General features: G+C 51.4%; 1 protein-coding gene, 1 long non-coding RNA gene and 3 other non-coding genes across 5 annotated transcripts; 4 read left to right on the top strand and 1 right to left on the bottom strand.

Moving 5' to 3' along the window:
* Positions 1-40,146: 40,146 nt before the first annotated feature.
* RPL3 (ribosomal protein L3) lies at positions 40,147-46,330 on the top strand. The gene is made up of 10 exons (XM_004447840.4): positions 40,147-40,262; positions 41,143-41,335; positions 41,740-41,908; positions 42,550-42,685; positions 43,755-43,941; positions 44,373-44,533; positions 44,989-45,090; positions 45,397-45,492; positions 45,898-46,017; positions 46,225-46,330. The coding sequence occupies exons 1-10, from the start codon at positions 40,260-40,262 to the stop codon at positions 46,267-46,269; spliced, it is 1,212 nt and encodes a 403-aa protein (XP_004447897.1). The 5' UTR covers positions 40,147-40,259; the 3' UTR covers positions 46,270-46,330.
* LOC111765190 (small nucleolar RNA SNORD43) lies at positions 40,730-40,794 on the top strand. Its single transcript, XR_002797594.1, has one exon. It is a non-coding gene; the product is annotated as a small nucleolar RNA SNORD43 (small nucleolar RNA).
* Positions 42,495-42,549, top strand: LOC111765197 (small nucleolar RNA U82P). Its single transcript, XR_002797602.1, has one exon. It is a non-coding gene; the product is annotated as a small nucleolar RNA U82P (small nucleolar RNA).
* Positions 43,998-44,091, top strand: LOC111765195 (small nucleolar RNA U83B). Its single transcript, XR_002797600.1, has one exon. It is a non-coding gene; the product is annotated as a small nucleolar RNA U83B (small nucleolar RNA).
* Positions 46,170-52,711, bottom strand: LOC101414110 (uncharacterized). The gene is made up of 4 exons (XR_187779.5): positions 52,623-52,711; positions 52,227-52,317; positions 51,948-52,110; positions 46,170-48,882 (listed from the first exon to the last, which is right to left on the bottom strand). It is a non-coding gene; the product is annotated as an uncharacterized lncRNA (long non-coding RNA).
* Positions 52,712-66,386: the final 13,675 nt, after the last annotated feature.

Below are 66,386 nucleotides of genomic sequence, written 5' to 3'. Positions count from 1 at the left end.
AGTGGGTGCTGCATGACTGTTTCTTGAATGAACCCACGCGTGAACAAGCCTTCTCTCGGGCCCCCCCCAAGCACAGCGCCACCCCGTGTCCCCCGTCTGCAGGGTCCAGAAGCCTGGCACAGAGGCGGAGGCTGAGGAGTGCCAGTGAATTCTTCTTGGGAGACTTGACCCCCCACCCCCCGCACCTTGCCCCGCTCCTTAATTCAGTAATGAATGAGGTAATCATTCGCTCATTTTCTCCCCTGCTAGTCTGCGGGCTCCTGAGGCCCAGACTTTGCCCATCTTGTTCACTGCTGTATCCAAATGCCTGGCACACAGCAGGTGCTCAATAAATAGACCACTGTCCCGTCACGGCATCACAGCCTGGGCCAGAGCTACAGGTTTCAGGGAAACTGAGGCCAGGTGAAGGAATACTTACCGCTGGTGGAAAAACCAGTTTCCAGGGCTGGCCCTTGCGATGACCGGGGGTCCATATGGCCTCTCTGTGTTTCAGGAGCAGGTTGGACAGAGATTATCTGCAGAGGCGTCTGTTGCCCTGGTGTCCTGGCATTCTGGGATGGTAGGACACCAGATCTGAGCAGAGAAAGTGTGTGGTGGGCATGAGGGCACGTCTTAGAAATGTCCCTCGAGGCTCAGTATTATAGAGTATTAGCTCCGTGCCGGACCCAGTGCTAACAGGTTTACACGTGTTACAACATTTAAGACAGGAACTTTATGAGAAGGCCACTGTGATGATAGAAAACTTCTTTAAGAAAACGTAAGAGAAAATCTTTGTGATTTGGGTTAGGCAAGGATTTCTAAAATAAAACACCGAAAGCGTGATCCATAAAAGAAAACTGGACTCTGTCAAAGTTAAGAAGAACTTCTCTCTAAAAGACACTGTTAAAAGAATGAATTAAAAGGCAAACCGCAGTCTGGAAGAAAATATTTGCAAAGTATATATCTGATAAGGACTTCCATCCCAGATATATAAAGAATTCTCCAAACTCAATAAAAAGAAAAGAATAAACCAATTATTAAAAGCAGACAAAAGATTTGAACAACCACATGCTTCACACACACAAAAATATCTAGATGGCAACTAAGCACATGAAAAGATGCCTGATATCATTAGTCATTAGGGAAATACAAATTTAAACCACAATGAAATATTACCACATACCTATTAAAATGGCTAAAATTCTAAAAGAAAAAAATTGACATTACCAAATGCTAAAAAGAATGCTGAGCAACTGGAACTCTTAGTTTGCATACATAAATATTCTAGGCATTTTGGGAAGCAGTTTAGCAATTTCTTATAACATAAAATATATACTTACCATACAACTCACCAATCCCATTCCTAGGTATTTACCCAACTGAAAGAAAATCTATGTTTACTCAAAAACCTATGCAGGAATGTTGACAGTGGCTTTATCTGGGAAAGCCAAAACCTGGATACAATCCAAATGTCTCTCAACTAGGGACTGTGTAAACCAACTGTGGTACATGCAGACAATGGAATATTACTCAGGAATAAAAAGGAAAGAATGACTGAGACAATCATTTTATACAGATGACTCTCAAATGCATTAGACTAAGTGAAAGAAGCCACACTCAAAAGGCTACAAACTGCATGATTACATTTCGGTGACATTCTTGCAAAAGCAAAACTCTAGGGACAGAAAACTAACCAGTGGTTGCCTAGAGCTGGAGATTAGGGAGAGGGGATTTATTGCAAAGGGGCATAGGGAAATTTGGGAAATGATGATCTTTTCAAATCTTGTTTGTGGTGATGGCTACAAAACTGGCTATATATGCTTGTCAAAACTTGCAGAACTGTCTGTAAAAGGGTTAATTTTACTCTATGAAAATTATACCTTAAGTGGCAAAAAATGTGTAGGCATGGATCGTGACTAATTTTCATTCATTTATTCATTTGACAAGTATTTGAAGGCCACCCTGCATTGCACCAGGTATAAGCATTACGATTTTATCATATTCTAATGGATTACAGTTCAGGAAGGGTGGTGTTCAGCAGCCTGAGCTTTGAACTCCAACATCCTTGGGTGGAAGTCCTGGCTCTCCACACACTCACTGTGTGACCTTGGGCAAATGGCCTCACCTCTCTGAGCCTATTTCTTCAACTAAGTACAGTACCTACCTCCGTGGGTAATTCTCGGGACTAAATGAAAGAAGGCACAAAACGTGCTTACGAGAGTACCTGATGCCAACGAGGAGCTCGACGAATGTTATGGGCCTCATCATCCCCAACGGCTTTCAAGGAAAGTGCACAACAAGGTGTGGAGGCATTTCCAAAGCTCTAAATGGGGGGTGGGCTCCCAGGGTTGCCCCGGGATCTCCTCCCCTATCGTTCGTTGCAGGTTGTAGAAGCCCCCAGCTCTACCGTCTGCATTCGCGTACCTGCAGCGGCAAGACCGGAGCAGGAAGCCGGCTGTTCGCAGCGGGCGGGCTCAGCAGGCTGTTCTGCCCGCCTGGCCCTCCGGTCCCCGCGCGGGCTGCGCGGCAGCGCCCTGCTCCTTCTCTCCTGCCCCCGGGGGGCCAGTACTCCCTGCACGTGTGTGGAACGGGAGCTGGTGGGACAGAGAGGGAAAGCATTCACTGCATTGCCGGGGCCTGGGAGAGACAAAGGTGACACGGCAGGACCCAGAGAGGTGAGCAGAGAGGGAGAGAGGAAGAAAAGGAAAAAGAAGAAAAAAGTCTCACCCTCCAAGGGTTCTTAACCTTTTTTGTTCCTCGGGCCCCTTTGCCAGTCAGGTGAAAACCACGCACCCCTTACTAAGTCCACACTCTATTTTTTTTTTAAGTTTTTAATTTTTATTTATTTTCCCAAACCTTTCCCCTCCTCCCGCCCTGCTGTTTTTGTTGTCTGTGTTGTCTTCTCATTTTCTGTCTTCTAGGATTCACAAGTTTCAATCCTGGAGACCTCTGATGGGAAGAGAGGTTCCCTGTCAATTTTGCCACCTCAGTCCCTAGTTGCTGCTGCACTTCACCTTGACTTTCCCCTTGATGCATCATCGTCTTGCTGCGTGACTCACTTGCGCGGGGCACTGGCTCACCACGCAGGCACTCTTGTGGGCACTGGCTTGCCATGTGGGCACACTTTCTCTTCTTCTTTTTCACCAGGAGGCCCCAGAGATCGAACCCAGGCCCTCCCATATGGTAGGCGGAAGCTCTATCAGTTGAATCACATCTGCTTCTCTCTACTGTGTATTATTTAATAAATATATATCACACCCACACCAACATGTCCCCACAAAAATAATGTTTTTTTTGAATTTCAATTCAAGCTCATGGACCCCTGGTTAAGAACCCCTGGAATACACCCTCAGCCCAAGCCTCAAAGTATTCCTGCAGGTAAAATTTTGACAAATAAGAACTCGTAATCCAAAATCACAGGATACATGAATAAACAGCCCTGAAATAAAGAGTCAGCAGAACTAATAGCAGCAGCAGACCAGTGAAGGATTCCAGTATTAGACTATTAAGTGATCAGAATGCTAAATGAGAATATTCACATATTTAGGAGCTAGAGGAAGCAGCAGGTGTGTGAGCAAGGGACCCAAAACCACAGAAACAATCCAGCAGATTTGAAAAGGAACCAAGTAGAATTTTTAAAACTAAAAGAGAGGAAAAGATGTACTAGACACATACCAAAAGATGGCTAGTGAGCCTATATGAATATTAGATAAAATAGAGTTTCAAGGAAAAAATACTGCTGGTGATAAATACCATCGCTACATAATGTCATAAAGTTTAATTCACCAGGAAAATGACAGACCTAGTATATAATACTCAAATATATCAATATTTGCAAATAGTCGCAAAATATATTCAATAAAAATTGACAGAACTTTAAGAGAGATGGGCAAATTCTGCATAAGTGAATGTACGTACTTCTCTATGATGGTGATAGATCAAGGAAAAGAAGTCGGTAGGTTTATAGAAGATATAAGCATACAATTAACAAGCTGTATATAATGGACAGCATACTCAACAACTGGAAAACTAAAATTATTTTAAAGCACTCACAGAAAGTTTATAAAACGACCTTCAAGGACTTCTCAAATTTACAAGAATCAGCAACATATAGAAGATCACTTTTCCTGACCACAATACGGTAGTTAGAAATAATTAACAACAACAATAAAATCACCCAATACATCCAAAAATGTGAATAACTCATGGATCAAAGGGAAAAAATCATAGTGAAAATGTTAAAAGACTGCAAAATTGGGAAGCGGACTTGGCCCAATGGATAGGGCGTCCACCTACCACTTGGGAGGTCCAAGGTTCAAACCCCGGGCCTCCTTGACCTGTGTGGAGCTGGCCTATGCTCAGTGCTGATGCGCGCAAGGGGTGCCGTGCCACACAGGGCTGTCCTCGCATAGGGGAGCCCCACGTGCAAGGAGTGCACCCCGTAAGGAGAGCCGCATAGCGCGAAAGAAAGTGCAGCCTGCCCAGGAATGGTGCCACACACGGAGAGCTGATACAACAAGGTGACGCAACAAAAAGAAACACAGATTCCTGTGCCGCTGACAACAACAGAAGTGGACAAAGAAACAAGACACAGCAAATAGACACAGAGAACAGACAACCGGGGTGGGGGGAGGGAGGGGAGAGAAATAAATAAATAAATCTTTTAAAAATATGCAAATTATTAGAATGAATAAGAGTTTAGTAAATAGTTTGCTGGTTGGAATATCAAAATACAAAACAATTGCTTTTTTATATTACCAAGGTCAATAGTTACAAATGTAAATGTTAAAAGGGAACATTTATAATACATATTAAAAACCAACTTGGAATAAATTTAAAAGGGCTTTGCAATGTATGTAGGAAGAAAATTCTAAAACTTTATTAAAGAACATTAAAAAGATCTAAATAAACGCAGGGATATTTTGTGATTACAAATGTGAAGACTGAATATTGTAAAGATATCAATTCTTCCCAAATTTATCTGTAGAGTCCATGTAATTCCAATCAAAATCTCAAAAAGGTTTTCACTGTAACTTGAGAGACTGATCCTCAAATTCTTATGGAAGAACAAAAGGCTAAATATTGCTGATACAATTTTGAGGAAGCAGAGCAAGGCAACAGGTTTGCTCTCTGAGATAGGCATGAAGATTTCTTATAAAGCTCTACTGAGTACCATGAAGGACGAAGAGAACAGGATCAGAATCCAGAAACAGAATCATGAACAGGAGGGAATGTGATGAAAGCAGACGTGGCACTGCCGCTGAAGGGCCAACGGAAGGATGGCGATTCAACAAGTCGTGGCGGGACAATCGTCTCCTCACGGGGATAGAACTGAGGTTGGGTTCCTGCCTCACATGGTTCACAAAAATTAATTCCATGTGCCAGTGGGAAGTAATAGTGCAAATAAAACCCCGTGGTTTTGAAAACAGGTGTGAACTGACAGACCAGCCGCCTTTGGATCCACTTACCCACCCACCCTCCGCTCCAAACCAGCAGTGCAGAGCTCTGGGAACCCACCAAGTGTTTCCAGGTGAAACGGTGTCCCCTGGGGGCAGTGTCAGCAGGAGGGCGTGCTTGCAGCTGCAGAAGCCTGGAGCTTCCTGCTCTTCTACTTACATTTCCTGGAATGGGTCTTTGGAGCTCTCTCAATACACGTTACCAGATTGAAAAATTGAGATCCCTGTGGCGGGAAAATGAGCTCACAGGCTAAAATAACTAGATTTCGGGATTGTACAGCTCCCTGAAAATAAAGACAATAACTGTATGCCATATATCATTTGAAGCAGGCTATTGGGACAAACAAACCCAGAATTTAAAATAAGGGAAGATATTAGCAATGTAAAAGAAGAGCAAGAAATAATAAAAGAGGATCAAGTGAAAATATGAGGAGTGAAAAATAGAATTGTCAAAATAACACACTAGGTGGAAAAAACAGTAGGACAGATAAAAGGCCAAGAATGAATTAGTGAGGTGGATGAGCAAAGTGATTAAATGCCTTGTTATGGTTTACTGTTGACAACGACACAGAGAGAGGGAGAAAAAGGAAAATTGGGTAGAATATTTTCATGATTAGCAAGAGTCATGTGGTAGAGAAGACAAAATTGAATGCAATGTTTAAAAAATGATTGATAAATTAATACTTCCATTCTTTGAAAGAGATCATTTTAAAAAGGTGGTCAGGTAACACCCTGGAGAACTATAACTGCCATGCATATGTCCAAAATAGCACCAGTACTCAGGCTATCTAAAGAACTCTACAATTCGATAAAAAAGGGCAAGCAACCTACTAGAAAAATGGGCAAGAGACATGAACAGATATTTTAAAGCAATCAGTCACATGCCATAGTGAGATACCATTTTATATCCACTATTAAGGAAAAAATTTGCAATTCTGAGGCTATATCAAACTCTGCTGGTGGGAAAATAATAGCAAAAACAACATCTAGCTTTGAGATAGAGAGTGCTATCTTTAGGCTGTGCATTCCTAGGTAAGTACCATTGCCCAATTTTTAATTTTTATTTTTTTAGGTACTGGGGCTGGGGATTGAACCTGGGACCTCCTATGTGGGAAGCAGGCACTCAACTGCTTGAGTCACATCTGCTTCCCTGCCCCGTATTTCAGATAAGGAAATAGGTGCAAAAAGATCGATCAACTTGCTTAAGGTTGCCCTGCTAGTAAGAGGCAGAGCTGGCATTTGAAGCCAGGAAGCTAGACCTCAGGGGCTCCATTCTTTTTCTTTTTTTAAAAGATTTATTTATTTATTTATTTCTCTCCCCTCCCCCACCCCCACCCCCACCCCCACCCCCACCCCCACCCTGGTTGTCTGTTTTCTGTGACTATTTGCTGCGTCTTCTTTGTCCACTTCTGTTGTTGTCAGCTTTTGTTGCGTCATCTTGTTTTGTCAGCTCTCTGTGTGTGTGGCGCCATTCCTGGGCAGGCTGCACTTTCCCTCGCACTGGCCGGCTCTCCTTACGGGCGCATTCCTTGCACGTGGGGCTCCCCTACGAGGGGGACACCCCTGCGTGGCAGGGCACTCCTTGCGCGCATCAGCACTACGCGTGGGCCAGCTCCACACGGGTCAAGGAGGCCCAGGGTTTGAACCGTGGACCTCCCATGTGGTAGACGGACGCCCTAACCACTGGGCCAAGACGGACACCCTATCCACTGGGCCAAGTCCACTGCCCCAAGCGGCTCCATTCTTAACCATTACATTTCACTGGTTTAAGTGAGTCTCACTAGTGCACTGAGTTTAAAGGACAATTTGGCTCTTGAAGCTGAAGCTTTATCTACTGCAATTCCAACCTTATGTAAATACCTTGGAGATACTCACCTATGGACAAAAATATCCATTGCAGCATTGTTTGTAAAAATGAAAAGTGAGAAACAAATATTCATTAATAGGAGAATGGATTGAAACTATTGTGCTATTTTTCATCCTCGGGAATAATAAAATACTAGACAGTAGAATGAATTCAAGTTCTGTGTATCAACATGGGTAAAGCTCAAAATATAATTCTATGTTTATTTGATAAGTATTTATCACGCACCTACTACGTTCCGGGCATTGTTCTAGGAGCTTGGTTACAACAATAAATAAAATAAACAAAATCCTCATAGATTTTGCCTCATAGATTTGCTCACATTAAATTTATTTAAAAAAAAAAAACACTTCAAAATAGATATTCATAGGGAAACAGACTTGGCCCAGTGGTTAGGGCGTCCGTCTACCACATGGGAGGTCCGCGGTTCAAGCCCCGGGCCTCCTTGACCCGTGTGGAGCTGGCCCATGCGCAGTGCTGATGCGCGCAAGGAGTGCCCTGCCACGCAGGGGTGTCCCTCGCGTAGGGGAGCCCCACGCGCAAGGAGTGCACCCATAAGGAGAGCCGCCCAGCGCGAAAGAAAGGGCAGCCTGCCCAGGAATGGCGCCGCCCACACTTCCCGTGCTGCTGACGACAACAGAAGCGGACAAAGAAACAAGATATAGCAAATAGACACAGAGAACAGACAAAGGGGCGGGGGCGGGGGGGGGGGATTTAATAAATAAATAAATTTTTTGAAAAAAAAATAGGTATTTATAGCATAATGCCATTTATTTAAACAGCAGTGCTCAAACTTTTTGGTCTTTGTTATGTTTTTACATTCTTAAAAATTATTCAGCACCCCAAAGAGTTATCAATATCTACCATATTACATATTAAAATTGAGAAATTTTAAAACCATAGTTTGTTAGTCTTTCAAATAAAAATGTTCTAGAAAAAAATAGCAACTGGTTCAGCTCAAAAGTGCTTCTTCTCACATCAACCATTCTTCTTCAGGATGATTACAGAAGTGCTATGTGTGTACTTCCCATTTTGTAAACAGAATATTAAAAAGATCTGTACCCAACCTTGAGATTTAATATAATTAATATATTTTTTTACTATTTTACCAAGGACATTCTTAAGTGAAACTAGCTTTTTTTTTTTTTTTTTAAATTTTGAGTGGTGTACGGTAAAAAGTATAACTATTTTTGGAGTTTGGTGCCCCTGCTAAGATACCAGCAATTTTACTTACAATCGTTTTGCCCTATCAATGCAAATTCGACACAGGGATAAAAGCATATAACATCTTAATATTATTATGAAAATAGTTTTCACTTTGTAGTACCCCAAGTGTCTCAGGAAACTTAGGGGTTTACAGAAGCTACTTTGAGGACTGCTGATTTAAAGTTTTGTCAGAAAACATATTTTGTTGTTTCCAATTATTTTAAATTTGTTAAGGTTTGTTGTATGACCCAGGACATGGTTGGCCTTGGGGAATGTTCCCTATGTACTTAAAAAAAGATTGTGGGGAGCGGATGTAGCTCAGTGGTTGAGCACCTGATTCCCATATACAAGGTCCCAGGTTTGATCCCCAGGACCTCTGTATCAGTTTGATATAATTGATGAATTCCAAAAGAAATATTGGATATGCTTGTAATCTGATCTGTACCTGGGCATGACTGAGTTATGATTAGGGCCTTGACTCCCCGCCCCTTGGTGGGTGGGGACTCACAGATAAAAGGCGTGGCGAAGAACAGAGTTGAGGGCTTTTAATGTTGGAGTTTTGATGTTGGTGTCTGATGCTGAAGACTTAAACTGGAGCCCCAGGAAGTCAGCACACAGGGGAAAGAGAAGCCAGCCCCAGGCAGGAAGGAACCTTGAACGCAGAGAAAAGGAAGACCCTGGAAAGGAGGAACCCAGGAAGCCTGAACCCTCACAGACGTCAGCAGCCATCTTGCTCCAACACGTGAAAATAGACTTTGGTGAGGGAAGTAACTTAGGCTTTATGGCCTGGTAACTGTAAGCTCCTACCCCAAATAAATGCCCTTTATAAAAACCAATCAATTTCTGGTATTTTGCATCAGCACCCCTTTGGCTGGCTAATATGACCTCCTAAAGACAAACAAACAAATGATAAACCTAACTCTCAATGGAGAGTGGATGTAGCTTAGAGGTTGAACACCTGCTCCCATGTATGAAGTCCTGGGTTCAGTCCCCTGTACCCCCTAAAAAAAGGTGGGGTACTCTATAAATACCAATTAGATCCAGTTGGCTGGTTGGTTGATGGTGGTGTTCAGTTCTTCTATATATTTGCTGATTTTTTAGTCAACTTTTCTATCAGTTGCTGAAAGTGAAATGTTGAAGTCTTCAATTACAATTGCGAGTTTATCCATTTCCCCTTTCAATTCTGTTAATTTTTGCTTTATGTATTTTAGAGCTCTGTTGTTAAGTGCATACACATTTAAGATTGTTATTATATCTTATTGGTGAATTGGCCTTTTTGTCATTATGTAATGTCCCTCTATAGCCCTGGTAATTTGACTTGCTCTGAAGCCTATCTTATGTGATATTAATATATTCATTCTTTCTATTAGTGTTTTCATAATAGTTAAAATGACTTTCTTATAATCAACTGTGACAGTTTGAAGTTATTTTATGAATCCCAAAAAGAGAAAGATTATATTTTTTAACTAATCTATTCCTGGGGTGTGATACCCTTTGTTGCATTAAATTCAATTGAGGGTCCTTTGGTTAGAATGCTAGATAAGACTGCCTTAGGGCTTTTGATTGGAATACATCAGTGAAGCGTGAGCCAGCTTGGCGCTCTGCCCTCTGGCTGGGTCCGATACAAACCGAGGCACAGAGAGACACACAGACACAGATAAGGGAAGCCCCTTATTTGATCCTACCGGGATGAGAGAAAGGAGTCCAGTTTTGCCTACAACTGGGCTGCAGGGAGAGAAGCCCCCGAGAGGCTCAAAGAGCTGAGGCCCAGGAAAGACGAGCCACGTGCCTGAGACCTTGCAGCTGAACGCAGGGAGAAGGCAGAGCCCCTGAGCCTGATGGAGGGGGCCTGGGAAGACACAAGCTCTTTGCCTCGTTGCCCACAGCTGAGCTCCAGGAGACAAGGTGGGTTCCAGAAGGGAAGGCAGAGACCTCAGCAGAGACCAGATGTCGTCTTGCTTCATCAGGTGGCAGCTGACTCTGGTGAGAAAGACCCTTTGATGGTGCCTCGGTGTGGACTTTTCATGGCCTTGGAACTATAAGCTTTTACCCCAAACGAAAAATAAAGTTTATCATGTGAAAAAAAAAAGTGAATCCATTCCTGTGGGTGTGGCCTCATTGTAGGAAGGACCTTTTGATGAGGTTTACTTTGGTTAAGGTGTTTGTGAATCCCCAAAAGAGAAAGACTGTGTTTGCAAACTGATCTATTCTGGGTTGATAGCCTTTGATTATATTGGAATCAGTTGAGGGGCCCTTGATTGAATTACCTCTTAAGATTAGGGCTTGGCAGCGGACTTGGCCCAGTGGTTAGGGCATCCGTCTACCACATGGGAGGTCCACGGTTCAAGCCCCGGGCCTCCTTGACCCGTGTGGAGCTGGCCATGCGCAGTGCTGATGCGCGCAAGGAGTGCCGCGCCACACAGGGGTGTCCCCTGCGTAGGGGAGCCCCACGTGCAAGGAGTGCGCCCGTAAGGAGAGCCGCCCAGCGCGAAAGAAAGTGCAGCCTTCCCAGGAATGGCACCGCCCACATGGAGAGCTGACACAATAAGATGACAAGATGACGCAACAAAAAGAAACACAGATTCCCGTGCCGCTGACAACAACAGATGTGGACAAAGAAGATGCAGCAAAATAGACACAGAGAACAGACAACTGGGGGGGGGATGGGGAGAGAAATAAATAAAATAAAATAAATCTTAGAAAAAAAAAGATTAGGGCTTGATTCGACCATGTCAGTGAGACGGGACTCAGGTTACGTCCCCACCCCCTTGGTGGGCCGATATAAATGGACACTCACTCAGGAAGATGCTGGAAGAGGGAGAGCTCTGTCATTTTTGATCCTGGGGCCCTAGGGAAGGATGAGTCATTCACCCGATAGTTTGCAGCTGACCTTGGGAAGAGAGCCAAGACTGATACAGAAGGCCCAGAAAGAAATGAACCTTATGCCAAGAGAAAGAGGAAACCCCAAGAGACCAGCCTATGCCAGGCTGCAGCTGAGAGAGAGGTAGCCCAAACCCTCACAGAGATCAGCTACTATCTTGCTTCAGCACGTGGCAACCGACTTTGGTGAGAAAGCAATCTCGAGTTGGACTCTTTAGCCCTTGTAAGCTTTGATCCCAAATAAACACCCTTTGTAAAAGCCAACAGATTTCTGGTAGCTTGCATCGGCACCCAGTTGGCAGACTAATATATAGATGTGGTCCAGGGTGGGGCTTAATCCACTTATAGGAGTCCTCTGTAAGAGAATGAAATTCAGAAAAAGAAAGTGAAAGCCACAGAAGCGGAGAGAAAGCCAAGGCAGCCAGAAGCTGAAAGCAAGGAACACTGAAGAGAAAGGAGAGACCAGCAGATGCCACCATGTGCTTTGCCAGGTGGCGGAGGAGTCCAGGATCACTGGCAGCTGGTCTTTGGGGAGAAAGCACCGCCTGATGATGCCTTGATTTGGACATTTGATGATGCCTTCATGGTCTCAGACTTGTAAACTTGTGAGCTAATAAGTCCCCCTTGTAAAAGCCAAACCATTTCTGATACATTGCTTTCAGCAGCCTAGCAGGATAAAACAAATGCATATATATGCATATGTACATTTGAAAGTAAAGTTGCAGGCATCATGACACATCACCCCTAAATATTCCATCTTTTTTTTTTTAATTTATTTTATTTATTTCTCCACATCGCCTCATTGTTTGCACTTGCTGTGTCTGTTCATCTTCCTTGTTTCTTTAGGAGGTACTGGGAACCGAATCTGGGACCTCCAATGTGGGAGAGAGGCATCTAATTACTTGAGCCACCTCCATTCCCTGCTGTGTTGTGTCTCTCGTTATGTTTTTCTTCTTGTGTCTCTTGTTGTGCCATCTTGCCATGCCTGTCTGTTGCACCAACTGTCTGTCTTCTTTAGGAGGCACTGGGAACCAAACCAGGGCCTCCCATGTGATAGGTGGGAGCTCAATCGCTTGAGCCACATCTGCTTCCCAATACTCCATCTTTTAAGAACATTCTCCTACAAAACCATAGCACCATTCTTACACCTAAGAAATAAACATCAATCCAGTAATGTTATCTAATATACACCCCATATTTAATTTTCCCAGTTGTTCCAATGATATCTTTTAGAGCTGGTTTTATTTTCTAGGATCTTATCAGATTTTACCCATTGTCTTTGGTAGTTTTGTTTCTTTAGCTTTTTAAAATCCAGAATAATCTGTTCATCTTTTCTGTTTGTGACACTGGTTTTTTTGAGTTCAGGCTGGTTGCCCCACATTCTGGATTGGTCATTAATAGTTCACAGCAATGTCCTCTTAACCCTCTACCCCATTGGGAGGGACATCATCAATCTCCCTCTTGTAACTAATAAACTGTTTTCTACCTAATAAGTAACCTGTGGATGATAACTTGGTGTGAATGTTGTTTTCCGAAGGTTTTAGCATCTCTTGGTGTTCCCTGCCTGCATCAATTAGGGTAATCTAAGGGGCGATTTTCTATTACTATTCTATATTTATTTTCAGGGCAGTTATCTGGGTGTGTGTTTTTTTAAAGATTTATTTTATTTATCCCTCACCCCCCGCATGGTTCTTCCATCTGTCTGCTCATTGTTTGCTTACTTTCTCCAGGAGGCACCAGGAACCAAACCTGGGATCTCCCACATGGGAGGCAAGTGCCCAATGGTCTGAGCCACATCTGCTCCTGCAGGCTGTGGCATCTGCTGGCTTGTGGCATCTGCTTGCTTACACATCTGCTCATCTTCTTTAGGAGGCACAGGGACCCAAATCCAGGACCTCCCGTGTGGTGTGGTAGACAAGCACCCAACTGGTTGAGTCCTACTTGCTTCCCTGGTGTTTTGTTTTTTAACAGCACAGTAGGGTTTTGGTTGGTTGTGTTAGAATCATGGTCCATCTAGAATCCTAAAAAAGAGTCCTCAGACCATCCTTAACTAGATTCCAGTCCAAAACCCCCTTGTTTTACAGATGAACTGGCTCAGTCCCAGAGAAAGGAAGGGACTCACACATGAGCTTTCAGATGCCCACAGCTTTTTGATGCATTCTTACTATTACTTGGATTTTCTTTTAAATTTCTTTCCCCTCCCCGCCCCCACCCTAGTTGTCTGTTCTCTGTGTTCATTTGCTGCGTGCTCTTTTTCCACTTCTGTTATTGTCAGTGGCACAGGAATCTGTGTCTCTTTTTGTTGCGTCATCTTGTTGTGTCAGCTCTCCTTGTGTGTGGCGCCATTTCTGGGCAGGCTGCACTTTCTTTTGCACTGGGCAGCTCTCCTTACGGGGCACATTCCTTGCGTGTGGGGCTCCCCTACGCAGGGAACACCCTTGCGTGGCAGGGCACTGCTTGCGCGCATCAGCACTGCACGTGGGTCAGCTCCACACGGGTCAAGGAGGCCCAGGTTTTGAACCGCGGACCTCCCATGTGGTAGAAGGACTCTCTATCTGCTGGGCCAAGTCTGCTTCCCTGCTTGGATTTTAAGTTTAAATGATTTGCCCATCCTCTCCCTAGCTCAGCGGTGCTTGATGGGGGTGGGGGGTGGGTGAGGGCTACCAGAATCACCAGAGGGTCTTCTAGGACACGCCTGGGCCTCCCTCCTCAGCAGCTCTGGTTCAGCTGCCCCAGGGTGGTATCTATATTCTGAAAAAGCCCAGATGGTTTCTTTGTTTTCTTTCTTTTCAAAAGATCACTTTTATTTTTAAAAAATTTCACAAGTAATTAGCAACGAGTTCCTTTCACTGTAAACAACACAGCAGGATGTAAAGATGATCAACACCCACAGCCCTGCTCAGAGGGAGCCACAGTTGACAGCCGCCCGCCAGTCTGCTGTGATGCACTCGATGTACACGGACATGTATATCGTTTTAAAATAAATGGAATCCTAGTATTTGTGTCGTCCCACGACTTGCTTTTTTTTTACTTGATGTGTCGTGACTATCTTTTCATTTCCCTGTATACAGATCTTCCTAATTCTGATTAAAAAGCTGCAAACTATTCCATTATACAGAAATACCATCATGGCAATAAAAATTATACTTATTCTGTTAATAAGTTAGCAGGAGTTAGCCAGTCTCCCCAGTTTGCAACACACTGCAATTTTCAGGGTGGGCCAAGCGCTTTCTGGTTTTCTGCCCCCACTCCCAGCTCCCTCCCCACAATGGTCTGGAATGTGCTGGTTCTTGAACCCTGGGGTCCATCAGCTCCCCAGGAGAGCTAAGAAAGAACACAGAGGCCCAGGTTTGTTGACAGCAGATAGGCCCCAGGGCCTCTGGAGTTTCACCTTGATCCCAGGTGATTCGGGTGCCTGCTTCTCCCATGGGCTCACATATTTCCCTGGAAGCACAGCACCCTTGTAAACTCAGCATGTTCGTATTCGTGTGTTTGTGTTTAAATTGCATGGATGGTATTGGGCTATAAATATTGTTTCTTCCTATTTTTTTTTAAGATTTATTTATTTCTCTCCCCTTCCCCCGCACCCCCACCCCTGGGTTGTCTGCTCTCTGTGTCCATTGGCTGTGTGTTCTTCTGAGTCCGCTTATATTCTTGTCAGTGACACCAGGAATCTGTGTCTCTTTTTGTTGCATCATCTTGCTGCGTCAGCTCTCCATGTGAGTGGTGCCACTCCTGGGCAGGTTACACTTTTTTTCGCGCTGGGCAGCTCTTCTTATGGGTGCCCTCCTTGCGCGTGGGGCTCCCCTACGATGGGGTCACCTCTGCATGACAGGGCACTCCTTGCGCACATCAGCACTGTGCATGGGCCAGCTCCACATGGGTCAGGAGGCCCGGGATTTGAACCCTGGACCTCCCATGCGGTAGGCAGATGCTCTATCCGTTGAGCCAAATCCGCTTCACAGTTTCTTCCTATTTTTAACTTAACATCATGGCTTTAAGATTTATCCCTGTTAGAGGAGGAACGTCTAGCTGGTTGGCTCCAAATGGAGCACAGCATCCATGGTGCAAGTCCCCGCATTTCACTTACCTGTCCCCCTGGTGATGGACGCTGGGTGGCCTCCAGCTCCAGCTGCTTCAACTTCTTCTTTCCTTTACTTACTGAATTAAAGTGAGGGGATGAAAGGGCCTTAAGGTTTTCCTCCCCAAAAAACATGCCTGAGAAACCTCTGTCTAAGCTGTCCCTCCCGGAGGAAGATCGGGAAGGGACGGAGGCAGAGAGGGAGAGCCCTGGGTGGAGAGTTCCGGGCTCTAATTCTGACTCTGTATCTTGCTCTGCCCCCTCAGGCAGGTCACCTCCCCCATGGGAACTTCCTCTGTAAAAGGACAAGCCAGGGTTGGCGAAGGTGACTGCTCTTTTATTTCGGGTAGCCTAACTGCTCTGACAAGCAGATTCAAGGCTGACGGAACAAATTACCCCAAACTCAGTAGCTTAAAACAACAGAGCTTTATTCCCTCACGGTTCTAGAAGCGAGAAGTATGAAATCAAGGGGCCAGCTGAGCCGTCACCCTCTGAAGACTCCAGGGGAGACGCGCTCCTCGCCTCTCCCCCTTCGGGAGGCTCCTGGTGGACCTAAGGAGCGTAACGCGGCTCCCTGCCTGCGCCGTTTTCACGCAGCCTTCTCCCCCATCTGTTTCTCCTCTGTGTGTCCCTTACAAGGCCACGTGCCATTGGATCCAGGGCCCGCCCTGATAACCCAGGATGATCCCAACTCGATTTCATTACAGCTGCAAAGCCCCTTTTTGCAAATAAGGGAGTTCCCGGACTTAGGACTTGACTTGGACTTACACGTTGGAGGCCACTCTTGCACACACCCCTTGGTCCAAGGCACAGGCTGGGGCAGGGGTCTCCCTCATGGGGCCACTGATGGACCCAGAGTGACACAAGGTCTGCCATCTTTAACACATGGCTTCTTTTTTCAAAAAGATTTATTTCATTTGTTTCTCTCCCCTTCCCCCCGCCCCCCGCCCCGTTGTCTGCTCTCTGTCCATTCGCTGTGTGTTCTTCTGCATCCACTTGCATTGTCAAGTGGCACTGGGAAACTGCGTCTCTTTTCTGTTGTGTCATCTTGCTGTGTCAGCTCTCCGTATGTGCGGTGCCACTCCTGAGCAGACTGCGCTTTTTTCATGCAGAGCGGCTCTCCTTGTGGGGTGCACTCCTTGTGTGTGGGGCTCCCCTACACGGGGTGCGCCCCTGTGTGGCACCACACTCCTTGCATGTGGCAGCTCTGCACGTGGGCCAGCTTGTCACACAGTCAGGAGGCCCTGAGTATCGAAACCCGGACCCTCCATATGGTAGGTGGACGCTCTATCAGTTGAGCCACATTGACTTCCCTTAACACATGGCTTCTGATGACACCCCAGAACATGCTAGAACCAGAGCCAGCAGGAGGGAGGGGTTGATCCTGGGTCTGGGGGTGGCGCCCTCCTCTTTGCCCACATTCTATTGGCCTGAACTAGTCTCATGGCCACACCTAGCTGCAAAGGAACCTGGGAAATGGAGTCTCCTCTGTATTTTTCTAGTTGATTTGTAGTTCTTTTCTGTCTACCTTCTTCAAGCCAGCAAATAGCTCCTTCCGTTCTGTGATCTGTATTCTTAATCGGTCTGGGTTTACTAAATCCAGCCTGGTGAGCTGAGGATGACTATTACATTTTTTAAAAGTTGGGAAAACATTTTGTGATATGTAAAAACTATATGAAATGCAAATATCAGTTCCATAAACAAATTTTTAGGAGAACACAGACACATTCATTTATATATCATCATACTACAATGACAGACTTGAAGAGCTGTGATAGAGACTTTATGGTTTGTAAAGCCAAACGCATTTATTTTCTGGCCATTTACAGAAAACACTTGCCGATGCTTTGCTGAGAGCATGGGATCTGGACTGACACTCGTTGGGCTTGAATCTGGCCTCACCACTTGTATGTGTGACCTCCCTGTGCTTAGTTTTCCCATCTGTGAAACGAGGATTTGAACCTTACCAGCCTCCTAGAGTTGTGGTGGAATTAAATGGGGATTGGCATTAGTAAAGCACATAGAACAGTGCTGGCCCTAGCTAGTCAATGCAAATATTAGTTATAATATCCCCCATTAAAAAGGCGTACTTGGGAAGCCGATGTGGCTCAAGTGATAGAGCTCCCGCCTACCACACAGAAGGTTCCTGGTTTGGTTCCCAGTTCGGTTCCCAGTGCCTCCTAAAGAAGGCAGTGAACTGGCATGATGGGCAGGCATGACAAGCTGATAAAACAAGATGGCACAACAAGAGACACAAGAAGAAAACCATAGTGAGAGATACAACAAAGCAGGAACAGAGTTGGCTCAAGCGATTAGGCGCCTCCCTTCCACATCAGAGGGGACAGGTTCAGATCCCAGTGCCTCCTAAAGAAACAAGGGAGAGAAGTGAATGTGGCTCAAGTGATAGGGCTTCTGCTTACCATATGGGAGGACCTGGGTTCGATCCCTGAGGCCTCCTGGGGAAAAAGAAGAAGAGAAAGCATGCCTGCACAGTGAGCCAGTGCCCGTGTGTTGAGCTGAGTGCCGGTGCAGCGAGTCCAGTGCCTGCACAAAGGAGTCATGCAGCAAGATAATGACGCAACAAAAGAGAGCCGAAGGGGAGAGTCAAGGTAAAATGCAGCAGAAACCAGGAACTGAGGTGGTGCAGGTGACAGGGAACCTCTCTCGACATCAGAGGTCCCCAGGATCAAATCCTGGTGAATCCTAGAGGAGAAAGACGAGGAGAGAAGACAAAAAAAGAGAGGGAGAAATATATACAGAAGATCACACAAGGAATGGACATGGCAAAAACAGCAGGGCGGGGGAGGGGAAGAAAAAAGAAAAAAGAAACAAGAAAGGAACAGACACAGCAGGTGCAAACAACAAAGGGGTAGGAAGAAAGAAAGAAAGAAAAGAAATCTTTAAAAAAACAAACAAACATACTTAGGGAAGCAGAAGCAGCTCAAGTGATTGAGCACCTGCTTCCCACATGTGAGGTCCTAGGTTTGATCCCCAGTACCTCCAAAAAAAAAAAAAGACAATTTTGGCCTCACCAAATACAACCGTTTCCCCTGTATGATTTGTGCTTCTGGGGTCTTACTGAAGAAGTCTGTCAGCATCCATGGTCACAAAGATAATCTTTCATATTTTTTCTATTATCTTTAAAGTCCCACATTTCTTTAATCTACCTCAAGTCCACCTTCGTCTATGGTGTGTATGAAAGTTACAGTTGTTTTTTTCCCTAATAATCACTCATCAATCGCCCTTGCCCCCTGGCCTCGTGCCTCCCCCATAAAGGATCAGGTCCCTGTGTGCACAGAGGGCTGCTTCTGGGCTCTCCTGCCTACCTGTCCTCTGTCTGAATCTCCTGGGTCCAGGCCGTGAGAATTACTAAGGCTGGACAACAAGCTCCCTGGGGGCGGGGAACATGATTTTACTCACTGATGTGCCCCAAGGGCCCAGAACACTTCCTGGCACGCAACAGGTGCACGATCAATACCTAGTGACTGAAGGCCTCTGTGAAATGTCTTCCTGTCGGGAAAACTGAGCCAGGGCTCACTTCAAGTACCTGAGTTTCCAGGAGCTTCTGTGCCTGGGAACTCCTGTCCTTCCTGGGCGGCGGAGGGCTTAGAATGATTCGGCAGATCGAGAGGATTCCACGGAGGAGGTCTCCTGGGTCTGGAGGGGCCCGCAGTGCGGGAAGACCGGGGCGGGGGATTCCGTGGGCCTGAGCCCAGGAGGGCCCTGACTCCCAGCAGCTCCCAAAGGCCCCCGACCTCCTCCAGGGGCAAACGGAGGCTGGCTGGGAATCCTTAGAGGCAGGGGCTCCCGGCTCGCACTTCTGTTGAGAAGTGAGTTGGGAAGGCCCCCTCCTCCACCCCCCTCACCCCCTCTTCCTTCCCTGCACTCCGGCACCCCTGCCCCACCTCTCTCCCTGTCTCAATCGAACACCAGCAGATTCTTCTCCAAATGCCCATCCCCTGGGCGGAAGCTGGCACACGGTGAGAACTTCAAAAGGTTGGTTGGCTGCATGAACGTTGGAACCTACCGACTTGATCCTCTCACCCAATTATTTAACCCAGCAGTTGTCAGTTTGACTCTACTTTGGAGTCTACTGAAGAGCTTTTGAAAAATGCCTGGTGCCTGGGTCTTGCCCCCAGAGATTGTGATTTAATTGGTCTGAGGGTCACCTGGTGTCAGAATTTCTAAAATCTTCCTGAGTAATTCAAATGTGCAGCCCAGGCTGAGAACCTTGCTCTGTCCTCCTTTGCCAGCCGTGGTGAGGTGGGCTCTGGGTGGGGGCTGCTCGTCTCGTCGTGGATGACCTGAGCTGTGTGCGTCCTGGGCTGTGCGTGCGGGACATCGAGAGGCTGCAGCCCTGCCCTTGATGGCCATGGCTACGACTCCAGTCCCGGGAAACAGTTTAGCAATGCAAGTCTACATACATACAGGTTGGTCAGGAGAGGCGCTGATAATAGTGATGCTGAAGCTTGAATGGACTTGGGCTTGGCTTTGAAGGGGGGATATAACATAGCCTGTGCATGAATTCAAAATTATCTAATTCTGTGTCCAAGGGTGCCTGGAAATCCAATTAAGTAATATAGGCCCATTAGACTTTGAATGTTCAGAATGATGTGTATTCCAGGTGGCATCCAGATGCAATGTGGGCGATATGTTAATTCAAAACCTGTCTGGTACTCAGACAAACACTTAACTAACAAAGACAGTCATTTTCTTTCATAAAAGCACCATTTAACTCCCCACCCTTATATTTTTTCTGTATAAAAGGGAACCCAAAATTCTATTCCGGTTTCAGGGGCTCGGATGGAATGAGAAGGTCCGAGCCTGGCTTGTCATAAATAAACCTTTTTTTTCCTTCCCCAAATTATTCCCGAGTCCTGGCCTTTCTATACGCAAATAATTGAACCTCTCCCAACTTCTACAACAGCGGGATCCTCAACCTCTCTGAGCCTCAGCAGTCTGGGCTGTAAAATGGGGATAATGAGCAGTATATACTAAGGAACTTGCTACCTCAAGTGTGATCCATGGGCTCCAGAACCTCCGAAATCAGACTCCACCTTTTAACAAGCTACGCTGTTGGTTTGTTTGCATATTAAAGTTTGAGAAGCACTGAGATAATAAACATTTATTATAATAATATAATACATTCCATATAACGGTTGTAAAAGTCTGGTATAAAACAGTCACTCCAAATATACATTCACTGAATGAATGGATGAATGGATATTGCTCCTAACACCTTGATTTAGGTGTGATGATTCCCATTTTATACATAAGGAAACAAAGGTTCAGTTCAGGTGACTATTAGATACCCACTGGGGAAACTGCTAAATACCAGAGACACTGGGTATGTAAGTATGTGTTGGGTGGGGAAGACAAAAAGGGAAGTTTCCCAGAGACTCGGAGGCCAGTACACAGCACTGCACAAAATGATCTTCCGGAGTCGGGGAGGGGAAGGGGGCCGCCCTCCTCTTCATATCCCCCCAGGGAAGAGAAACGCAGTTCAGTTTAGAGAGGCCAAGAGGATCGAAGCCTAAGACTCTGATCCGTGATATTTAGTCCAAAGAATAAACATGCCCACCCTTTCATTCATTCACAAAATATCTGTGAAGCCCTACTATGTGCTCAGTGTTGGGTAAAACAGAGAGGACCCTGACTCTGTTGAAACCGACAACTACAATGTCACACTCACAGTGGGGGGTAAGCGTTCAGAGGGAAACCGAGGGCTGAGAGGAGGGCCGGGAAGGGAGGGGACAGCCCTGTAAGGTCAGAGGACTGGGGAAAGCTGGAGCCAAAGCATGCAAGGTAAGAGCTGGAGAATGTGAGCAACCGTTTTAGGTTTTGGAATAAGCAAAAGAGATGACTGGCTTTCTACTTTCAATGACATACCAGAGCCTCATGGGAGTACCTAATTCTGAGTAGGTTAAATGGTCTTCTTTTCCTGTAAACTCTTTTACAACTCTGTGCATTGTAGATAAAGGATAGCAATGCAATAATTCTTACGGCTGTGTTACCGGATTTTATCTAGCTTCTTGGCTATGCTGCAGAAATGAATTTCAAGAGCACGCTGGGTGAGTTAGGCAGTCATTTATTCAGGTAGGGAGGGAGGAGAAATGGGAGAAAATAACAGAAAATAACAGAGCAGGGGTCCCAGGCAGTGAGGAAGGGGATGAAAAGGGATGAAGAGGGCTGATTTACAGGCTGCAATTCCTATTAGAGATTACAAATCCCCAGGTTTATTTGCGTGGCCACGTGGCAGGGGAAAAATGGCAAGGGCGGCGCACAGAGGGCAGGATGGGTCCGCAGGCGAGAGAGGAGGGCAAGGGCCCACGCTCAGGCCCGTGCCTGGCTTTTAATCTGCTCATTATTCCACCCTTTGGCTAATGGCAGGGGAGGGGCTCCAGCTGTTGGCTGTTTTGGTCGATTACCCCACCCATCAATCCCTTAGTGAGGACCCTATGATAAAGTCCAGGGAACATCCGGGGCTTCTCCTTGCTCCCAGGAAGAAGTCTTTGTTCTGGATAGCAGAATCTTGGGGGTGGGGGTTTTCCAACAGCCATCCTGGGGGTTACTGATGTCCACGAGGACTCTCTGTCAGGTTCCAGATCCATCTATTAATTCCCTATCTTACTAGCCTGCTTCAGCTACACATGCCATATTTTCTGAAGTGGAAGAACAGCTTTCTCTCCTCCATGGAAAAAGTCAGTTTTATGTCCATTTGTAAATTCATTTCAACATTTCTTTACTCCGTATGAACAGCTGGTTCTTTTCTTGCCCTTTGAACCAGCTGGAACATCTGCCTGGTTCCCTCACTGACTAATGAGCTAAAAGATATCTTTGCCATAGGTTCATTTTATGTCTATATGAAAGTCAACATTTTATCCTTTTAAATGACATAAAATATATATTTTATAAAATATAATACCCTCTTTTAAAATAATTTTTAAAAATATTCTTTAACATGAATAAATAGAATTCAGCCCAAGTTCTGGGTAGAGAGAAAAGCAGGTGCCAAGGTCCTGTGGCAGGAAGGAGCTCCATGTGCAATGGAAGGAAGTTCAGCACTGGGGGCGCCCCCGAGGGCCAAGGGATGTGCCAGACCCTGTTTGCAGGCCCTGCACACCTCCTACTCTGGGTTTTCATCACAGGAACGATGTGCTCTGATTCACGGCCTAAGACCTCTGTGGCTGCTGAGTGGAGAATGGATTTAGGTAGGGAAATCAAGACACAGTGTCCAGAGGCTGGTGCAGGGATTTAGCCCAGACGGCAAGAAATAGTTGAGGTGCTGAGGAGGGCAGGGTGTGCTGGGCAGTGAGGGAATGGTGTGTGTGCAGGTAAGTCTAAAACGGGGCTCCAGCGTCTGAATTCACTCACAGGGTGTTCAAGCTGCACAGGTGCTGTTCTAGGCCTGGGACCAGGAGGGAGCTCAGCCCCACGTCTCCCTGACACCTGTGTCCTAGCGGGGAGGCAGGAGGAAAGGAGGTGAAGAGAGAAACCGAGCAGCGAGCTTGTGGGACTGCAGGCTAGTGCTGAGAACCTAGAACTCTGCTGGGACCTCAGGCTAGTTACTTGATTCTTTTTTTTTTTTTTTTTTTAAGATTTATTTTATTTATTTCTCTCCACTTTCCCCTCATTGTCTGCTCTGTGTCCATTTGCTGTGCGTTCTTCTGGGTCTGCTTGCATTCTTGTCACACGGCACCGGGAATCTGTGTCGCTTTTTCTGTTGTGTCATCTTGTTGCATCAGCTCTCCGTGCTTGCAGTGCCACTCCTGGACAGACTGTGCTTTTTTTGCGTGGGGTGGCTCTCCTTGCAGGGCGCCACGCTACTTGATTCTTTTGAGACTTACTTTCCTTAGCTATAACATGGAGCCAACCAAATAATGCCTTCTGGGAACAGATGTGGCTCAAGCAGTTGAGCACCTACTTCCCACATGGAAGGTCCCAGGTTTGGTCCCTCGTGCCTCCGAAAAACAAAAGTAATAACAAGGGAGTGGATCTGGTTCAAGCAGCTGAGTGCCCATCTTGCACACAGGACGTCCCAGATTCAGTTCCTGGTGCCTTCTAAACAAAAAACAAACAACGAGCAGACAGTGAGCACACAACGAGCACAAACAACGAACACAAACAATGAGCAAAGAGATGAGGGAACCATCTCAGCTGCGGGGGGGAAAAAACAACAAGCAAACAAACAAACAAAAACAACTGAGGGGAGCAGATGTGGCTCAGTGGTTGAGTGCTGGCTTCCCACATGCAAAGTCCAGGGTTCAATCCCTGCCTCTAGTATCTAAAAAAATAAAAAATAAAAATAGTGCCTTCCTCATTTGACGACCAAATGAGATAACAGATTATAATAGTCTGCCTTCAACAAATGGCAGCTATTATTTCCCAAAGAATAATAAAGAACCTGGCACATGAAATGAGGCTTTGCATTTGTCCATCACTTACACTTTTTAGAACCGTAAACGCCCGGTTGAGGTATAAGGTAGGGATCTGTATTCACGTTTTTTCCATGTAGTGAACCACTTTCCCCAGGACCATCTGCTGAACAGTCCATGCTCCCCCCGTTCTGCCGTCACCGCTTCGCTGCACCACGGTCCTGGTGGCAGCCACCCTGTGTCTAGGCTCCGCGTCCTATTCCTTTCGTCTGCCTGCCTCCTCTACTCCACAACATTTCATTTTACTGCTGTGGTTTTGTTATGTGTCTTAATATTTGGCACAGTCTCCACCTTGGCTCTGCTTTTATGAAACTGCCTGAATATCTCAAGCACCTTTATTTTCTATATACGTTTTAGAATCGGTTTATGGACACCTGTCTCCCCCCAGAAAAAAAAATTCCTTGGGATTTTATTTGGCATCCTGACGACTTCCCCGATTAATTTAGTGGAGAACTGACATTTTTGAGACATTGTCGGTCCATCGACACATGGGCCATGCCCCTCCATTTACTCAGGTCTTCTTTCATGCCCTTTAATAGAATCATGCAAATGTGCTCCGTGGGGTCTTGGCCTGTTTGTCAGGGTAGTTAGAGATGGGAAAGCATTCTACGATTTACAAATGGCGTATTTGTATATATTCCCTCTCTCTGGAGTTCAGCCTCCATTTTACAGAAAAAGCAACTGAGGCTGACAAGGGCGAAGGGACCTCCCCACGGACACAGTGAGTGTGGGGTGAGCGTGTGGCTCGTAGGCTGTCAGCACCCGCCCGTGGACAGAGCCGACCCCCTTCAAGCTCTTGCTGAGCAGGCGAGCCAGGGAGCCCACCCGCACTGGGCCCCGCCTGGTCGCGCTGAGATCCGTGTACAGAGACGCGGCGTGGACACAGGATGGCGAGGACACAGGTCGCCTTGGCTAGCTGGGCACGGGCCCACAGGGTGGAGACCCGGAGGCCGGCCTGCTTGTCCTGCGGCTCTGGAACCTGGTGCCGCGGGGCACGCCGGGGCCCCCGAGCCGCAGCTGCTTCTCCCTTGCTGGCAGCCTCGCGCCCACTATTAGGCACAGGGTGAGCCTGCCCGGGGTGGCTGGGCCAGGTCCTGGGAAGCCCTGGCTGAAGGGGGCAGCGGCGGCTGGGAGGACGGTGGTGATTGCATCCAGGTCTTTGGAGGCTGCCCGGCACAGCCTGGCCCACTCCAGGGGCTGCCAACTGCTGCCCCATAAGGCCTGGGCCCCCTGTCCCACAGCTACCCCCAGCCTGTCTAGGCAGTGGGCTGCAGCAGCAGCTCCACGGCCTTGTTCTCCGGTAGAAGGCAGCTGTCGTAGACCCCCTGGGGAGCAGGGCCAGGCTGGCAGGTGGGCTCTAAGGATCAGCCAGCAGCTGTCAGACCCAGTGGTGGCATCAAGGCCCACTGCAGGGGCAGCAAAACCTCCATGCACAGCTCCTGGGCCAGGATGAGGGGCCCACCTGCCAGAGGATGCGAAGGCCCAGCACACAGAAGAGGAGGAGGCCGAGGGAAGCCACGCTGGCTATGGCTACCTGCAGCCCCAGTGGAGCACATCGCTGTTCACCAGTCCCAGGTGGCACAGACGCAGGAGGGTGAGAGGCCCCTGTCCAGCAGCACCACCTCTTCAGGGCATCACTTCTGCAGCTGGTGGTGGAGGAGCAGAGGGCTGTCATGCCCCGAAGGCTCTGTGCCCAGACTTGGGACTCTAGGCTCAGATCTGAAGTCCACCCTACTAAGCTTGTCTCCTGCCTCTGCCTTGCTCTCTGGCCCCGCTAAATCACAGCTAGAGCTTGAGCAGACCGCTAGCCTTTATCCCCGCGTCTCTGCACACAGTGTTCCCTCTGCCTGGGAAGGCGCCCTCTTGGTCTGACAAATAAAACCCCTTCTTCAGGGGTGGCAAGACGAGCACTTCACAAGTGGGTGTGGAGGGAGGTGAGGCTAGCCCTGGAGGAGCCTCCCACCATTAAATCCTGCCGCTTCTGGAAAGGACAGCGTCCCACACCTGGGTGCTCCTGCAGTGGGTCAGGCGGCTCCAGAAAAGGGGACTGCTGCCCCTTCAGTGAGAAAGGGGCCATCTGGACTTCCCTGAATATCTGCTGCTCTTTGATGGAAAACTACAGGTGGTGGCCAGGATGTGGAGAAGCGGGAACACTCATTCCTTGTGGTGGGAATGTAAAATGTGCAGCCATCGTGGAGTACAGTTTGGCAGTTCCTCAGAAAGCTAACTATAGAATTGTCATATAACCTGGCAATCCCTCTACTAGGTAAACACCCAGAAAGCTTGAAAGCAGGGACTTGAAGAGAGATTTGCACACCAATGTTCATAGCGGCATTATGCACAATTGCCCGCGATGGAAGCAACCTAAGTGTCCATCAGCGGATGATGAGATTAACAAAATGCACACCACATGTATACATACAGTGGAAAGTTATTCAGCTGTAAAAAGGAATGAAGTCCTGACACATGTGACAAAGTAGACGAACCTTGAAGACGTTATGCTGAGTGAAACAGAAAAGACACAGAAGGACCAATATCGTATGATGCCACTGATATGAACTAACTAGAATAAGCAAACTCACAGAGTTAGAATCTAGAATATAGGTTACCAGGGGATAGATTGGGGTAGAGAAGGGGAGCTGATGCTCAATTAGTGCAGAATTCCAATTTGAGTTGATTGTACATGTTGATTGTACATGGTGGTGATGGTATCACATTATCGTGGGTATAATGAACAGCACTGAACTATGTATGTGAATGTGATTGAAAGAGGAAGTTTGCAGGATGCTACTACAAAGAAAGTTAGAAGATAAAACATGGGACTGTATAATACAGTAAACCCTGCTGTGGACAAGGAATTGTAGTTAATAGTACAAGAATGTTTTTTCATGAATTCTAACAAATGTACAACTCTATTACAAGATGTTAATAATAGGGTGGTTTATGGGAAAAAATACACAACGGACTATAACAGTACTATTTTAATATTCTTTCATCAATTGTACAAATTTTCCATCATAATGCAAAGTGTCAGCAATAGAGGGGTATGTGGGAACATTGTATTTTTTACATGATTTTCTGTAAACCTGCTTCTCTAATTAAAAAATAATAATAATTTTAAAAAATTATGCTAAGTGAAAGAAACCAGACACAAAGTACTACATATTGTGTGTTTCTATTCATATAAAATGTAAGTATAAATAAATTTACAGAGACAGAAAAACAAAAACAAAAACCAACCCTTCAAGGACCAGTTCACACAGCCTCTTTTCAGTGGAGGCGCCCCAGATCACCTGCCTGCAACACAGAAGGAAATCACCAATTCTCCCAGTGCGTTCCAATCACATTTTGCACAGGCTTCTGTTTCATAGCTGTAACATAGGCAGACCGGCCTCTTCCAGGGCAAGGGCCTCTTGTTTACTTCCAGGGTCCAGAGCCCGAAGCAGCCTTTGTTGAATGAATGAATGGATGGATGCCTCCTTTGACAGATGGGAAAACTAAAGCCCAAAACAATAACCCAGTGAGTTACAGGCAGAACTCGCACAATAGTGCAGGTCTGTGGATGCTTTCTTCTCTCTCTCGACCGGAAGAGGGAAATCCTTTTGGAGAAAATACTTTGTCCAGGGTCTTTGGTGTTTTTTTTTTTTTTTAAGATATATTTATTTATTTCTCTCCTCTCCCTCCCCCCCACCCGGTTGTCTGTTCTCTGTGTCTATTTGCTGCGTCTTCTTTGTCTGCTTCTGTTGTTGTCAGCGGCGTGGGAATCTGTGTCTCTTTCTGTCACGTCATCTTGTGTCAGCTCTCCATGTGTGCGGCGCCATTCCTGGGCAGGCTGCACTTTCTTTCACGCTGGGCGGCTCTCCTTACGGGGCGCACTCCTTTTGCGTGGGGCTCCCCTATGCGGGCGACACCCCTGCGTGGCAGGGCACTCCTTGCACACCTGAGCACTGCACATGGGCCAGCTCCACATGGGTCAAGGAGGCCTGGGGTTTGAACTGCAGACCTCCCATGTGGTAGACGGACACCCTAACCACTGGGCCAAGTCTGCCACCCATTATTTTTTTTTTAACCCTCATCACGATGTCAAATTGTCTTATTTGGTCTGTGATAACAGCCATCTTGTTTCCCTCTGTATTCCCAGGGCCTGGTGCAGTCCCTAGCACAGAGCAGCTTTAAATTAAGAATTTATTTATTGAGTGAATACGTGGCTCAGGGCTCCAGAGCTCCTTTTCCAGTGAGTGACTTATTCAACCCCTTGTCCAATGTCGTGAAATTCCACAGAGTCAGACAGACCTCGGCTCTGTCCTTCATTACTGTGTGACTTTTAAGTTATTAACCTCTTTGCCTGGGGCTTAGTCGTCTCTGTAAAAGAGGACAATACAGGGTCATAATTCCTTGTCTGCAATTCTGAAAAAAAAAAAAAATCATTTGGCAGCCCTTAGAGAAAAGTGCTCAGTGGGATACGGAGACTGATGATTGCGGTCCGGAAGTTTATTAAGAGGCTCTCCCAACAGAGGGAGTCTGAAGATTAGACTTCAGCCCGCCCCTGGAAGGGAGAATATGAATTTATACGGCACCTTTCCAGAAGGGGAAATGATTGTCAGTGGGAGGGGTCAAGGTTCCGAGTGAGGCGCAGGGGCCAATAGGAAGCCCTAGAGATGAAAAGTTCCCTCGTATGCTAGAGGGTAGTGGGGCAGGGAGTGAGGTTTTCTCAGAAGCTGGAGGAGCAGGTGGTGCTTTGATGTGGAAGAGGTGAAGGTCTCTACCTCACTTTACTCCCGTGTCTATGTGGTTTCTCTGTTCAACCTTTAGGGGAAGTGCAGTGCTTTTAGGCACATACGGTTATTGGGGCAGGAGGGGGGCTTGTCTTTCCTCAAGGTATGTTAGGGGGAACTGAGTCACAGCTTGTTAATAATTGCAAACCTAGTGAGAGGGAACCTCTAACGGCAGCAAAAATTAAACTGAGGTAGAACTCTTTAGGCCGCAAAGTATCCCTTGAACTGATGGAAGGCTTTCCAACTCTGAATATTCAAGTTTCTACACAGAAATATTAATGTATTTGAGTAAAGAGTGCTAGGAGTATTGTGGAAGCAGAGAGATTCAATGATTGCGTATGGAAGGCCAGGACTCAGTAATAATTTTGGGAAGGAAAATTTATTAATGAGCAGCTGGACTCAGGAACTTTTCTGTTAAAAAACCTGAGCCCCAAATGGGATTTTGGGTTCCTTTTATACAGAGGATGTAGGAATTCAGGAGTCAAGTGGTGCTTTGTTTGAGTACTAGATAAGCTTGAATTAACACGCATTCCCCACATTCCCAGTAAGCGTGAATTAACACATTTAGTTGGCATTCTCCCTGAACCTCCAAGGTTTATAGAGCCTATATCACTTAATTGGCTTTCCGGGACTGGAGTGGTTGGCATGGTTATGAAAGGTGGGCTGCAGTTCTTACTGTTTGACACACACAGCCCAGATCATTCATGAAGAGACGCTCAGCCCCCCCACAGCCCATATCATTCCCCGCTTGATGCAAGCGTAACTTGCTAAGCTTCGGCATCACTATTGTTGGACTTAGGAGGTGGGTGGCCGTTTGTTGTTTTGATTGATTACTCTACTTGTTAATTTTCCAGTGAGAGCCCAAAGACAAAGCCCCTCGGTAACATCTGGGGCCTTTTCCTGTTTCCAGAAGTTTTTGCTCTGGACAGCAGAATTTTGGGGGTGGGGGCCCTCCAGTAGCCATCCTGGGCATTACCGGCGTTCACCGTGGATTTCTTGCCAGGCTCCAGATTCATTCATTAACGTTTTGTTTTTTTTAAAACAGCTTTCTCTCTTCTTCTTTTTTTAAAAGATTTATTTATTTTATTTTTTTTAAAGATTTATTTATTTATTTAATTTCCCCCCCTCCTCGGTTGTCTGTTCTTGGTGTCTATTTGCTGCGTTAAAAGATTTATTTTTATTTATTTCTCTCCCCTTTCCCCCAGTTGTCTGCTTTCTGTGTCCATTCGCTGTGTGTTCTTCTGTGACCACGTCTATCCTTATCAACGGCACGGGAATCTGTGTTTCTTTTTGCTGCGTCATCTTGCTGCGTCAGCTCTCCGTGTGTGCGGTGCCGGTTCCTGGGCAGGCTGCACTTTCTTTCGCACTGGGCGGCTCTCCTTACGGGGCGCACTCCTTGCACGTGGGGCTCCCCTACGCGGGGGACACCCCTGCGTGGCAGGGCACTCCTTGCGTGCATCAGCACTGCGCATGGACCAGCTCCACACGGGTCAAGGAGTCCTGGGGTTTGAACCATGGACTTCCCATGTGGTAGGTGGATGCCCTATCCATTGGGCCAAGTCCACTTCCCTTATTCATTAACTTTTTATTTTCCCTTTAGAAAGCTTACACCTTTAATCTTAAAGGGGTGCTGAAGGGAGATGATCTTTTTTCTGTAGCTACTTTCTGCTGGCCATGGGCTGTAGTCCCTACCTGACAAGGTGTAAAAACGTTATTTTATTTTAACTAGACGAAGAAGGATCTGGCATTCTGTATGAAGCTGGATGAAGTTTTCACATGGTTAGCAAGATGTTTATTCTGAAAGAGAAACAAACTTAATTAGAACTTTGGGAATACATGGTTTTTTTGAGAGGACACTGGATTACAGAAGTAGAAAAGTTTTGGTGCCTGCAAAGATGGCACCTTTTAAAAGTTGGTGGGGAACAGTATATATTTAAAGGTATTTTATGTTCTTGGTTAACCCCAGAGAGAGAAATTGTAATAGACAATGGTATTAGGCACTTAGCTTTGTGTTTTTGAAGACGCATTCCAGGCTATTCAATGACTGGCACTTGTGTATTTCGTCAGGTGCTTCTGGTGAACTGGTATTCTTGGGTAGCTGACTTTATTCAGGATTAGTATACAAAGTTGGACATTTCTTTAGCTTTAATAGCTGTGGGAGTGATCAGAACTACAGAGTAAAGGTTTTATATTTTGCCTTTAATTGAGTAACTCCTGATAAAAAATTTTTGACAGTTTTTACCAGGCTTTGTTTGTTTGTTTTTAAAAAACCCATTTGGCTAAGTTGGTTAGGCATTTTTCCTTGGTGAAGTTTAGGAAGGACTTTTGATTGCAGTGTTCCTGGTAGGTAGATTTGAGGATTCTAATAAGCTACTCATTAGTTTTTAGCTAAGCTGCCCTGGGTACACTGTGGAATTTTAAGTACTAGTACAGATGCTGGAATAAGGGATAGGAGGGAGACCTGGGCTTGGGCTGCCACTTTAGCAGCGGCATCAGCTCAAGCATTTCCCTTTGCTTTAGGAGTGTTTGTTTTTGATGTCTTGGACAATGCATAACTGCTATTTCTTGAGTTAAGAGTATGGCTTCTAGTACATTCAGGATTTCTTGCCTATGCTTACTAGGTAACCCACTGTTAGCAAGCAAGCCTCATTCTTGCCACATAGCAGAGTGAGCGTGAAGGACAAGGAGCGCATGCTTAGAGTCTGTGTAACTATTAGCCCGTTTTCTAGCTGCTAGTTTTAAACTTCGGGTAAGGGCAATTAGCTCTGTTTCCTGGGCTGAAGTTCCAGGGGTAAGAGCTTTGGCTTCTATGGTTTCAAATCGAGAAACCACTGTAAAGCCTGACTTTTAAATTTTTTTCCTTAATAAAATTGCTTTTATCTGGAAACCATTTAATGTCTGGGTTCACAAGAGGCTCATCTTTTAAATCTGGGCTGCTTGGGTCGTTTTGGGTCAGAGTTTTGAGGCAGGAGTGGAGAAGGGGTCCCTCAGGATCTGACTCTGGGCCCTCTACCACTAGTAGGGTGGCTGGGCTGAGTTTGACACACCCTTATTTGCACTTCAGGGATTTTTAGCAATTGAGTCTGGCATGGGGTGAAGACTGTGAGAGGTTGCCCCCAAGTTAGTTTGGTGGCTTTTTAGATTAAAAGGGCTGTTGGCCCCACTGCTCTCAGGCAAGATGGCCATTTTTACCTTATAGACATGTTTATTAACTACTTAGAAAATGAAGTTTACCAGGACTTTTAACATGTTTTTGCATATGATTTAATATAAATATCACCAGAATTATTAGACATATATCTAGAAAGGATATAGATACAGTACTTAATACTAATTAATGTACTACTCAATGCATACGTTTTTCTTTGAGCTGTAATTAATAGATTTAAGTTTCAGGTTTGCAATACCTTACATTTATCTCTCCATGGGAGCAGGCTATAATGCCAATTTGTATTTAAGTTCTACTTATAGTTCTCTGGTGATTATCGCTCCACTTGGTATGTTCTTTTTTTTTTTTTTTTAAGATTTATTTTTCATTTATTTCTCTCCCCTTCCCTGCCTTCCTCCCCAGTTGTCTGCTCTCTGTGTCCATTCACTATGTGTTCTTCTGTGTCTGCTTGTATTCTTGTCAGTGGCACCCAGAATCTGCATCTTGTTTTGTTGCGTCATCTTGCTGCGTCAGCTCTCCGTGTATGTGGTGCCACTCCCGGGCAGGCTGTGCTTTTTTCGCGCTGGACGGCTCTCCTTATGGGGTGCACTCCTTGCGTGTGGGGCTCCCCTATGCAGGGGACACCCCTGTGTGGCACGGCACTCCTTGTGCACATCAGCACTGCATGTGGGCCAGCTCCTCACACAGGTCAGGAGGCCCTGGGTTTGAACCTTGGATCTCCCATGTGGTAGGCGGATGCCCTATACATTGGGCCAAATCCGCTTTCTTGGGTATGTTCTTCACACAGTGAGTAAGCCACAGCACCGTTGATCCTAGAGAGAGAGGCTAGGAAGGTAGTTTTCAGTATTTCACCAGTCTGGTGCATAGCGCTCTTTGGCACTATGAAACAGTGCCAGCATGGAGGCAATATCCATTGTACATTTGGTTGTACCAAGCCATCCTTAGCTGCTGCAGGAGCTTGAAACTGCAACATAGTTTCCATCCACTTTAGGAGCAGGACCAGAGATGTAGTAGATACCTTTTATTGTTTTAGGGGTCAGTGACCAATTTAGCCAATAACTCATGGAGAGGCAACCTGCAGCGTACTCAAGGCCTGGTTTGAAAGCACAAGAGTTTGACAATGTTGAAGTTTATCCCTTGATTTTTATATATCTTTTAAACATTTTTAATGCAATGTGTTACATATCAAATGAACGTAACTTTTTAATACTTTGTTTTTTACTTTTACACTTTTACCATGAAGATGTTAATCAGCAGGTATTTTATTATTTTATTTATTTTTTGTTTTTCTACTTTTGTTTTTATTTTTTTTAAATGTTACATTAAAAAAATATGAGGTCCCAATATATCCCCCACCCGCCTCACCCCACTCCTCCCATAATAACAACTTCCTCCATCATCATGGGACATTCATTGTGCTTGGTGAATACATCTCTGAGCACTGCTGCACCACATGGTCAATGGTCCACATTATAGTTTTCACTCTCCTCCAGTCCACTCAGTGGGCCATGGGAGGACATACAATGTCCAGTAACTGTCCCTTTAGCAGGTATTTTAATTTAGCAGTAGAGGAAAATCTTTTTCCATTTAAAAATGAAAACAGAAGATTTCCAAAGGAATCAAGGTAACTTTTCATTACCACTACTTGAATATGTACAGGTTTTATTGTTACAAAGTTATTTTTTGCCATTAATATTAATCTACGTTTCTAGTTGTTGGAGAAAAACGGCGTTCACTGGGACACGGAGACTGACTGACCACATTTATTGAGAAGCTCTCCCAATGGAGGGGGTCTGAAGAACAGACTTCACCACCCTCACCAGCATGGTGGGAGTCTGAAGTGAGATTTCAGCCCACTCCTGGAAGGGGGCACTTGAATTTATACAGAACTTTCCTAGGTGGGGAAATGATAGTTGGTGGGAGGGGGGTTGAGGGTCCAAGTGAGGTAGTGGGAGGGGGTTGAGGGAGTCCATGGCTTCTTGGAATGCTGCAGGAGCAGATGTTTCTTTTCATCTGTAGGGATTAAAGGATATGTAAATAGTGAAGGTTTCCATCTCTGTTTCCCTCTGATATGCAGGTAGAGGTAGTAAAGATCTCCATCTCCCTCTATTCCTGTCTCTATGAGGTTTCTTTGTTTAACCTGTGGGAAAGTGCCTGCCATGCCCTCAAACACAAGGCAGGGGGTTTGCCTTTTCCCAATGCATATCAGGGAAAACTGAGCTACAGCTTGTTAATTATTGCAAACCTCTAACACTAGTCAATAATGGCTTTTTAGAACCAAAGCCATTTAAATGCTTTAGTTTGGAAGATGCTCTTACAAACTTTTTATAATTGACCACAACCCAGACTGGCTAATTTACCTTAGATTACAATTAACAACCAATGGAATTTACTCTATGCAATGAAGAGAAGGCAGCCCTACATTTTAAAATTTAATTTCATTAGACATGAACTAGAATTTTTATCATTTTAAAGATTTAATACATATGTTAATTTATTAACTTGGTATTTTATAAACCAGAGATAACACAACACACAAGCTAAATAAATTGTTTTAGGTTAATTTGGGCTCTAGGAATATTCATCACATATGTAGCTGCATATTTTAACTTTTAAAACAATTTGAACAGAGCTCTTTTTTTTTTAAATGTGTAACTACTCAAACAGAGCTCTTTTAAGAATTATTTGTTAATTTGATATTACTATCTTAATGTATGAAGATATACACTGAGCAAATAGGCAGACATGAATAGTTTGAGACATAAACACAACTTAGTTACTTAAAACTTCCATTTTTTAAAAAACAAGTTTAACTGCAAAACAACATTTGAAAGATCTCCTGGAAGGCTTTTTAAAAAATTTGCACTATCATGCAGTTTTGCACAAGAATTGTTTTTTAATTAATGGCTTATAACCAAAATGTCCCAATGCTATGATACAAATTTTTGTTTTAGAACCATAAGCAGAGGCAAGGAATGAGCCCAGACTGGCAGTAATCACAAGCAAAAGCAAATTTAGTTTATATTTATTATCACAATAGTTGAAGCCTTGGAGTAGGTGAAATTAGTTATAAACTAATTATAATTAAAGATTACTTTAAGTTATAAATACTGTTACTGTAGTAATCACTAGATAAACTTGAAGTAGTCATAAACAAAAATAAATTAGTTTAAGATTACTATTATAATAGCTGAAATTTAAGCCATATTTACTACACTGTAATAATTTCAGTTATTAGTTTATATATATATAAAGGTTTATATATATATAAATGATTTTAATTCTTAGTTTCTAGAAAGCTTTTACTTAAAATTAATTTGGGTACCTTTATTTATTAATTATGCAATTAAAATAATTTTATTAGTAACAATTCTGTACAGCCTTTCCCACCTTCTCCAGCAATTAAAAAAATTTTACTTGTGAGTTATGCATTAAATTTACCAGCAAGACAGTATTGGCATACAAAGATTTATTTCCAGGTTACCTTTTACTGTCATCCAACTTAAAACAGGTGAACTTCAAATTTGATTTTTTTATGCACAAGCAAACTGACAAAGCTAAAATAGATTTTAAAGTTGAACACAAAATTAAGCACAGATTAAAACAGAAGAATTTTATTCCTTTGCATTTCCAGGGCAGTTTCAGATTTGGGAGATAGGCTGATTAAATTTTAAAGTGAAGTTGCCAAGCCGAATTGTATTTTTTTCTTCACAGTTTTTTAATGACTTTATTGTCTGACAGTTTCCCAGTTAAACTGGCTATCAAAGGGCCATTAAGTGATTAGAGATTCATTGTTTTAGCTAACAGGCTTTGGTTTTCTGAGGCAATAACCTTTTTGCTAGATAAAGGCACTTTACCAGTTTCATAGCTTTTAGAACATTTTAAAACATTTTAACACAAACCTGCAAAAAGAAATCCAGAAAGGCAAAACATGGGCAGAGGTTAATCATGCAAAGGTATTTTGGCCTGTGATTGCCCTGGGGAAAGGAATTTCCATTGCATTCATCCTGGCTCTGCCCGGTGCCTTTCTTTTTTTTTTTTTTTTAACAGATTTTTTTTTTTTTTTTAATTATTTCTCTCCCCAGTTGTCTGCTCTCTGTGTCCATTTACTATGTTGTGTTCTTCTGTGATTGCTTCTATCCTTATCAGCGGCACTGGGAATCTGTGTTTCTTTTTGTTGAGTCATCTTGCTGTGTCAGCTCTCTGTGTGTGCGGTGCCATTCTTGGGCAGACTGCACTTTCTTTCACACTGGGTGGCTCTCCTTACAGGGTGCACTCCTTGCACGTGGGGCTCCCCTATGTGGGGTTCACCCCTGTGTGGCACAGCACTCCTTGTGCACATCAGCACTGCACGGGGGCCAGCTCCACATGGTTCAAGGAAGCCTGGGGTTTGAACCGTGGACCTCCCATGTGGTACGTGGACGCCCTATCAGTTGGGCCAAGTCTGCTTCCCTGCCTGGCACCTTTCTACCTCCCCCTTCCCAGGCAGCTGGGTGTGGTCAGACAGGAGCAGGGCTTGCAAAGGCATGGACCTGCTGGGAGGGGTTAAGCCCTCAGCTCTTGGCCATTGCCATGCACCCCCCCAGGGGAGGGGGCAGGAGAAGGCAATGGCCGGCATGTCCCAGGACAATGGCTGCTAAAATGGCTTGATGAAGCTTTGCAGGCCTGGTGTTCTCCCAGAGGGACCTCTGTCTTGGCAGGCCATGATTCAAGCCACTGTTCTATGACCCAGCCATTTTAACTGGGGCCAGATTTAATAAACCTGGGTGCGTGGCATGGACATGGATGCGGAGAATTCCTGAGTCCCGGAAAATGGTGAGAGCAGCGCACAAGAGCAGGAAAAGAGTGGAGCACACACATGTTCAGACTCCAAGGTCTGCTTTATAAACTATAATTATTCTACTCCTTTGTTAATGGGGGCGGGGCTCCTGCCCAATCAAAGTTTATCATTTTACAAAATATAACACTACTATCTGGAGGCATGAAAACACACACTGGCATCGAATAAATACAGACAAGCACAAAGCCCATCAATCCGACCCATACTTTTTATCCCTCTGGCACGGCTGCCTCTGAGCTGCAGCCCTTCGACTATTACAACCCTAGGGAAGGGGGACTTTCAACACCAAATGTTTAACAGGACTTTTGTCTACCCTGCTGTTTACAAAACAAGCTCATCTGCAATCTAGCACTAAAACAAAGACTTATTTCTGGCTAAACTTTTCCACTGTTTAACTCATAATCAGACCAAGAAAATGAATCCATTTTCCTATAACCAAGAATTTCCAAATCCAGACCAATTTTTCAGGATGCATTAGGACTTAAACCCATCAATGTCCTTTTTCACTATTATCAAACCTTTGCTATCTTAGTGGAGGCAGGACCAGAATCAGATGCTAACGTGCAGTTAGCTAAACTTAAACACCAGGCTTTTTTCTTTTCTTCAGACCTGGAGAAGACAGCTTACTCCCGAATTTCTGGAGTTACTGGGGTCCTCTTTTTGGAGCTGATCAGGCTCCCCTTCTAATGTTTAAAGTTAGGTTTTCCTGACACTATGCCCCCCTGAGGACATCTTACCTGGTGTGTGGAGGTTTTTCGTTCCCAGAATTTCCTTTTAGATTTCTGGTGCAGCCGATTGTTCCCGGGAAGATTCCAGCAGAGCCCACATTTTTTTTCTGGACTGAAAGGAGTCCAGGGGTGCCCAAATTTGGGGTTCACCTGAGGCCTCCCGGCTTCCTCGGAGATATCTGAAAGGGGTAGCGAAGTGTTCCCATTTCTCACCTTCATTGCAATCCCGGGTGCACCCCCAGAAATGTTGTGGAAGCAGAGAGATTCAATGATTGCGTATGGAAGGCCAGGACTCAGTAATAATTTTGGGAAGGAAAATTTATTAAATGACTGGCCGGGCTTGGGAAGTTTTCTGTTAAAAAACCTAAGCCCTAATAAGATTTTTGGATTCCTTTTATACAGAGGATGTAGGAATCAGGAGTCAAATTTGTTTGAGTACAAGATAAGCTTGAATTAGCACATATTCCGCATATTTCTAGTAAACTTATATTAACATATTTAGTTTGCATTCTCTCTGAATATCCAAGGTTTATAGAGCCTGTCGCAGTTTGATATTATTGATGAATTCCAAAAAGAAATATTGGATTATGCTTGTAGTCTGACCTGTACCTGGGCACAATTGAGTTATGATTAGGGTGGAGTCCCCACCCCGTGGGGACTCACAGATAAAAGGCGTGGCGAAGAACAGAGTTGAGGGCTTTTAATGTTGGAGTTTTGATTTTGGAGTTTGATGCTGAAGACTTAAACTGGAGCCCTGGGAAGTCAGCACACAGAGGAAAGAGAAGCCAGCCCCAGGCAGGAAGGAATCTTGAAGCCAGAGAAAAGCAAGCCCCAGGAACGTAGGAACCCAGGAAGCCTGAACCCTCCCAGACGTTGGCAGCCATCTTGCTCCAAGTAGACTTTGGTGAGGGAAGTAACTTATGCTTTACGGCCTGGTATGTGAAAGCTCCTACCCCAAATAAGTACCCTTTATAAAAACCAACCAGTTTCCGGTATTTTGCACCAGCACCCCTTTGGCCGACTAATACAGAGCCTATTATCACTTCATTGGCTTTCTGGGACTGGAGTGGTTGGCATGGTTATGAAAGGTGGGCGGCAGTTCTTATTGTCTGACACACACAGCCTAGGTTATTCATGAAGAGACGCACAGCCCCTGTTGGAGATTTGGACCCGTATTGGGAATGAAAGAAAGAGAAAAGGGAGAAGGAAACAAAGTGCAAGAACGAGCGAGAGAAAAAGAACAAGAGTGCTGGGATCAGGGTGTCTGCGAGTAATAACTCCTCAGACAACTTTATTGTTTACAAGGGGCTCTCTATATACCCCAATGTACATGACAAGAGGCAGGCATACGTAGCTTACATGCCAATAAGCATAGTACGTGACATCAAGTAGCAGCACGTATTAACTATCAGCATTACCCATAGCCTAAGGGATTAAAAAAAACTTATCTCAAGGTACAAAGTCTAAGTGTTCTATTCACTACAAAAGGTATGTGCTCATCTTTTCTTTCAGCCTTTAACAGCTTCATCCCGTTTGCCCAGAACTCTTAATTATCGCATTCCCTAGGTTGCAAGTGTAGCCATGAAGACAGTGCTTCTCTCCTTGAGAGGCCACTGTGCCTCAGTTTCCAACAAGCCCCCACACATAGCCCATATCAGGAGGATTACCTAATAAGAGGCATGTGCCCCACATTACTTTTCTAAAACTGTTAAAATGCTGACTTTTGAAACACATTTGGCCCCAAAGATTTCCAGTAAGTACTGAGGACTTCCTCAGGGGTGGTGTGAGGACTGAATGAGAAAATGTTTTTTAACAACGGTTGGCGCAAAAGCCGGTCTAGAATCAAAGGAGACCATGAGCCGGTGGAAGATGATAATATGGGAGTCTGTGCGTGTGCAGCGACGATACTGGACAAGAAGCCAGTTCCGGCAAAGCCTTGGGCGGCAGCCTCAGGAACCAAATGCATCATCCTAAGGAAAAGGGTGGTCGTGAGAAGTAAAAAGAGGAGATTGGGTTCTTAGAAAGATCTGAGACAGAGAGAGCAGTATGGAACCTCTTGAATGACGGGAAGCCCAGGCAGAGAGCAAGAAGGGCCCCCACGCACTGTGGGTCGGGAAAGAGGGAAGGCTGGGCCCCTAACTCAGCCCTATCTCAGGTCGAGACTGCCCTGCAGGCTTCGCCAGCCCCTGGCCGCCTCCGGGATCCTCAGAATCAAGCGCGGGCCCACTCCAGCTGCATACTCGGAGAAATAGCCGGGGTGGGGGCTTGTGGAAGGTTGCACAAAATCGCAGCACTGGGTTTGGAAGCCAGGAAACCAGGGTTTTCAGCCTTTCCTCTCCAACATGTTTCTTCACCGGCAAAATGGCAACAATGTTGACCTATTGTGTGGGACTCAAATGGGATATCGCGTGTGAAAGCGCTTGGGATCTGAAGCCCACAGCAGGATTATTCAATTCCGGGGGTTCTGTATTTTCCACGAACACAACAGGTGCAGCCATTTTCCTTCAAAGGTATGGTCCGCTTCATTTTATTTGGCTGCTGACGAGCGCCGTAGATTTGTCGCATTCCAAAACCCTTGCCTGCCTCCCATCGGCTTTTCACTAAGTTTGAACCCAGTCAGTCGCCGTAGAACCTCTAATCCCCGCCTCCGAAGCTGACGTCCACGTACCGAGGAACGCTGGCCCTGAAAGAGCGTGCGTGGAAGTGGCTCCGACAGCCTGCCCCCCCCCCGCCCGACGTCCGCCGCGGGCGCGCGCTCGCACGCCGGAAGGGGCGGGACCAGAGCAGACTTTATATGCCTCGCGCCGCGCGCGTCAAGTCCTCTACTGGCGGCACTCGGTGGCGTCATGGTGGGTGTCCTCGTGGCGGCTTCGCTGCTTCGCTGCCTGCGGCCTTGGCATGGCTGAGGCCGCAGCGCGCCGTTGCGGTCGCCGTCGGCTTGGCTGGCGCCGGGGTCCTGTTCTAGGAATATGGAGGATTTAGGGGGTTCCGGAGCCAGGTTCATTTCTTGAAAGCACTAAGCCAGAGAAAAGGGATCCTTAGGGGATTGGGCTTGGGACGTGCGGGTGCGCGGCCTTGAATCTGGAGGCTGGCCACAAGTCGTGGGTCATTTCTGCGTCTTTTCGTCGTGCTAGTTTAAGTCTTAGTGTTATACGGCCATGAGGCCTTTGCCTAGGCACGCCTTTGTTCTGAGTGGAAGAAGCTGGGCAGTGCTTTAAGCCTTGCTGAGCTGGGAGGTGAAGTTTAAGCAGATTGCAAGAGGAGGCCGCCCGGATCGGTGGGTCTAGTTTCTAAGGCCTCTGGAATTCCCAGAAACCACATGTGATGAATTTATTGACGGGCGGACAGAGAACTCTGTGCTGATTGTCAATGTTCTGATTGGGGCTCTGTCGAGTTCTAGTGGCCTGCGTCAGTCCAGCTCCTCTGGGAGCTGGAGCCATTTTCTCCAGTCCCCTTGGGGTCCTTAAGATTCATTTAAGGACATCCTTCATGGTGTAGTTTGTGTGCTGTTTTCCTTTGTAAGTGAATGAACAGTAGTAAAACGAGAGGATTGGACTGAAGGTTCAACTCCAAATTCCAATGAATGCGATCTGGAAAAATAACCTAATTTAGCCAGTGAACCTGGGGTTGGTTGGGTTAGGATTCGCCATGGCAGAGAATTCTCTTCAGGGTTCGGGGAGCTGGGAACCAGAGGCGAGTGCGTGTTAAACGTTGGTCATTTTCTCCTAGTCCCACAGGAAGTTCTCGGCTCCCAGGCATGGGTCCCTGGGCTTCTTGCCTCGGAAGCGCAGCAGCCGGCACCGCGGGAAGGTGAAGAGCTTCCCCAAGGATGACTCCTCCAAACCCGTCCACCTCACGGCCTTCCTGGGCTACAAGGCCGGCATGACCCACATCGTGCGGGAAGTCGATCGGCCAGGGTCCAGTATGTACATCCTCCAAGCTGGCGGGGGAAGGAGGGGGCAGTGAACTGGAAATGGGGCCAAGTGGTCCGAAGAGGGTGGCCTGACTCCTACGGGGAAACATTTAGGTATCAAAGCCTATCAGATAGTAGAGTAGTGATTATATTAAAAACAGTGGATTTTTCCATTTTATACATGATTTGGTACTGCTGCTGTTAGTAGAGGATCTTAGAGTCCTACATTAACAGTCTGCCTACACTTGGTAATGCTTAGCACTGTTTTGTATTAGGCAATTAAAGAAATTTGTCTGGTAGAGCTTTCTGTGGTAGTTGAGCACTGAACACAGGAAATGTAAAACAGATACTTGGCTGACTGGGTATCAGGGAGGGTCAGCTGGCTCCAGCCTGATAACCTGGTTTCTCTGCAGAGGTGAACAAGAAGGAAGTGGTCGAGGCGGTGACCATCGTGGAGACCCCACCCATGGTGGTCGTGGGCGTGGTGGGCTATGTAGAGACCCCTCGTGGCCTCCGTACCTTCAAGACTGTCTTTGCCGAGCATATCAGCGATGAGTGCAAACGACGTTTCTACAAGAACTGGTGAGAAGGTGAAAGCCGGGCAGGTTCTAGGTTAGGGCCTAGGTAGAAGGGGGTGCCGTCTGCAAGGGAGGAAGTGCTCTGGCCCCAGGTCTAGGTGCCTGAACAGTCCTTGGGGACAGAGGCCTTAGGGTGACCATTGGGTTCCTGACCAGAGAGCAGCACCCCTCCCTTGACTTTACATACCGTGTTCAGGTTATTGGGCACTGGGTTGTGATGGCTGAAGATACACTAGTCTTACCTGGTTGCTGGGGGCGATTGAGAGCCAGCTAGAAAGAGCAGGATAATTCCTACTCCCTGGCTCGACATTTTCATGTTTACCCTCTTGTAAGTAAATAGTGCACCCCCTCTGAGTTCGATTGGAACTTTTCTAATACCCTATTTAATGGCCAAACTGGAGCAAGAATTAGCGTCTGTTTGAATGTTTGTACCTGACATTAACCTTGTGGCCCTCTGCTCAGCTCCGCTCGGCTCTGTCCGATGAGCTCCATCCAGGCTCCGCTTGCCGGTGGAAAAGGCTCCTTAGAAGCCGGCAAAGAGCCCCATCCCCCTGTGGTGCCAGTGTGCCTCCCGCTCACCCCTCCTTGGAGAGGTGATGAAGGCTTGGCCCCGGCCCCCTTCCCAACTCTGCTCTGCTCCTGAAGGCATAAGTCTAAGAAGAAGGCCTTCACCAAGTACTGCAAGAAGTGGCAGGATGATGATGGCAAAAAGCAGCTGGAGAAGGACTTCAGTAGCATGAAGAAGTACTGCCAGGTCATCCGTGTCATTGCACACACCCAGGTGAGCACCGCCCCCCCATGGTGCCCACGAGGGGCTTACTTGGCACCCCTTCCTGTCATTTATGATCTAGATGATTATGTGGCCTTTGCCACCCCTTTTGGAGGCTTGGTTATCTTCTGTGTTGCTCATCTAAGACTGTAGAGCCTCAGGATTCTGGGAGGGTGGGACAGGTTCAGGTTCCTTGAACTTAAATTCTTCGTGCAGGAGAGGCCACTCAGTAGCTTGGGGTTGCTTGAAGTTCAACAGCAGCATGGCCGAGACACTGCCACACCTTGGACAGACTGGGCTTTGGCTTGCTTGAGAACGTGGATGATGCCCACACATGGGCAGGTCTTTTCGGTACCAGTAGAGGGCACTGTGTCCCCATTGGCCTTCAAAAGAGAAACCATACCTTGCCTCAGAAAAGCCTTCAACTGTTTAACTCATGTTTAGCCTTATTGATAGGGCTCTGGTAAGGTGTAGGAAGCCTGGCGGTCTGAGCTGGCGAGCCCCTCGGTTGCTTGGTGCCTCCACTTGGATCAAATTCCATGTGATTCTGTTCTGGGTCTGTACCACTGCCCCCGGGTTCCCTGCTCAGCCTTCCTGATAGTGCTCAGGCTGTGAACTGGGTGACCAGCACCTCTAGTCACAGCAAGCAAGCCCGGGAACATCCCAGGAGGGCTCTTTTGTGTTCAGATTCCCTTGTTCAGTTTCACCTGTGCATATCCAGTGCATATCCAGTGCTCAGTGGCCTCCTGGTTAGTTGTGTGTGTGTATAGCACACCTTAAATTTACACTGCTGAAGAAAAGTTCTATCTGGCAGTGTTGGGCCAACCTTTCAGTAAAGTTTTTTGGTTATTTTTCACAGCTTTTTGTCTTAATTACTTGCTGCATTGTCTTAAAAAAAAAAAAAGTGGCTTGTCAAGGCAGTTGCAGAGAGAAAAGTCCAGTGAGCTTTTGTTCATAGGGAAACCTAAGAAAGATCGGGAGGGGTTTGTTCAAAGGCACCTACCCATTCGCATGGGTTCTTGTCACCCCCCCATCCCAAGATCCAGGTCTTCCCGAGGTTACAGCTCCATTTCCCTCCTAGATGCGCCTGCTCCCTCTGCGCCAGAAGAAGGCCCACCTGATGGAGATCCAGGTGAACGGCGGCACAGTGGCTGAGAAGCTGGACTGGGCCCGGGAGAGGCTGGAGCAGCAGGTCCCTGTGAGCCAAGTGTTCGGGCAAGATGAGATGATCGATGTCATTGGCGTGACCAAGGGCAAGGGCTACAAAGGTGAGCTTGGCATTGACCAGAGGCCCATGTTTTTGTGGGAAGGGGTTGCAGGCCCAGCTGTTCAGTGATGAAACTGTGGAATGAGCGCTGGGCACAGCGCCTGAGTCAATCTGAGGAAACATTCCATGCTGCCTTCCTTCTGAGAACAGCCCTGTGGGCACAGACACCTGGGGTCGTGTGGGGGTGGGGGACAGCTTCCTACGTAGAACTCATACATCTGAACCGTACCATTTGCAAAATTACAAGAGGGGAGAAGTCATGGGGATTTGAGGGTTGATACTCAATAAATACAGGTTCTACTTGTTTCTCCAGTGTACTTCTTGAGCTTTTTTTTTTTACTGTAACTCAAATATAGTAAGATGAGTGCCAGTTGGGTGATTGCTAGGTCTCTGAAGGTGCAGATGTCCCAGTAACTCTTGTGTCCATGCCAGGTGTCACCAGCCGCTGGCACACCAAGAAACTGCCTCGCAAGACCCACCGAGGGCTGCGCAAGGTGGCCTGTATTGGGGCGTGGCATCCTGCCCGCGTGGCCTTCTCTGTGGCTCGGGCTGGACAGAAAGGGTACCACCACCGCACTGAGATCAACAAGAAGGTGAGTGTCAGCTGCTGCTGATGTGGGGGCAGGAGAGCCAGGATTGGGCATTGCCACTCCTTCCTCGTGGAATCACATGGAGTCAGTTGCTCTTGTCAGGGAAGAGTAATTTGGGCTCTTGGATGCCAAGTGCTTTGTAAGGTACCACCTTCACCTTAAACGAAGCTGATCCTTCGGTGTGACCAGGCAAAAGAGCTTTGTCGGGCCCTTCGGGCTCTGTTCACGAGAACTAAGTTTGCGGTGCCACTCGTATGGCCCTGTGTTGGGCCTGGCCCAGCCACCTTACAGACAAGCACTGGGCCTCCAGCTTTTCCTTCTGAGGTCCCAGCTGCTTTCGCATGCCCTCCACTGCAGGCCAGCCCCCTGGGGTCCTTTCACCCTGTATGTTCTCAAGGTTTCCTGCCCGGGTTCGCCCTTCCCAAGCCTTGCTGCTCACATGCTCTTCCTATGTGCAGATCTACAAGATTGGCCAGGGCTACCTTATCAAGGACGGCAAGCTGATCAAGAACAACGCCTCCACGGACTACGACCTGTCGGACAAGAGCATCAACCCCCTGGTGAGGAATGGCGGCAGGGTTCTGCCAGCACCCCTGCAAACAAACTCGCCCCGTCCTGCTTCCCCAGAGCCCCCTGAGGTCTTGCTGGGTGGCCCATGGGTGGGGACCCAGGTGCTACCAAGGCCCACCTGGGGTTTTGGCAGTCATGACCTGATCCTGGCACCCAGCTTTAAGCTGCTGATGGCCCTGGCCCAGGTGGGCTGGTGAAGGGGCTCTGCCTTTGAGCTGAGGGCAGGTTGCACGCTTGGGGAGGAGTTTGCCTGTCTTCAACCCGATCTTTGCTGACCCTTTGGCCTTTTTCCCCAGGGTGGTTTTGTCCACTACGGTGAGGTGACCAATGACTTTGTCATGCTGAAAGGCTGTGTGGTGGGGACCAAGAAGCGGGTGCTTACCCTCCGCAAGGTGAGCCGGGGACCTCTGGGTGGTTGGCTCTGCACCCAGCTTACCCCTGCTGAGCTGGAGAGGGGAGGCTGAGCAGATGGAGGTGCAGGGCTGGAGCCTCGTGGGGGGATGCCAGGGCCCGGGCTGGTTCTCGTGCTGTTGACGCCAGGTTGTGGGAGAAGGTAATCCCCAGTCGGGCCTTGAGGCCTCTTGGCTTCTTTGGCCTTGTCCCTCGTGGTGGAGGGAGTGTCCCTTTGTGGGAGCTGGACAGGGTGAGGGGTAAAGGTGGGGCAGCTTTACTCCTGGGCGGCCTTACTGCCCCCGCACTGAAATTGGGTTGAGTTGCTCCTCTGGCTGTGGCTATGTCGTGTGGGTGGTTGGAGCTGAGGAGGGCTTGGCTCTCGGTGACTGTTCCTTCCCCTGCAGTCCTTGCTGGTGCAGACCAAACGCAGGGCCCTGGAGAAGATTGATCTCAAGTTCATCGACACCACCTCCAAATTTGGCCATGGCCGCTTCCAGACCGTGGAGGAGAAGAAGGCGTTCATGGTGAGCATCCCGGCGTGCTGCCTCTGCCTGGGGTGGGGTGGCTGCAGCCTGCCGGCCCCCGCGCTGCTCTCCTCGTGGAGCTGGTGTGGAAAGCCTGGGCTGGCCTCGAGGCCCTGAGAGGGGTGCACCCTGCCTGCGTCTGGGTCTGCTGGTCTGTCTGGCTGCCTGTCTCCAACTGGAACCTTACCCCTGCACCTCTCTCCACAGGGACCACTCAAGAAGGACCGAATTGCAAAGGAAGAAGGCGCTTGATGTCCAGAAGGAATTGTGCAGCTGGTGGGATCTCAATAAAAAACGATTTTCCAGTGACAAATGGTTTTGCAGTCGTGTTTATGGCTTCTGGTCCTGGGAGGGCAGCAGTGGCCCTCCCCAACCACCACCATCAGCTGGGGTGGTGCCTCACAGGGGCCCTGTGGTGGACATGATCCACCCCTTTCCCATCCCTCCCGCCTCTGCTCTGGCCCTTGGCCTGCCAGGCCTGGGAGTGCCCCTGAGCTGGGTCAGCAAACTTGCACACGGATCAGGACGAGGCAGTTGGGTGCCTGCTGTCTGGGTCAGCTCTGCTTGCACAGCGGGCTTGGCAGCATGTGGGGGCAGGAGGCGCTCAGGACTTGTTCCTGTGCCTCTGGCTGGTTGGCGTGGCACGGCAGGACAGACCCTCATTTGGGTCTGAGTTGCACAGTCTAGGGCCCTTTCATAACCTGCTGCCGCATTCTGGGATTTGGGGCGAGAGGGAAAGTTGTCATTAGCTTCCAGTTCACCCAGTTCTTGGTATCTGCAGAGTCCTGCATGAAACCTGGAGCTAGCAGGAAAATATGCAGGGAGTAAGAAAACAAGTCCTGGTCGGACTGGAACCTCTGCTCTCTCGACTTGGGCTCTAGGAGGGGCCTGGCCCAGGAGGCACTGCCCAGGCGCTAAGTGAGGGCTGGCCTGGGCTTGTCCCAGCCTGTGCCCTTCTGGCTCAGCTGACTGGCTGCAGTGGTGACACCAGCACAGTCCCTTGAAGTCATGTCTAGTAAGTTCCCGCTTGGGCCAGGGCTGGTAACTGCGTGCCCTACTCTGAAGCAGATTCCTTCCCCCAGTTTGTCTGCCTTGCCCCGTCGGAAATGACCCCCACTTACTGCCCAGGGCTCTGCTGTGAGGTGCTCCAGGGCGGGGTCCACTGCTGGGAAGCGTGTCTGATCCTGTTTCCCCACCTGGGTGTGCAGGCGCACACGCAGGAAGGTTAGGCTGGGACAGCTTGTTTTTTCACGTGGAGAATGGGAGTACCGAGGGGATGGGCTGGGTCCTTGAGGTACCTGATGTGGGTCCCCATGGGTGGGAGTACCCCCCACCTTTGCCCAGTTCCCTTTTGCTGTGGGCTCTGTAGCAAGTCCTGGCTGTGCTGTGGAAGGCTCCTGGGCTGGGGGTTCTGCGATGGGGGATCCTAGAGACAGCTGCTCCCACACTTAGCTCCCGCTGCCCCCGTGCCTGGAGCGGCTGCAGCTGCACTTCAGGCCAGGGCCGCCAGGGGGTGGGAGTGTGCAGCTCCCGGCTGGGCCGGCCCGGGCCTCGGCGGACCCCTTCCCATCCCGTCTCCTTGGGTGCCCCACACCCCTGGAGGCAAGGGTGCAGCCTGTTTGATGGGAGAAATGGAGGCTTGGGAGGAGGTGGGACCTACTACTGCCCAATCCCTTTGGGGGAGCCCCTAACAGTCTGCCTGGGTGGGTCACTGAGCTGGGCAGGGCACCTCTCCCGTCCCCACCCCTGGCCTGTCCTGACCTCTGGGCCCTCTGGGCCTCCCCACAGCCTCAGGCCAGCCCTGCTCCTCCGGCCCTGTGCCCACTTGGGTCTGCCACACGGCCCTGGGGATCTGGGGACCCGAGGACATGCGTCCCCTAGGGGCAGGGGAGAGTAGCGCGCTGCTCCCCGGCTGAGGACACATCCCGCACTGCAGACACGGCGGTCTCCAGGTGGGGGCAGCCACCACACCCGTGCACGTCCCTGCATGTGTGGCACAAGCCAGTCGAGGGCCGGCTGGCTTGGCAGAGGTCTAAGCCTTTTTTGACTGTCCCTGTGTCCCCACCCTCCCTGTCCCTTGCCCTGCCCCTTTCCTGTGGCATGACCCATAGCCTATAACAGCTCCACTCCTCCAACTTATCAGCCCGAGTGGTGAAGCGTGGACGTGCCCACGGCGGCGCGGGTGCCCAGGGGGGCGCCGGGCGGGAGCGAGGGCCTTGCCGAGCAGCGGGGGCCCGGCAGGCGTGTGGGCCGCTCGCCGGCTCTTCCCAGGCCCTGTACACCAGCCCCAGCGCAGGTGCGGGGGAAACCGGTGACCCCAGCCCTGTCTTCCCAGGAGCTTGTGTTCTAGTTGGGGGAGGCAGACAATAAGCCAGGTAAGGAATTCGGAAGTCATGAGTGCTGTGAAGAGAGGAACCGGGCTGCTGGCACAGCGGGGCGGCGAGGCCTCTCGGGGACCTGGGGGGCCTGGGCAGCGGGAGCAGCAGGAGCAAAGGCCCTGGGGTGGGAGCGAGGCTCCCGGGCTCCACCTGAGCTGAGGGAGGCGGCTTTCCATGCCCCCACCCGGGCCACGCTCGTGCGGGAGATCCCTGCTGGGGGGGACCGGGCCCGCCTTGTTCACTTCCAGACCCCCGGGGCCCTGTGGGGTCAGTTAATGTTGGCTGCGGGTCGTGTTTGGGTGTCGGGGTGTCCCGGCAGGAGGGTCTGAGCGACTCTGGCCGGAGGGTGGCGGGTTTGTTTTTGTCTCTAGGCGGCTCCGGCTCGTCTCCCAGTGGAGTGCTGGCGTGCCCGTCCTGTCACCAGACCCCCGGGCAGGCCTTGCTGGAATCCTGCGGTGACAGACCAAGGCGCCTCATTCCATTCCTTCTGGAAAAAGAAAAGAAAAGAAAATACCTGCTGGAAATTTCTGAGCAAGTGGGAACAGGGAGGTGGCGGGAGCCACCATTGCCTTACAAGGTGTGACCGAGCAGATTCCTTGGCGGCGCTCCCCTGGGGCTGGCTGTGGGGGCGGGCAGGGGCCAGGGCTCCCTCCAAAGTGCTCTCCAGCCGGGTCCTCGCCACGGCCTCCCCGGCGGGGCTGCCCTGCTGGGCCCGCGTCCCCCGGCCCCCGCCCCTGGCCCTTAGCGTCCGTCCCCAGCTCGCAGCTGCTCTTCTGCTCCTCTCCTGGCCGTGCCCCCGCTCAGCCTGGCACTCCACTCGAGCCGCCGACCCCCCAGCCTCAGGGCCCTGCCCCGGCCCGGCCACTGCCGCGCCAGGAGCCCGCACAGCTTGGCTTTCCCTTGGTGGCCCAGGCTCAGATGCCAGGGCCGGACCGCTGGGTGGGGGATGTCAGGGCGTGCTGGCTCAGACCTCACGGAGGCTGGGAACCAGAGGAGGGTGGCAGCACCCAGGGACCTTCTGGTTCCTACCTCAGAACGTTGAAAGGTCAGCATCGTTTCCGCGCCCTCAGCACCTCCAGCCCCGACCTCCCCGCCCGGTGCTGCGCGGTGCCCAGCCTCCCTGGCCCCTGCCTCCCCAACGCGGTCACAGTGACTCTGTGGTTCCAGGGACAGTGCCAGGGCCGGGAGGCGCCAGGACGGCAGGTGCCTTTCTCCCGTCAGCCGCGGTTCCGAGCACTTCGCTCGCACCATCTCGGCCTCCTCAGGGCTGCCTTTGAGGCAGGTTCTCTTATGGCCCCATTTTACAGATGGAGAAACTGAGGCTTGGAAAGCACAAGGAGCTGGCCTGAGGAGCAGGGGACTCATTTGTGGAGCACCTCCTTTTCCAGGCCTCCTGTGGGTCCTTCCGGAGTGACCTCATTCCATCCCCGTGACCACTGTCCATTCCGTGGGTGGCGAGAAAGGGCCCGGGGAGGTACAGGCTCCCCTCAAGCGGCCTGGCGGCCCCCAGAGGTCAGCTTCCTGGGGTACAGGGCAGGACGGGGGCGGGTGGACAGACGGCCCGGAGGGACAGGAAGACAATGCAGGCCCTGCCTGGCGCGTGGCTTCCTTGGGCTCAGGCACTGTTCTAAGCACTGGCACGTGTAGTCCGTCAAAGGCAGGGCCCTCCCCTGCTCAAGAGCTTTCTGTGGCTCCACTTGGCACATCTGTCTACTGCTGTATCAACAACCTGCAGGAAGCACCTGCTCTGTGACCCGAATGTGGCACTCAAGGCGCCATGTGACTGGGCCTCAACCTCCCTTCTGGCTCATCCCAGGCAGCTCACAGCCGTGCCTCAGCCCCCCGGGACCACCGGGGTCGGCCTCCTGACTTGCCTCAGTGCCCCGTTGGGAATGGGGTGGGGTCTGGCTCCGGAGGGGGTTCGGAGGGCTGGATCCTGGTCGGTCACTGTCCGGGGCGGTAGCGCACAGGGTGATGTGCGCAGCCCAGCTCCTGGCCCGAGCCCTGGACACGTGTTCCCAGCCGCCTCTGCGGGGCCTGACCCCCCCATCCTAGCTGCTGCGGAAGGAACGAAACCGCGGCTTCGAGAGGGCAGCTGGCCGCCCAGCCTCTCCACCTCGCCCATGGCTCCACGGAGCCTTGAGCCCCAAAGCCCAGATTATCTACCAAGGCAGAACGGCAACTGGCAGCCAAGGGCCAAACCAGCTCCCTGCTACGTTTTGTTTGGCTTTGAGAGTTGTTGTTTTTTAAAAATTGGGAGCTCTCACATTCAGATTTCCATCTCCTTTGGCGATGGGACCGGGGGCAGCCCAGGACTGGAGCTGCGCAGGCCTCCTCGCACCCGTCCCCTCCCGCTGGCCCTCTGCTCCCTGCCCTGCACCATCCGCAGAGCTGCCTAGGAGTCACCTTGCTGGGTGCTTCCTGCGCACAGCGGGTGCTCAGCAAGGCCGGGAGGTCGAGGACAAATGCAGCAGCCACTGGGCCTTCCCATGACGCCCTGCTGTCTGAGCTGGTGTCACTAGAGCTTCTAGAAGGCATGCGTGTGCGGGCTTTGCATTCATCTTCACAAACTTGGTCAACAGCCAAAAACCCGGAAACTCCAAAGTCCACTGAGCAAAGGGTGGCTGAAGGACCGCCCGGCGCCTCGGCTGGGGAGGCCAGGAGTGCCGAGCAGGGAGCCACGGTCCCGTCTCGACGGGCCTCCCAGCTGCGCAGGAGCAAGGCACGCAGCCGCGGGGAGCTGCCCGCCCTGGGCCTCAGCGTGCATGAAGTGTGCTGTAATTCATTTTAAACGTGCCAATGGCAAATCTGACCTGTGCCGACTGAGGGACACGGAGTACCGTGCAGTGGCTGAGCGGCCCCTGGCCCAGCTCCCCTGAGAACTCACTGTGCAACCTCATGAGGCCTGTCTGGGCCTCAGTTTCCTCATCTGCCTGTGGGATCAGGGGAGGGCTGAGTTGGACACTTTCTCAGGCAAGATTAGGACTCAGAGGGCCAAAGACCAGTGCAAAGTGAGGAGAGAGAGAAAGGGAGAGAGAGCTCTGTGGGCTGCAGCAATCAAGGAAGTCTTCCTGGAAGAGGGAGACTGGAGCTGAGCTGTGAGGGCTGAGCTGTGGCGAGGTTTCAGGCTCAGCAGGAAGCAGGCTGGGGAGGGCTTTGGGGATGGGCTGTTGGAGGCCTTCCTTGGGACCCTCGATTGCACCTCATCACGGGGACTCCTACTTCTCCAGACTCTGTGGTGCGTTGTCCCCTTGCGTGCCAGGCCCCACACCTGGCACTGGCTGACTCCTCATGCCTGGGTGGGGCAGGCATGAAGAGGATCCCCGTTTCACAGAGGCCCCCAGACTCCTCTGGGCTCGTTGGCCTGGAGGAGGCAAAGGAGGGGGAGCCGTTGGCAGGTGCAGGAGGCCAGCGCCCCGGTGCTCCCTCAGGCTGTGTGCCCTGCCTGGAATGCTTACCCCTCTTTTCCGCCCTGGCCGACCCCAGCTCGCCCTCCCGGGCTCAGCAACCCCGGCACGGCCTCTCGGAGGCCTCTGCGCCCTAGGCCCGCACCTGAGTTCCCCGGAGCAGCGCTCTCTGCCCTCTCAGCTTCTCACCACCCTCGCCAGGCCTGTGGTCTTTGCTGCTTTCGGCCTGGAGCAGGGACTGCGGCCACTGTCCCCCTGACCAGCTGAGCGTGTAGCAGGTGTTCAGTAAATCCTGGCTGGAAGACCTCCTGATGGAAGGGGGAAACAAACAAGTGAGGATAGGGTGGATGCTGTGGTTTGAGAAGTCCCCCAGGGTCAGGGCAGGGTGGGACCTGCCTCTGTGGCCGCACCTGCCCTCTCTCACCTGGACTGCTCCTGTGGTCATCTCCGGGTCCGTGTTCCTGCTTCCCTCCTGGACCTCCCTGCCTCTTCTCCATCCAGCAGCCAGAGCGACCCTGGAAAAACCCCAGACAAGCAACTCCCTCCTCTGCTCCCGCTGCATCGTCACAGGGGCACGCTGGCCCTGCCTGGCCTGGCCCCCGTACCTCCCTGACCTCCCGCCACTGTCCCTGCCCACCCATAACCACCCCTCGGACGGGACAGCTCTCTGCTGCCTCAGGACCTTTGCACTGGTTCTCCCCTAGAAAGTAGCAGAGCTGCCGCACCTCCCTGGGGCCCCTCTTGACTCTACTATTTAAAGCTGCAACCTGCTTCCCCTGCCCTCTCCCGCCCCCGTTCCTCTCTCCCGTAGGACTCCCACCTGCTGGCTTCTGCGGGCAGCCTCGCTGGTCCCTTCACGTGCTCTGAGTCTTCCCGCTCCACTAGGGCAGGGCACTTTATTTTGGTCACTTTCAGAGAATTGGGGGCAGGGAAGGGATGTGGTCTGGAGCGCGTGAGAGGGAGGGGAGGCCTCCAAGGAGGCAGCAACTTCCTCAGAGCAAATTTAGGAAAAGCTGAAGTGAAAACGGCTTGGGCAGCGGAGCGTTTCCTGCAGCCGGCCCCAGGAGCTAAGGGGCTGCGCCCGGTCGGTGAGGCTGAGGCGTCGTGTCCCTGCAGGCCTGTCTGCGTGGGCGAGTCGGTGTGTCTCTGGATGTGGCCGTGGGTGTCTGAGTGTGACTGGGTGTCCCTGTGTGTCCGTGTGTGTGTGGGGCCTGGAGCAAGAGCCGTGTCCTCTCGGGGACCTCGGGGCGCTGGGCCCGTGGTCTGAGGCCTGGCTGTTTTAGGGGCCCCCCTCCACCCCCTGCACTTTGGGGCTCGATTGTCCTGCTCCCACCCTCCCTGGGCGCTGTGGCCTAGAGGGACAGCGCGTGGGCTCTGGGGCTGGGCTTCCGGGGCCCCGACCCCGGCTCTGCTGCTTTTCAGCTGTGTGACCTTGAGGAAGCACGTTTTTAAGTTATTTGAGAAGTCGTGAGTTAACAAAACAATCACGCGGGATTCCCATACGTCGCCCCCCCACCTTACACCGTGGTGACACGTTTGTTACCAACGATGAAAGAACATTGTCATCATATCGTGGGCCAGAGCTTACACTTGGCGGCTTTCCCCCACAAACAGTCCCAGTATTAACACCGTGTGTCTACGGTCCATTTGTTACAGGTCATGAGAGAACGTTCTCGCGTTTGTGTGCTCACCACAGTCCCGCACTCATCCCCGAGTCTCTGTGTTACACGCCCCCCGCCTGGTTCAGTCCGTCCAGGGTGGACCCTCAGGGGCTCTCAGGTTCATCACGGGGATGTGCGTCAGCAGTTCAGTCCATTTCAGAGCATTTCATTATTCCAAAATGGAAGATCCTATACCCCCTTCCACCCGCCCATTACTGACCTTTAGCATTGACATAGTATCTTCCTTGCCATTGCTGTAAAAATATTACAATATTACTGTTAACTGCAGACTGTAAGTTATGTTGGTCCAGGGGTTCTTAATCAGGGCCCGTGAGCTTGAATTGAAATTCAATAAACATTATCCTTGTGGGGACGTGTTGGTGCAGGTGTGACATATTTATTAACTAATACACAGTAGAGTGTGGACTTAGTCAGAGGTCCGTGGTTTTCACCTGCCTGGCAAAGGGGTCCATGGAACAAAAAAGTTAAGAACCGCATTTCCCCATGTAAGTCCATATTCTTAACACCTTGCAAGAGAGGAACTTTCTTGCGTTTGTGCTGTTAACCTCCACCGTCACCACCGAGATCAGTGACACAGTCCCGGATTGTCCTGTCTTACAATGAACAGACTAGACTACCCCTTTCAGCCACCATCGCATTTATGCATCAGCAGCGTTAGTCAGACTCATGATAACGTGTCACCTCTCCTCCAGCCACGTCCACCTATGTACAGTCAGCCTTCCTAACGTGCTGCTTACATTCAGCGTGGCTCCCCTCCCAGCCCAGTTCTGTCTGCTACTAGCCTATGCTCGGTAGTTTCAACTCCATAAACCATCCGTGACACCGTCCGATATTTGTCCTTTTGAGTCTGGCTTATTTCACTGAACAGAACATCCCAAGTTCATTTCTTACAGCTGAATAGTTGTCCATCATCCTCATATACCACATTTTGTTTATCCATTCATCGGGCGATGGGCACCTCGGTTATTTCCACCTTTTAGCAATTGTGACTACTGCTCCTGTGACCATCCGTGAGCACATGTCAGTTGTGTCTTTGCTTTCCGTTGTTCCACTCTGGGCCTCCGTTTCTTCATCTGAACACGGGGACAGTAAGATAAGAAGGCAGTTCCTCCTGCTGCCAGGACTCCGAGAGTGAGAGCGAGCGTGCAAGGGGCTGAGACCAGTGTTGGCGACTGGTGTGGGGCTAAGCGGAGACGAGGGAGGGGCTCTGGGTGGGGCAGGGATGGGACGTGGAGGGAGCCCAAGGCCGTCCAGCGCAGGCCCCCTGCCCGGAGGGGTGCTGAGGCCCAGGGATGAGGAGGGATGGCCAGGGTGGCCAGGGAAAGAGGAGGGGCCCAAGAGGGCGCAGGGAGCAGAGAGGGTGGGAGAGAGAGTGGCCTCGTGGGGCGGCATGTCCTCGGTGAGACCCCATGTCCACATGTCCAGGGGACCAAGGCCTGGGGTGGTCGGGCACAGGCCCCGCCTCCTGCAGGGCCCTGAGAACAAAGGCTGGGCTTGGCCTGGTTGTTTTTTTTAGATTTTATTTTTTATTTATTTCTCTCCCCTTCCCCGTCCCCTCCCCCATTGTCTGCTCTCTGTGTCCATTTGCTGTGTGTTCTTCTGTGACCTCTTCTATCCTTATCAGCGGCGCCAGGAATCTGTGTTTCTTTTTGTTGTGTCATCTTGTCTCAGCTCCCCGTGTGTGTGGCGCCATTCCTGGGCGTGCGGCGCCATTCCTAGGCATGCGGCGCCATTCCTGGGCAGGCTGCACTTTCTTTTGCGCTGGGCGGCTCTCCTTATGGGGCGCACTCCTTGCACATGGGGCTCCCCTATGCGGGGACACCCCTGTGTGGCAGGGCACTCCTTGGAGCATCAGCACTGCACGTGGGCCAGCTCCACACGGGTCAAGGAGGCCCGGGGTTTGAACCCTGGACCTCCCGTGTGGTAGGCGGGTGCCCTAACCACTGGGCCAAGTCCGCTTGCCTGGGGTTGGGCTTTGTTTCCAGGGCAGAGGGGAGCCAGGGAGGTGTTTGAGCAGCGGCTTGGAGGCCTCGGCCCGAGGTTGCTGGTTCCAGATACCATGACAGAGGCTGGGAAGAGGAGACATTTTTACACAACACCCTCAGAAACAAGGCCAGAGTGGCTGGCGCACTCTGCTCAGTGGACTGGGAAAGGCCGAATGGGTGCCAGGGCTCAAGGGAGAGTGACGGGGGCAGGTGCCCCTGGAGGCGGTAAGAGCCACAGCCATGGCGTGCTGGGTGACTCTGAGCAAGCCCTCGAGTCTCTGGTCTCAGTTCCCACTCCCCTGTCAGGGCCAACTGGGGCCCCTCCCCTGTGGAGTTCGCAGTCCTGGCATTCCCGGTCAGGGACAGGGACAATTGAAATCTTCCAGGGACAGAATGGGATCCTTTTTTTTTTTTAATTTTTAGGATGTACTGGGGACTGAACCCAGGACTTCTGCAGGGGAAGCAGGTGCTCAACTCCTTGAGCTACATCGGCTCCCCAGAATGGGATTCTTGACTTGGAGATCCCACCTGCCTTGGTTTCCCCTCTGCACTGGGCTAGAGGTGGGGCAGGGAGGGTAATAATGCTTGATTGTCAAAAGCCTGCACGCCCCGGGGGCCAGATGCCAAGGATTGTTTTCCATTCCTAGGAGGGTGGGCCCTTCCTGCCAGGAGAAAATTCCAAGCTCCCACAGGAGGTGGGGGGTAGAAATCCTGCCCCCCCACCTGACCACAGACTCTCTGCCCCAACCCCGAGGCACCCTCCAGCTCTTTCTCTTCTCTTTTTTGGCTAAGCCAAAGGGAGCCTCCCAGGGCTGGCGCGAGAGGGAGGTGGGGGGAGAAGCCTCTGCTCCTTTGGTTTCTCCGAAGCGTCTCCTCCCTTCCCCTCCCGCTTTCTGTGTTGTTCCAGGCCCAGGCTTGGGAGTACTTAGCCCAGGGAGGCCTCGCCCATCGCATCCCCTCCCCACAGGGCCTGTCCTGTCCTCCTGGATGTCTGTGAGTTGGGGGGTAGAACCTGGAGCTCATGTCCCCTGGCACGATGGGATTTCTGTCCTGTCATTGGGAAAATTTCTAGTTCTAACAGCCCCTGCTCCCAGAATTCCCTAAACCTGAGTTTCTGTGGTTCTGACCTGTCTTCACAAGATGCTGTACTTCTGAATTTATTTGGTTCTAAGAATTCTTTGACCTAGAATGGAAAATGGCCCAGTCTTTGAATGTCCCAGAAGTTGCTGAAATTTTGTAATTCCAAGGCCTCATGGTTCTGTACGTCCGGACCCGGGAGGCTGTGGTTCTGATGCCACACGGGGTGTGGGGGGCCACAGGAGCCGGGGCGGGGCGGTGGCGGGTGGCACGGTGGCAGGCCAGGTGCTGTAGCGTGGGCGTTGGCAGCTGCTCCTGTGCTGACAGGTGGGCAGGGGCCGCTGCCTGAGCCCATCTCACCTGGCCCTGACCCAGGGGAGGGAGGGGTGGGGTCAGGAGGGACCCTGAGGAGGCCCAGCTGGGAGCCCAAGACCCCCCATGGCCCCCGCATCGCCACCCCCATTGTGGACGGGTCTCCTGTCCGCCAGCTCCTCCAATGTGCCCTCTTCTGCCCCGACGCCTGGTCTCTCTTGCCGCAGACGCCCCCTTTCCGCGCCCTGCGATGCCCCACCACCCAGAGCCCTGGCCTGGGAAGGGCCGGGAGGTCAGAGCTGGCACCAGGGGCCTCCGTCTTCCCAGCATGCTTGGCCCCTCTGCCCTGCCGGCGTCCACTCTCCGGGCCGGCTTCTCCCGCGCCCCTCACTCCTCCCCAGGCACCCCGTGCCCTCCCGGCTGCCCCCACCCCTCCCGGCCCCCTGGCCGGCTCCCAGCAGGCCTGTGGAGCTGGAATTCAGCGCGGTCCCCTGCGTGTGTGCTGCCCGCCGCCTGCCAGGGCACCTCCCCTGACTGGGCCGGGAATTCCTCCCACCCACTCCCAACAAGCCCCGGGGGAAGGGGAGCTGTGGGGGGGCAGGCGACAGTGGGTGGCGGGGGGGGGTTGAGGGGGTAGAGCCCCATCCTGGGCCATCCAGAGCACGGCGGGCTGGGGCTGGAGGTGCGGGGAGGAGGTGGAGGGGCTGGTGGGGAAGGGGGCTCAGGGCCCACGTCCCCGACGCTTCTCTTCCATCTCTTAGACGTGTAGACAGTGACATTTTTCAGAGTCCTCATACCCTCCCGTGGATTCGCTCACCGAGTCAACCAGAATCTACTTACTGAGCATCTCCTGTGTGCACAGAGCTGGGGCTGCAGCCCTGAGGATACAGAGAGGAGCCCTGCCCACCCGGGGCTTACATTCTAGCGGGCAGGACAGATGGCGAATGCAGATGCAGGCACAATCTGGGAAGCGGTCACCGAAAGATCTGTGCAAAGACCAACCCCAGTGGGTGCGGGGGCCGAGTGTGGCTGGCATCGGCTTCCACAGGGAAGTCAAGGAGGACTTCTTGGAGGAGGCACCTCCTGGCGCAGACTGGGCGATGCCTAGGGGGTGGCCTGCGGTGCTGTGGGACAAGCCGTGCGGCCAGGGAGAACAGGAGAGGCTGGCCCCGGCGGGACCTTGGAGCCGCTTTCCCTGCGGGATGCCAGTCGTTTATGTTCGGGGTGTCGAAAGGCTTTTCCGGCTGCTGCGTGGAGCATGGACTGGGGGGCTGCTAGGGCGAAGGGGGGGAGACTGGGCAGACTGCTCAGGTCCAGGAGGGCCCGGCTGCAGCCTGGGACCGGGGTGGTGGCCGTGGAGGGGTGGGGGTTTTCAGATTCTGGAGGGAGAGCTGTGGCGCTGGGGTGCGAGTGGGCAGGGGTGTGCCGGGAAGTGTTTAGCAACCGGCTCTCGGGGAGGGGGGGAGGGAAACAGCCCTGATTTGTAGCGTTTCCAGTTTCTGTGGTATAAGAACACCCACCACGGTCAATTTCAAACTACCAAAGTGAAGTCCCTGCGCTTGGAGTTGGGGACAGGAGCATAGTAGGGCATCATTACATAGCATTTCTGCTACACGGATACGCCAGGTGTAAATAATCTCAAGAGCACAGATAATAGTACAATAGTACAATAATGGGGTCAAATAATTAGGATGTGCTTGGAGTATGTATTCAATTGTAAGTTTACATAATTCAGTTTTTACTCATGGCCGTGTTTAAAAGCTGGCTTTCAAAACTCCTGAAAATTTAACAAGTGCGAAAGCAGCCCCCGCCCTCTACCACCGGCTGTGGGGACAGAGGGACCAGGGAGGGTCTGCGCGGCAGGCGGAGGAGGCGCCGAGAGGAGCAGGCTGGGGAGGGAGACGCGGGTCTGGGCTTGGCCTTGTTCAGGCTGAGATGCTCAGGAGACAAGGGTGCGAGGTGCTGCGAGCCCGCTTCTGGGGACGCTCAGGGCCGGAGTGCACATTTGGTCCATGTTTCCATGCTGACCGGTCAGTCTATACAGTCTCCTCCTCCAGGAAGCCCTTCCTGACTGCCAGAAGAGCACTCCAAGCCCACTTCCTACCATGTCTGCAGACGGACATCCACGGACGTCCGTGCCTTGGTTGGTCTGTTCCCCCACGCCCTCCACCAGCCTGGGAGCTCCTGGGGGCACAGACCATCCCGCACTTGGGGCCCCTGGGCCCCTCTTGAACCCAGCCCCTGCTTTCTTCTACCCTCATGCTTCTCCTACTCCCCCCCCCCCCGCAACGGGCACTGGGGAGCGTCGTCCTCGGCTGGGCAAGAAGCCCCAAGGAACCCACCCGGAGGAGAGAGCGCTGCCGGGCGACCCGAGGGCTGGGTGCCCAGGCTGGACCCTCTCCCGGTTACCTGCTGTATAACCCTGGGACAGCCACCAGTCCTTCCTGTCCTCAGTTTCCCCATCTGTAAAACGAGGCACCTGCGCCTTTGGCTCTGGACCGGGCTTGGCCCTGGGGCTGGTGACATGTTTCCAGCCGCCCACCTGGCCCACCTCTGCTTGCCTGGCCCTCCAGCTGACTAGTGATGTCACTGCGGGGGAGATGGTGACTTCAGCGGGGAGTTACCCTATCCCAGGCTCCTTGGGCTCCGTGCCAGGCCTGCTTCCTACAGGGAGCCTGCCTGGGTTACACGGCTTCTCAGAACACCTCCTAATGCACAGGGCTGGAGCTTGATGTGGGTATGAGTCAGGCTTCCCCAGGCAGCTCTGGCACACCCAGTGGGTGGGCAGGGGTCTCCCGAGGCAGAGCAAGACACTTGCCCTTTTCTCTCCTGAAACGGGGGTCCCCTTCAAATAGGGGTGATGGGGAGGGAGGCCTGGTCAGGAGCAGGCTTTGCTGAATCTTAGTGGCAGCAAGACACCACTTAACCAACGTGACAGCTAATTCCTGTGCTCGCTGACGCTGGTGGCCGGAAGTCACGGAGGCGCTGCTGTGGGCCGTTCTCACCTGCAGCCCCAGGGCTGTGCTCGGCTGCCCCCTCCACGCGGCACAAGAGCACTGGCCCTGAGCCCCCCGTGTTGCCCGGCCGCCCCCTCTCAGTCAGGGGCACGTGGGCCATTCACTTGCTTAAGTCAAGACCCACCAGCCCTGCCTGTTCCCCGTAGAGCCGTGCACGAATGTTCCACCGAGCGCAGGCCAAGGAGCCCACGCGGCGATTCCACTTACCTGACGGTCCAAAGCAGGCGGCTAACGGTGACAGAGCCAGGAAAGCTGTCACCTTGGGGGCCGAGGGGGCACTGGCCGGAGGCAGCTCGAGGGCCGCTTCGGGGGGCGGGAAGATCTGTCTTGATCTGGGTTCCGGCTTTACCAGCTTGATGAATGAAGAAAGCCAAATCAGAGTTGATGCTTCTCTTCCCTCATCGACGTCATCCAGCGGGTCAGCTGAGCGTCCCTGCTCGCCGAGACCTCCCACTCTAGGGTGGGAGTGGACAGGCATCCCACCAGAACAAGAAGTACATATGCCGTCAGAGTGGCGGGAGCCGAGGGGAAAGGACGTGGGGAAAGGGAGCAAAGGGGCTGTCTATTTTTAAGCAAATCAATTTTATTAGTACGTGTTAATAAAGCATACAATTCATGCAAAGTGTACAATCAGTGGAATTTGGTGTCGTCTCCTAGCTGTGTGTTTGTCACTTCAATCATTATTAGAACGATTTCATTATTTCAGTAGTAATAACAATAACAAACAAAAAAAAGACATACAAGGAAATTCTCCCCCTCTCATCTGAAGGGGCTGTTTTTCACAGGGTGGGTTGTGTTTGAACAGGACCTGGTGGAAGCAAGGGGGTAGGGGGAGCTAGCCACGGTGCTCTCCGGGGCCGGAATAGCAAGTGCAAAGGCCCTGGGGAGGGAGATAAAGGGAATAGATTCTGGTATGTCTGCAGCAGGTCAGACTAGGTCATGGTCGGTGCTAAGGACAAAAACACGCCAGAGAGGGGGAAGCGGCTGTGAAGGGGGCTCATGTTTGGCCTGGGTGGTCCCTGGTTCCACTGCCTGTAGAGACTTGTAGCGGCCCCCACGTGGTCTGCTGCTTTCTCTCCCAGCAGGCAGGGCCGACCTGATTCCGAGCCCTTGCACCCAGCGCCCAGCGCAGTGCCTTGCCTAGGACGGGGGCTCCCTGATCACATGGGCGCTGAGTGAGCAAACAGATGCGCTTGGGCAGCCCCCACCCACCGCGCAAGGTTTGCTTTGGACCCCACTTTCTCCCTGGGGGCCCTTTCGGCCCCTCCCACCCAGGCCTGCCCGCGCCAGGGCTGCTCCCCAGGGGGGGTGGAAACTGCGTGGGCTGCAAATCACGGCCACCTGGCGGGGGCTCACCTCACACGCTTCCTCGCTGGGTGGTCCTGGCCAGCCCCCTCCCGCCCTGAGTCCGCGTCCTGGTCTGTAAAATGGGGACATTCCCGCCGACAGGCTGGCAGGGCGCTGGGGCGGCAGGGCCCGGCCTGGCTTCCGAGGGACACGGCACGGCTGCCCTCCCAGGCCTGGGGACCAGAAGAGGGGTGCTCTGGCTTGCTGAGCCCCACCTGGGAACGGGGAGGGCGCCGGAGGTGGCGGAGGCCGGGGCGGGCGGCAGCTCAAAGTCTCCGGGCAGACAATGGGCGCTGTGTGCGTGCGGAGCGGCACCGGGCAGGAATGCGCCTGGCCCGTCTGGGAAGGCGGTGGCTCCCCGCGTGGCCTGCTCCTCACCGCCGCATCCGCCGTCTCCAGCCCCGGGAGCAGCAGGTCGAGGGAGGGGCTGGCAGACTGGCAGTTCCTGGGTCCCCAGCCCTGCAAGCCCGAGCAACCCCTCCGGGCCTTGGAAGAAGGCTGGAGCTGGCGGGGAGGGGGCATCAAGCTTCCCTGTGGGTGACCCTGGGCAAGTCTCTCTGAGCCTCAGTTTCCCCCCTGGGAAAATGGCGCCTGATCACCCTGCAGTGCTTTCCCTGGCTTAAACAGCTCTCACTGTCCAGTCGCCTCCCGGGCTCTCAGGACTCGGCCTCATTCTTCCCTCCCTGGGGAGGGACGTGGTCTGTCTTGGCCACCACTCTGTCCCCATCCCCAGAGCAAAGCCTGGCCATGGCTGAGCCGGTAGAAGCCGCTGGGAGGAAGACGTTTTCATTGCTAGGTGGTTGTTGCATCTTGCAGCCCTTCATCGCCTCCCACCGCCCCGTGCTGTCTGGGCAATGGGGGCCCTCGCCTGAGCTTCCAGCAGGTTCTGTGGTGGATGGGAGGGTGGGGAGAGGGGGCGGGCGCTTATTCCCTCTTCCTTCAGTGCCAGGTCCTTGGCTGGAGCTGCAGCCCACAAGGTCCAGCTCAGCCACGGCCCCTTCCCTGACGTTCCTTGACCGGCCCCCCTGGCGTGCTTCCTGCCAGGATATGCGCTCGTCATATCCTCCCAGCGCCAGCCAGGTCAGCCTCATGAGCCCCATTTTTTTGTTCTTGTTGTTGTCACATCACTGTCTTTTTTTTTTGGTGCGTCGCTTTGTCCCGTGGGGGCCTCACCTCACCACGCAGGTCCGAGATGCCTTTTTCCTTTTTTTCACCAGGAGCTCAATTGCTTGAGCCACAGCCACTTTGCCGTGATCTGCATTTTACAGGCGGGAAAACCAGGCCCAAAGAAGGGACGCGAACGGCTCCGAGCCTTGTGGCCAGGGAGAGCTGGCGCTGGGATTCGAACCTGGGTCTCTGTTGCTCCAACGTCTGTGGCCTGCGGTGCCGGGCTCCACTTCATGTGTGGCTTTGGTGGCGACCCCCGTGATAGCAGCTGAGCAGGCTCAGGCCCAGCAAATCCTAAACACCAGCAGAAGCGGTCCCCGACGGCCCCCAGGCCGCGCCCGGGCAGCCCTGGCCTGCGTCCCCTCACTCCTCCGTCCGCAGGCCTGGGCCAGGAGGCCGGGCGGGAGGGGCCTCCAGGCTGGGGTCACCCCAGCCGGTCTCCGTCCCCATGAGTGGCGTCTCCTCCCCGTCCAGCAGCCAGGGGAGCGCATAGCACCCCGCCCGGGGAAGCCCCGGCCGGAGAGCCTCCGAGGTGGCCCGGCTGCCTGATGACTTCGCGGGCCTTTCCCACTCCTGAGTCACCGCCGCCCACTGACCCCGCGGCGCCCTGGGAGGAAGGGGAGGGGGGCGGCTGGGCCGGGGCCGGCGGCGGGCGGGGCCCTGGGACCTAAGGGGCGTCTGGGGCGCCGGGCCGCCCCCCCCCCCCAGGGCCTCAGGACCGCAGCAGCCCCTCCGGGGTCGGTGGATCTAGAAGGTGCCGCCCCTCCCCCACGCCCGCCCCAGCCCCGCCTGTGCACGCGGCCGCCCGGAGCGCAGGAGGGGTATTTCCCTGTCCTTCTGTCTGACGCACCGCTCCGCACAGGTGTGAATCAGCCCAGGTGAGGAAGCGTGACTCACCTTTCCCACAGGGCCCTGCAGGAAGGGCCACTTTCCCTTCCCGGGCGTTGGAGCCGGCCCTGTCTTCCTCAGGAGCAACGGTCCGTGGGGGGCAGGCACGGGGAGGATGCCCCCGGCCAGGTCTCCCGAGGCGGGGGGTCCCTGGGCACCCGAGCGCCAGGCTCTCGCCATGCCCTTTGCAGACGCCAATCTCTGCTAACCCTCCAGCTGCCCTGCGGTCGTGCCCTCACGTTGCGAATGAGGAAACTGAGGCTCAGAGGCGGGAACAGAGACTTGCCTGGCGTCACACAGCCCCGCAGAGGGGTCCCACCTGAGCCTGGCTTCGTGTCCTTGGAAGGAGCCGCCTGACACGCTCTTTACCCCCCACTTAGCCCTCTCTAACCCCCACTGTGAGTTCAGACCCCCTTCCTGGGTGCCAGGAGAGGCTCCCAGCTCAGAGGCAGGAAGGTGGGGGCACAGGCTGGACTCCGCCGCCCACCCACCCGCACCAGAGCCCACACCGCAGGGTCCAGGGGCCGCCGGGAGGGGGCAAGGGCCCCTTCCTGCGCCGTCAGCTAAGCCTTCCCCCTCCCTTGCGGTTAATCTGTAAACAGCCCCGTGATTAATTAATTACCCAGGACCCACCGGGGCTCGGTTGAGTGCCCCCGACGTCTGTGACAGGATCCCTTTCCCCAACTCCCCAGCCCCCCCGGGGTGAGCTGGGAGACAAACAGACGAGGCCTGGGCAGACTCACAGACACAGGCAGAGGGCATCGTCCCGGGCCCTGGGCCCCCGCCGGGCCGAAGAGGGGCCTGCCAAGGGTCAGAGTTCACAGCAGGGCGAGGAGGGCTGGGACCTACCCCCGCCCCGCCCCCACGGCGCCCGATGAACCCCGCAGGGCGCTGGGAGCTGGGAGGGAGCGCTGGGCCCAGCAGTGCCCGCCAAGTGGGCGTATGACCGGCCCAGGCTGGCCTCAGCTGCCCTCCGCCCCTTCACCTCCCGGGCCTCGATTTCCCTGACCTGTGAGCAGGGCGAGGAACTCCCGTCCTGCTCACCTCATGGGGCAAACTGGGAAGAATGAATGTTTTTTGTTTGTATTTTAAAATTTTTTTTTTAAAGAATGAATTTTGAATATGCATGTTGGGGGCTGCAGCTCGTGGGGTGGGTGAGGACTACGGGAAGCTTCTCGCAGGGGAGTAGAACAGCACGCGCTGCTCCGAGCTCAGGACGGGGCCTTGGTCAAACCCTTTCTTTGCTCTGAGCCTCGGTTTCCCCATCTGTAAAACGTGGCATTGGGATCAGTGAAGGCCCCCGGCCCTGGGGAGCCCCTGTGGTGGGTGTGTGGGGGCGGCGCACTGAGTCCCGGGCCCCCTCTCTCCTCTCCTCCAGGCCGGGCCAGGCGGGGGGCTCAGGGCACAGCCCCGGGGCAGGGCCGGAGCTGGGCAGGTCAGCGGCGCTCTCTCCAGAAGCGCGGGGTGCTTCTCTTCTGGAGGTCTCAGGACCCCCGGCTGTGCAGGATGGAGTCTTGGGCTCAGAGCAGGGGGAGAAGCTGTCCTGCCTGCCTGACCCGTTCTGGCCACAACACTGAGGAGACCTCTGGGCCCCCATAAAACCTGAGACCCAGGCTCTGGGAGGCAAAGGAACTTGGAAGACATTTGCTCTTCTGGAATTTTAGAATGAAAAAGAATAAGGAGGGAAGTGGACTTGGCCCAACAGATAGGGCGTAGCCTACCACATGGGAGATCCAGGGTTCTAACCCCGGGCCTCCTGACCTGTGTGGAGCTGTCCTATGTGCAGTGCTGATGCGCGCAAGGAGTGCCGTGCCACGTGGGGGTGTCCCCTGCGTAGGGGAGCCCCACGCGCAGGGAGTGCGCCCCGCAAGGAGAGCTGCCCCACGTGAAAAAAATGCAGGCTGCTCACAAATGGTGCCACACACACAGAGAGCTGACACAGCAAGATGACACGACAGAAAGAGACAGATGCCGGTGCAGCTGACAAGAATACAAATGGACACAAGAAGAACACAGCGAATGGACAGAGAGAGCAGACAACGGGGTGGGGGGGGCGGGGGAGAGACATAAATAAAAAAAGGAAAAGGAATCCAACGATAGCACAAGTCGCGCGAATCCGTGAACACCCTCTCCCTGTAGGGGACCACATTGTGGAGAAGCAGCCTTCACCTGCACACCCCACCCATCGCCCTCCCCAGCTGCCCCTTCCAGGGCTTCTCTGTGTGACGCACTTATCTGTATCTGCGGAGGTTTTGATTTTTAAACTTCAGTAGGCATGTACCTTGCGTAGTGTTCTGTGAATGGATCTCGCCCCCTTTGGGTTTCCCACGTCACCACGAGCCCTGGAGATAGCTCCATGTTTGTGTCCACGAAGCCAACGTCACGCTTTCCGAAGGCCACGTAGTCCCTGTGCGGCTCCACTGCTCCTTACCTAGCCAGCCTCGCGCCTAGGGACACGGAGGCCGTTCCCAGCGCTTCTCGATTATGGAGAGTGAACACCGCTGCACCTGCTCTGCATGCCCACACCTGGCCGTTTCCGGAGGGTGGCTTCCCTACTGGATTGCAAATCCATTTGGGTTGAGTTGAGTCAAATGGGATGAGACGCCTAGAATCTTCGGAGCGGGGAAGCATGGAAATACGGACTTGTGGATTTTACGGCCTTGGATACTTCCTACTCCAGAATCATGAAAATTTAGGGCGTAGGGCGAGGGGGCCTTCGAGAGGACAGCTACGCTGGGGTCTTACTCGAACACCCAGGACCTGCCTGGGTTTTGGCCCCCTTGGGGAGCAGGGGAGATAGGACTGGAGGCCCTGGAAGCCGAGGGGGTTCTGAGGCGCCTCTGGGCGGGGGTAGTGCCTCCCAGCCTGGACGCCCGGCCCCTCTGTGGCCCCTGAGGCTGCCCCTTTCTAGTCAAGGTGCCAGGCCAGGTGGACCGCTGAGGCCTCACCCAGTGGCCTCTCTGTGCATGGCACAGAAAGAAATAATAGAAAAGGCAGGCGAGAGGGTGAAGGAAGTGGGACCGCTGCTCTGGGCCTGCGCTGCCAGCCCGGCTGGAGTTGCAAGGCCTCGCCGGGGCGAGGGCCCCAGGCCGGGCAGTGGTCTCCTGCC

This window comes from Dasypus novemcinctus, chromosome 12 (genome assembly GCF_030445035.2).
Source record: "Dasypus novemcinctus isolate mDasNov1 chromosome 12, mDasNov1.1.hap2, whole genome shotgun sequence".
NCBI classification, from domain to species: Eukaryota; Metazoa; Chordata; class Mammalia; order Cingulata; family Dasypodidae; genus Dasypus; species Dasypus novemcinctus.
Note: the sequence above shows the minus strand (reverse complement) of the source record. Positions and strands in the feature narration are given on the sequence as shown.

Excerpts from the sequence above, each read along its gene's own strand:
- RPL3 (XM_004447840.4), top strand. Across the intron at positions 44,534-44,988 it reads GCACTGAGATCAACAAGAAG|ATCTACAAGATTGGCCAGGG; the intron begins GTGAGTGTCAGC and ends TCCTATGTGCAG. Across the intron at positions 46,018-46,224 it reads AGGAGAAGAAGGCGTTCATG|GGACCACTCAAGAAGGACCG; the intron begins GTGAGCATCCCG and ends CTCTCTCCACAG.